Raw genomic sequence first — 72,089 nt, 5'->3', positions numbered from 1 at the left:
CTGCTAGGTCAGAAACTTCCAAAAATCATAACTTCCTCATACGATGTCAGATTGGGGCATTTTTTTTATGTATGCTCGCAGTTTAAAGATATTTACAACTTTCATTTATATGCCTAAGGCTAAAAAGTATTTTATTGAAATTTCTCGTTTTATGCTTAACAGCGCTTTACCGGTAGCGTTATGAATCTTTGATTGGTCATAATTCCTTCGTTATAACTCGAATTTTAGTGTTCTTTATATTTTTGGAAACCTTATCACGATATCTACCAGATAGTGTACCTAAACAGAGCTTTTTGAAAATTTCATTTTCAATGATATTCTTTTTACTTTACAAAGAGGTTACAAGACTCGACTTTTAGCCGTTACATTGACCTGAAATAACGGGTTGTTACACACAAGAAGTTCTTTTCAAATGTTCTTTCTCTGCTTTCAGACCTAGCAACAATCTTCAAGAAGTTTATCTGAATCTCATCGACGACTCTTTGGTAGTTCTAACCAAAGAAAAATTCCTTTCTGCAATCAACTTGAGGGTTCTTACATCGAATATGTTTTATTCTCCAAGCACAACTGGTTTGTTTTCTACACTTTACCAAATGGGTTTCAAGCTAAACTCAAAGGAGTAGGGGAATTTAAGAAAAGCATGTTGCCTGCTGTTTGACAATTTGTTTGTCATTTCTTTATTAGGTGTCTTTAAGGCAGAATAGGAGGGATGGATAACATGGGCAAACAACTTTTGGACATAGTGTGGAGTATCTACACAAGAAATACAGTCAACTTTTGCTAAATCATGTGGGATGATTTTTTTGCAATACGTCTCCAAGGATGCACCAAAAGAAGGCATGACAAAAGTCACATTTGCAAGGTTCTGGTCACTGCGTCTTGTTGATCTACACAAGGATTCTAAACTTAGCATGGGCAATGACAACAACTTATTCTCAGCTCACGATCTAAAGAGGTACAATCCTTCCAAGGATCAGTCAATTTTTGGTCCAATTTGTAGATTGCCAATGTATGTTTTGGAGTCCATTTAACTTACTATCGTAGAGGTGGCTGACCAGATAATGGATACGAGTGATATTGCCCCATATCATGCTTCCCCTTCAAGAGCCAGTCAGCGTACCGTAGCCCAGGACCAGCAACCAACACCTACAAAACCCAGTCAGTCTAGCGCAACCTAGGATCTGCAACCAAAACCCAAAAGAGTTAAATCCCATGCAAAGAGAACATATATGAACGTTGTTAAGATGGGAGTTGTTCCCTTAAAGAAAAGAAAGGCTAAGACTACAGAGTCTAATCCTAAAGCTCAACTTTCCATTTCTAAGGCTCATGATTCCTCTGTTAATGTTATGGATGGCACTCAATATGAGCCTTTGGAATCCACAAACATCTTTAGAAGGAAGAAGTTGAAGCTCACCCCAAGTCATAGCCATATATAAACCACAGACAACGTTAGAGTCTCTCAAAAGACTCGCGCAACCATTCGAGTCACTGCAGAGTCACCCGTAAGAACCCGAACTCACTACTCGGATACAAATAGTGTATCCATTTCATCTCACAATGGAGAAAAACCCCTATCTGTAGCCCAAGTGGATTCATATGTGAATAATTTCCATAAGGTCTCCAGGGCTTCACGATTGCATGTCTTTGAACCTAAGGAGTTGTGATCCATTTTTCTTCAAGTCACACATACACTTGATACACCTGTTGCACAACATGAAACTTCTGTATTAGCCCTTGCCAGAATAGAGTCGAGGCCAAACTTGATTTTAGATCAAGGAGACCAAGAAGCTTTGGAAATCATGTACCCCTCCATTACTTACAAACAGTTTAGGCATGGTGAGCACCAATGTGCAAGGGTCCATGAGCCTGAGGGATACCTCGGTGTGTAAAGGACTTGATGGATATGCATCTGATGACTCTTGGACTCAATACTTTCCAACAATAGAGTCTGGGTTAAGAAAGTTTAAAGCCTTTAAAAGGGTGCTGCAAGCAAGAAAGGCTCAATACATATAGCAGCAACAACAAAAGGAAAAATCTCTCAAACTTGTGGCTAAATACTGGGCTACAATAATCAATAATTCCAAAACAGTACACGACATTTTGGCAATTGAACAATGGATGTCCACAATGGAAAATATTTTTCAACAAGTTAAAGACATGAAGGATGTTGCTGGTCGTTCAAAGCTTCCCTGAAATGATGAAGCCCATGAATCAAGCGATGATGGAACCACAATCAAGATTAGCTCAACACCAATGTTCGGTCTTGATGATGATAATCTAGACGACATTCAATAGCCACCTCCATAAGACAATTTCATTATGGTTATTGATGATGAAGAATCAAGTGGATCTCAGCATTCCACTTCAAAGCCTAAACAAAAGAAGAAGATGCAAATAACCGTTTCAAGGAAAGAATTTCTAAACCTTCTAGCCAAAGTAGATCAAATTTTAGCTGTAGTCTCTTCATCAACCTCACAGAGCACTGAGACTCCAACACCGCAGTCACTCGTTGATCGTGTTGAAATCTTAGAGACTAGAGAAAGAATGAATGCACAAAGGATTCTTCTTCGGATTGAAATGGGTATCATGAATCTTGACCATCGACAAACCGTAGATCACATAGAATTCTTGTCCAAGGTTGAAGACTTCATCAACGAAGTAAAGGAGATGAAGAATAATCTCCAACAAACCCTGCAAACCCAAGCCAACAACTCTAAGAAGCTTGTGGGTGAAACTCATACCACATATGAAATAGGGTTTGCAATACTCCAAGAAACAATAAAGGGATTGAGAAGTTCCCTTCACTGCAAAACAAACTGTTGATGAAATTCTCTGCCTCACAAAGGAGATTCATCCACATCTCTTCAGTCCTGCGCTTTCCAACAACCAAAAAGTGCGTGCTCAAATGAAAACTCACTTTGATGCCACCTTCCAAAACATTGATGAACTGAAACAATGGTTTTAGGAGCAGATGGAGCCTGCTTCCTAAAAAGGGGGAAGTGAACAAGTCAATCAAAATCAATCAGACAATCACTCTATCACTCCTCAGGATCCATCCTCTCCAGTGCACCACAAAGAACAAATGCCTCCTAAAAACCAACCTCCAATTGCAGAGGTCAACAAAAAAGTAAATAAAGAACCAACTCTATGGTGTTCACCTCAATAAGAAGAAATTTCATCTGATCACACTGATGACTCTCCGCCCACAACGCAACAAAAAAAGAGAATGGAGAGCTACCAAATTTGTGGACGAAATCTAGAACGAATAAGGGTTTGACACTACATTTGACGAAACCCAGATCAATTCATGCGTATATCCAACCCGTAGACTTCTTGATGCCAACTACACTCCTTATCTCACATACGCATAACCTCCGTCAGACGACTATTGGGACATTCCGGTTTCTCCCAACTCCAAATTTTTCCTAGTCGTTTAATCGCTTGATCTCAGCCTCCCTGATGATAGAAGACTCCCCATGGAGTTCGTACACTTAAACCTCTTTCATGCCAAACATGGTTCTAAGTTTGAGAATATCGGGTCCAATGATAGACTAGATGGGGTGTAGAACTACAAATTTAGAAAATTCATGAAAATTGAATTTTTCCAGTACACCCTGGCTTGAAGAGGATGTGAATATATCAGAACTGAAGCTGAGTTCATGTGCACGAACCCCAGAGAGATATTTTCGATAGATAGGGTATTTCAGTTCAAGGATGAAAAATATCCCAAGATGAAGGTTTCCTTTGAAAGGGCTTGTGAATTCTTAAAGGCGTTGGTATGCTACGTTGGAAAGATTATTGATAAAATACATCTAGTCCGTTCCAACGAGTTTGATTTTCCTCCTTTCGAACCTACGCCAAACATCACTGAAGGATTTCAACATATGTCCCTTGTAACAACAAGATACTTTGAATTAGGGGTTGTGTACAAGAAAGCTCAATGTAGTCCCAAGTACTTCATTTCGGTGACCTCAATCCATCGACTAAAAATAGGGCAACTGGATATCACTCTGGATTCAGTGCAAAGATCAAAGAACACAACTGATGAAGTGAAGTTCTAGATTTCAAGAAGAATCTTGTGGCTGTTTAAAGTTAGAAAGTTTTGGTGGATTATCATCGAGTTCCTGAAAATGAACACATGAAGGAAATAAGCTATGTGTAGGTGTGGAAGGTAGTATGAGCCCATACTACTGAAAGCACAAGACCTATACGCGTAGCAAGGAAGTCATAACCCCTAGGGTTTAGTTGGGAGTTGGTTCCAAGGTCTTTGTGTGGATTATATGATACTTTGTGTTATGTTTCGGAATGGTGATGACCAGGCGCTTTGTGACTGGATCCGGTTCGGGATCAGGATCAGGAGAAAGAGAGGGCGGACAGGGGGCGCCGACAGTGTCCGAGGCTATCAGCCAGATGAGGCCAGATGAGATGGATGATAGGATCCGAGAGATCCTTCACCATGAGGTTGCTGCTATGTTCCGGGCCGAATTCTCGGAGATGTTCGGGTCTATTAAGACCGCTATGGTGGAGTATTTTGATGATCGCTATGCAGCCCTCTCTGAGGCGGCTGCTGCGACAGCTACGACAGCTGTATCGGCGACAGGGTTGGGAGTGGGTCAGGCTTTTTAGTATCGGGACTTCGACAACATGAAGCCCCCTACTTTTGATGGGACTCAGGACCCTAGAAAAGCCATGAGGTGGTTGTCTGACATGGAGGGATGTTTCTTCAGATGTTTGTGTCCTACTGACCAGAAGGTCAGATGTGCCCTAAACTTGCTGAGGTCTGGGGCAAAGAACTGGTGGAGGTTGATGACTGGGTCATATTCGGACGAGCAGAGAGCTGCTGTTACTTGGGAGCAGTTCAGGGATATGTTCCGCGCTCGCTACATTCCTCGAGTCGAGCAGGAACGGTTAGCTCAGGAGTTTCTGGAGTTGAGACAAGATCGGGAGATGGTGGTAGAGATCACTCGTATGTTCACTGAGAGAGCGATGTTCTGCCTGGAGTTTGCTTCTGAGCAAGCTCAGATGACTCCTTATCTGAGCATGCTCAAGACGGATATCCGTCCGTTTGTGGCGACCTAGCGTTGTGATACGCTTCTGGAGTTACAGGAGGCCACCAGGAGGTGGGAGCTTGAGATTGGGTTACAACTGAGAGAGCAGGGTCGAGCCCCGACACAGTCGCAGCGGGCGCCAAAGCGGTCTAAGACTGCTGATTCCAGGTCAAGGGGACAACAGGGCCGAACTTGTGGCAAGTGTAGAAAGGGGCACTCCGGTGCTTGTAGGTCTGGTAGCTGATGCCGCAAATACGGACAAAAGGGGCATTTTGCGAGGGATTGTCATCAAGCAACCCCAATTCAGGATATGAGGATCTGCTACCAACGTCACTAGGTTGGTCACGTGAAGACCAACTGTCCACAGCTTGCAGCCAGGCCAACACAGGCTCTAGCGCTGACTACATTAAGGATTACTGACGGGAATCAGAGTCGAGCAGTGCTCCCGAAGGCCCAGGGGTGTGCCTTCCAGCTGACAGCGGAGGAGGCCAGAGCAGCACCAAATGTGGTTGCTGGTATGTTTCTATCTTTTATCTCATTTATTATGTCTATTTTATGCTTATCCGTGTACCTGTGATTAGGTATGTTTTTAGTGAACTCTTTGCCAGCTTTGGTTTTATTTGACTCGGGAGCGAGTCGGTCATTCGTATCTCTGACCTTTAGTATGGAGTTTGGTGTGCCGATGGACGAGTTTGAGTGTTCGTTGCGAGTCTCTATCGCCAACGAACACAAAGTTTCTGCTTCTTCGGTTTATCGAGGGTGCGAGTTGGATATCTTCGGAGTGTCTTTTCCGATAGACTTGATACCGATTCCCATGGGGGAGGTGTGCATAATCGTAGGGATGGATTGGCTTAGTCGGTTTGATGCCATGATAGATTGAGAGGGTCAGAGAGTTGTAGTTCGAACCCCAAGTGGGGGAGAACTGATCGTTTATGGCGAGGGCACTAGGTTGGGATCATGGTTTTGTTTAGCTGCGAAGGCTCGATAGTACATTCAGCATGGGTGTGCGGGTTACCTAGCATATGTGGTAGATACGTGGGCCAGGAAACAGGCTTCAGTTTCAGAGGTTCCGGTAGTCAGAGAGTTTGTTGATGTGTTTCCGGAGGAATTACCCGGAGTGCCTCCAGAGAGACAGGTCGATTTCAGGATCGACCTAGTGCCAAGTGTGACCCCTATCACCAAGGCGCTGTACCGGTTGGCACCACCAGAGATGCAGGAGTTGTCATCACAACTTCAGGAGCTGCTGGGAAAGCAGTTCATTTGACCTAGCAGTTCTCCATGGGGAGCACCGATTCTCTTCGTCAGAAAGAAGAACAACTCGCACCTGATGTGCATTGATTATAGGGAGCTGAACAAGTTGACGGTGAAGAAACATTATCCTCTCCCGAGGATAGATGATCTCTTTGATCAGTTGCAGGGGACATCTTGGTTCTCCAAGATAGATTTGAGGTCGGGATATCATCAGGTCCGAGTCAGAGAGGAGGACGTGGAGAAGACTGCGTATCAGACTCGTTATGGTCATTATGAGTTAATGGTAATGACGTTTGGGCTCACCAACACGCCGATAGTATTTATGGACCTGATGAACCGGGTCTGCAGACCAATGCTGGATCGCTCGGTCATCGTGTTTATAGATGATATCTTGGTGTATTCCAAGACTCGAGAGCAGCACGAGGAGCATCTCAGGGAGTTGTTGGGAGTTTTGAGACAAGAGCGGCTATATGCCAAGTTCTCGAAGTGGGAGTTTTGGTTAAGAGAGGTCCAGTTTCTCGGGCACCTCGTTAACCAGGATGGGATTTTGGTCGACCTGGCCAAAATCGAGGCAATCATGGAGTGTGAGGTTCCGAAATCTCCCTCAAATATCATGAGTTTTCTAGGATTGGCAGGGTACTAGTATAGATTCATACATGATTTCTCCAAGATTGCAGTACCCCTCACTCGTCTGATGAGGAAAGGGGTGGATTTCCGGTGGGGCCCTGAGCAGCAGAGGGCGTTTGACACCCTCCGTAACCGGTTATGTGAGGCTTCAGTTTTGACACTCCCGGAGGGAGTTGACGATTTTGTGGTGTTCTGTGAGGCATCCATCATAGGTTTAGGAGCAGTCCTAATGCTGAGCGAACGGGTGATAGCTTATGCATCGTGGCAGTTGAAGCCGCATGAGACGAGATACCCTACGCATGATTTAGATCTGGGGGCGGTGGTTTTCGCTCTCAAGATATGGAGACATTACCTTTATGGGGTCCGTTGTCCTACTTACATGGATAACAAGTGCTTGAGGCATATCATGGATCAACGCGAACCTGAACATGAGGTAGCGCAGGTGGCTGGATGTAGTCAAGGACTACGACTGCGAGATCCTTTACCACCCCGGTAAAGCGAATGTGGTGGCGGACGCTCTGAGCCGCAAGTCAGCTGAGACTTCCACCCCAGCAATATGTATGAGGATAACAGTGGATTCCCCGCTTGTGAGTTTGATCAGAGATGCTCAGGTCGATGGCATGCGGCCAGAGAATTGGAAGTTGGAAAGGATCAGGGGTGAGAACACCCGGTTTATGTAGGATAGTCGGGGATTATTAACCCGATGCAGTTGGGTGTGGGTTCCGATGTCTGGTGGGGTTAGACAGATATTCATGGAGGAGGCTCATAAGTCTCACTTCTTTATTCACCCGGGGGCCACCAAGATGTATCGGGATTTGAGTTTGAGCTACTGGTGGTCATGCATGAAGCAAGAAATCGCTTGGTACGTCGAGAGGTGCTTGACCTGTAGGATGGTCAAGGCCAAGCATCAGAGGCCGTACGACAAGCTGCAACCCCTGGAGATTCCCATGTGGAAATGGGAACATATCACATTGGATTTTATTACCAAGTTGACGAGAATGGCAAAGGGGTTTGATGCCATCTGGGTCATCGTGGATCGATTGACCAACAGTGCCCATTTTTTGGCCATACGGGAGAGTTCATCGGCCGAGAAGTTGGCCGATGTGTACGTCCGTGAGATCATGGCTCACCAAGGGGTTCCGGTCTCCATTGTCTCTGATCGGGATGTTAGGTTTACCTCCCGTTTCTGGCAGAAGTCGCACGAGGAGCTGGGCATGCGGTTGCACTTTAGCATAGTGTTCCATCCGCAGACAGACAGTCAGAGCGATTGTACCATTCAGACCCGAGAGGATATGCCGAGGGCGTGTGTCATTGACTTCGATGGGAGTTCGGATTCCCACCAACCGCTTGTAGAGTTCGCCTACAACAACAACTATCATTCCAGCATTGGCACCCCGCCTTTTGAGCTGTTGTATGGACGGAGATGTCGCACCCCAGTTTGTTGGGTGAGGTCAGACACAAGGTGATGCGACGGACAGAAGTAGTCTTGGAGACTACCAAAAAGATTCAGCAGATTAGGCAGTGTCTGCAGACCGCCCAGAGTCGACAAAAGAGTTACACTGACAGACACCGATGTGAATTGGAGTTTTAGGTGGGCGATAGGTTACTCCTGAAAGTCTTACCGTGGAAGGGTGTGATCCACTTTAGGAAGAGGAGGAATTCGGTCCCCGTTACATCGGGCCGTTTAGGATCATTGCCAGAGTCGGCAAGGTGGCTTACAGGCTAGAGCTACCAGAGGAGCTTAGTCGGATCCACAACACTTTCCATGTTTCGCAGTTGCAAAAATACATTATGGATCAGGAGGCGGTAGTATCGTTGGATGATATTCAGGTTGATGAGCACCTGAATTATGTGGAGAGGCCCGTGGCCATTCTGGAGAGGAAGAGGAAGGTTCTATGGAACAAGGAGGTACCTTTGGTAAAGGTAAAGTGGGAGCATCGGATAGGATCCGAGTGGACTTGGGAGCCAGAGGCAGAGATGCGGGAGCACTATCTGGAGCTCTTCGCCGCAGCAGACTTCGAGGACGAATTCTAGTTCAAGTGGGGGAGAATTGTAACGCCTCGATTCTCAGGTATTGAATTAATATAAAAATTTTCTTATTTTGAAGGCCTAATCGACGAATTGGTTGCCCTACTCGTCGAGTAGCAGCGGGTTGGTCCATGTGTTTTAGTGACCTACTCGCTGAGTCCAATGAAGGACTCGACGAGTAGGAACTGGCAGATGAAACCCTAAATTCTGTGGATTTGCACCCTATTTGAGGACCACTTATTCTCCCTAGCCTCTCTTATTGCATCCCTCGAATTCAAAACCCCTAATTTGTGCTTTCCCTCTAATTTTGTGTGCTTCTTATCTTGAAATAAGATTCTTGGACTAAAGGGCTTGGAGTTCAAGAGGTGTGAAGCAAGGGGCTGTTGTAGATTCGGAATCTTCTCGGTCTTGGCATCGTTTTGAAGGTAACAAGTTGTTACCTTCACTCCCCTTTGGTTAGATCTCTTCATTTATGGGTTTAGATCCCTTTTTGGGGTTTTGGAGTGGATATCCGATTTAGGTCAAGATCTGAGGTTGCAATCCCAAATTTGGACTCCTTTAGCCTCTCTTTGTCATAAAGTCCTAGTCTTTGTTGATCTATGGCCTTTCCCTTACCTTAAGCCACTCCTTTAGCTTGTTTTGGGCCATTATCATATTGCATGCACGTAAAGTTTGCAACTTTACGTGATAAACATGCCCTAGGAGCTCAGATTTGCAGTATGGATTCTTTGCATGGCCTGAAAAGCATTTATATGGATGAAGGATTGAAGGGACTCAGCAAGTCGCAAGGTTGACTCGGCGAGTCAAATGAATATGGCCATCAACTCGAGGAGTTGATGAACAACTCGGCGAGTCCGATGGAGATTGCCTTGGGCTTGGCGAGTTGGTCACGGAGCTTTGCAATTCTATCATGCAATTCCTGAAGATCCCTAGCCTAGTTGGTCCGATGGAGATTGTCTTGGGCTTGGCGAGTTGGTCACGGAGCTTTGCAATTCTATCATGCAATTCCTGAAGATCGGTTAGATCTGTATGACTATCTTGGTCCGATGGAGATTTCCTTGGGCTTGGCGAGTTGGTCACGGAGCTTTGCAATTCTATCATGCAATTCCTGAAGATCGGTTAGATCTGTATGGCTATCTGTTATTGCATTCTAGCGTATGATATTTATGTGCACATGTTTATTGGTTTAGGGAAAAGGGTTGAGGCAGGTGCTGATGTGTGCTGTAAGCCAAGACACCCTGGGCGGACTGGGTAGATTGCAGGCCCGAATTAGGCAAATCTAGTCAGTCCGAAAGCCCAGCGAGCGATCCGGATAGGCTGAAGGCCCCGAGGAGGGCGGTGCAGACGTGTTGAGGGCTCGGAGAGCGGTCCAGATAGACTGAGGACCGGGAGTCGGTCCAGTCAGACTGATGACTCATTATGCATGCTATATTGTTGCTTATATGTTTGAATGACATGGTTATATCTGTATGGCGTTGGTATTTTGGGTGTAACTCACTAAGCCTTTGAGCTTACATTTATCGATTATTGTTTCAGGTACTTCTGATGATCGCGGGAAGGCGAAGGTGTGATAGTACCGCTCCTCACATTTTATGATTTTATGTTTTGATTTTGGGATACTCTGACAATATACTATTTTGAAAACAAGTTTTGTAATAATCATGTGCCTTGAAATGTTTTAAAAAAAAGTTTAAATTTGGCATGATTTTTTTTGGGTGTTACAAGTTGGTATTAGAGCCTTGGTTTGAGTGAATTGGAGGAAACACTCCTGTGTCTCCAGTGTCAAACTGAGGACAAGGTTATAAAACGATTTTCTTAAAATGTTTTTTCAAAATAAAATAAGGAGGACGCAGGCGTACGATCAACCGGAGCTCGTAGATAGACCCCAAAATACCTTACAGATTATTTGATTTTGTGATGTGTTAGAACAACATGCTAGTACTAGGCTAGGGATCTTCAGGAATTGCATGATAAAATTGCCTGATTGTGTGATGCCTGACAGCCTAGGGTTCTCCCTTAAAAAACATGACATCCTTTCAACTCCTGGATCTCATGGGATTTGATATTAGTTTCTCACGGAGCTTTGCTGATTTGCTAAACATGATACCTTCTGTCCCAGAGCTCCATTTGACAGATTGTGGGCTTCATAATGCGCATCTATCTTCCGCTCATCTTAATTATAGTACACTTTCTAACATCCAACACCTGGATCTTAGTAGCAATTCAATTGAGGGCATATTCCCGTCTGTTTTAACGAACATGAGTTCCCTAAGAGTCCTTGACCTTTGGGGAAACATGTTGAATTCATCAGTACCTATTATGCCTAAGCTCATAGAGCTTGATCTTTCTGAGAACATGTTAAAGCAGATTGAACATGTTGGAATCTGGAGACCATGTCAACCGAAAAAATTGAGTGTTTCATTCAATCATTTTAGAGTAGAAATGATTCACTCGCTAAAAAATGCATCAGAATGCACCAGATATTCTTTGGAGAGGTTGAGTTTAGATTATAGTTTGTATGGTAGAATTCCAGAATCACTTGGTAGATTGGACAACTTAAGAGAATTAGATCTATCGAGTTGTGGATTGATAGGCCCAATCCCCAAATCTATAACAAGGCTAATATTTTTAGAAGTATTAGATCTTTCCCATAACAAGTTAACCGGTCCAATTCCAGAATCTCTCCGAAGACTTGTTTCATTACAAGCCATTTTGTTGACTTCAAATAGATTAAACGGGACTATTCCAGTGTCAATTTCACAACTTCCAAAACTCCATTCTCTAGATGTCTCTAACAATTTTCTAGATGGATTAGTTTCTGAAGCTCATTTTGCTAACCTTTCAATGTTGAAGCACTTGGATACTTCTTCTAACACTGGGTTAACTTTCAACGTTTCACATGGGTGGATATATTCAGTATTGGCAATATAGGAAGCAAATTCCCATAGTGGCTTCGGAATCAAAGGACACTTATTAAGTTGGTGTTGTCCAATCCTACAATTTCGGGACCCCTGCCCTCATGGCTGCACAAGATGCACATCAAGTTCCTAGATCTCTCTCAGAACAAACTCGTCGGTCCTTTGACAAACCTTCCTAATGGTGGGAAACTTCATGTGTCTGGATATGCATTTTACCCGAGATTATTTTGCAAGATAACTTTTTCAATGGGTCGATTCCAAGGCCATTGTGCAGATGGATAGATTTGGTCATTCTTGATCTTTCCAAAAATAGGTTAACTGGAAAAATTCCCAAGTGTTTTGTGAATCTGCAAAAGTTGGAGGGCATGAGATTTAGTTCAAATAAGTTGTCTGGTGTCATCCCCAAATCTATAGCTCTTTTTTCTTCATCATTGCTTAGGTTAAAATTGAATGACAATAAGTTTAGTGGTAAACTTCCACGAGAATTGGGGGATTTACCAGGTTTAACTATCTTAGATTTGGGTGATAATGAATTCTTTGGGCATATACCGGAATGGATTGGAAAAAAACTTCAAGATTTGATGATTTTAAGGTTGCGTGGGAATAACTTCATGGGTAGAATTCCTCGATCTGTGTGTGATATTTTAGAACTTCATGTTTTGGATGTTGCATACAACAACTTAACCGGAACCATCCCCCGGTGTCTAGGAAGGTTGCATGCCATGGTATCAGATACCGGTGGCAAGGGTGGTGTCAGTGATGATCTTGAAGAGGAATATGTGAATCAAGTCATGAAAGGTGTTAATCGTGTCTACACAACAAGTTGGCAAATAGTTTTTAATATGGATTTTTCAAGCAATCAACTTGTCGGAGGGATACCAATCGATCTAACTGCTCTCTCTATGTTGATGGGTCTCAATTTGTCTAATAATCACCTTAGTGGGCGTATTCCAGAAAGCATTGAAAACATGACGAAATTAGAATCTTTGGACTTCTCAAAAAATGATTTGACCGGGATAATCCCTCCAAGCATGGCAACTTTAAGCTTTTTGAGCCACTTGAATTTGTCACACAACTTTTTTGGACAAATTCCAAAAGGAAATCAATTGCATACCCTTGATGATCCATCAATATATGTTTGGAACAAAGATCTATGTGGAGCTCCATTGCCAAGGAACTGCTCCAGCCATGAATATCCAACAACGGATGAGAAGAAAGATGAAACACTTAGGCCGATGAAGGTATGGTTTTACCTAGACATAATATCTGGTTTTGCAACAGGGTTTTGGGGTGTTATTGGAGTTTTGTTGTTCAAGAAGCAGTGGAGAAAGAAGCTTTTCATGTTTGCTGAGGAAACCATGGATAAGATATACGTTGCAGTTGTGGTAAGAGTTGCCAAGATGAAGAGAGGAAGAGAAGCATTATAGATAATCTAAAATCCAGATAATTATGAATATATGTTATAAGTGTTTTCCTGTTTAATAATACTACCGTGCTTATTTATACTACTATTTGGATTCTATATCTGTATTAAGGGTCGTATAAAAATATTTACTTTGAAATATTTGTTTAATTTGATATTTATATAAAGATCAAGTTCCCATATTAGATTAATATGGAATTTAATTCCGTTGTAATTCACAAAACCAAGAGTGGTATATTTCAACTTGAAACACCCTCCTCTCTACATTCGATTTGATATTTATACAAGATCAAGTTAGATTTGCTTAGGTTAGTGTGAATCTATAATGGTATTGGTCTCGGTGTTGTCGTTTTGGTTCTGCTTTGAACACTTGGGACACTTGAAATTTAATCATGAGTTCACTTTGTTTATTTGTATGAAAAAACTCATCTTTTGGTTCTTCTTCTTTTTATGCTCTATTTTCTTGTTTCTTTTCCATTTTTATCATTGTATTCTTTCTTCTTTGTTACTTGCTATTTGTATGCATTTAGAAATTTGTATCCAGCTATATATGGTCTTTTTGAAGATAATCGGGTACGATTGGTCATTGGTAGCAATTAATAGGTCTTGTTACAAAATGCATAAACAGCCAAATGTCAAGACTGCCTTTAGTTGCTCTACTTCATCTCCATCATTTTTGTTGCCATATGGCATAATCTAGAAACATAAACATCAGGAGTTGTTCTCCTAATCTGCTTCCTTCCTAATGTAAAATAAAGAGTGATTTGATTGATCTTGTAGATAATTCAAATTTTGTACTAGAAAAAATATGGGGTTGCAACATATTGAATTCATCATAAGCCAAAAAAAACGCTCCTTATGTTGTTATGTTCTCGGTACAATCTATTTCATTGGCTGGATATGATGAAATCAGGCGCTCAAACCCTTTTTGTTTGAACCGGAATTATATTCCAACAAAATTTTGGTGGGCCATATTCTGTGCAACTTTGAAGTTGATTCGATTCTAAGATTGGTTGATTTCACCTTTCATAATCATAATCAAAGTATAAGCATTTATAGGAATTAATTTACTTATGTTAAACGTAGATCAGATCGCAAATTCGCAATATAACAATAAATTTTCTTGAAATTGATTAATTTAGGGTTGCCGGAATAACTCTTCTGGAGCATATTCTTCATATACTTTTGTCAAACAAATGATCAATCAATGATACAATCCCATCGGGTGGAAGATTTGTCACGGCATCCTATCAAATTGCCTATCAGTTGGTGGGACCCTAGGAGAAAAATTAAGAGTACGTCCATACAAAATTGTCTATTTATTTCAATTTTGGAAGTCTTCCACGACTTGTGAGTTGACTACCAAGTCTTCCATGATAATAGCTTTTTCTCATTTCTGGCTTTATAAAATCAATTACTTTCTTACTCATCAGAATGCATTAGTTCATCATAACAATCCATCTTTTCACTTCCTTTTTTTTTTCAAAACTAAAAAAAATCCGGGTTTATAATGGGGAATGAACGGGGTTTGGGTCTCCATATTATTTTCCTAAGTATTTTCTTGAGTGCAACCACGTACACTTGTTTGGGTGTTAGAAATACGAGTGTAGTTTGCTCTGAGCGAGAGCGACTTGCTCTTCTTAAGTTCAAAGAGAGTGTCCAAGATGACTTTGGAATGTTGTCATCATGGGTTGGCAATGATTGTTGCAGGTGGGGAAGAATCAAGTGTGACAGTGTCACAGGAAATGTGGAGAGCCTTCATCTCAGAGGAGACTCGGAAGCTGAATTTCTTCTTAAAAACTTCTACTTAATTGGTAATGAGGTGAGCTCTTCTTTGGCAGAATTGAGGCATCTCAAATACTTGGATATGAGTTGGAACATTTTTCAAGGAAATATCCCTATGTTCATTGGATCACTGAAACAGCTGACTTATCTCAATCTTTCTAATGGTAATTTCCAAGGTATGATTCCTCATCATATTGGAAATCTTTCTAATTTAGAAGTTCTTGATCTGAGTTCAAACCGAGAGCTGATGGTAGATGATATGGCATGGACTTTTGGCATGTCGTCACTCAAGCATCTCGACTTGAGTTTCTTGAATCTTATTGAAGCAAAGCATGCGGATATGGTGCTTTACATGATTCCTTCCTTAAAAGTGTTAAGTTTGCAGGCATGTCAACTTTACTTTTCTGATCTTGGTCAATCTCTTAATTCGAGTAGAATACTTCCCAACATCGAACACCTGGATCTTTCCAACAATTATATCAAAGGTCCACTCCCTGGCATTTTTCAAAACATGACATCCCTAGCATTCCTAGATCTTTCAGGATTTGATTTTAGTTTGGCATGGAGCTTTGCAGACTTGCTAAACATGATGCCATCTTTATCAGAGCTGCATTTGAGAAATTGTGGGCTTCATAACACCCATCTATCTTCCCATCATCTCAATTTCAGTACACTTTGTAACATCCAGTACCTGGATCTTAGTGGTAATCGAATTGAAGGCATATTTCCATCTGCTTTAACAAACATCAGTTCCCTAAGAGTCCTTGACATTTGGGGAAACAAGTTGAATTCATCAGTACCCATTATGCCTAACCTCCTAGAGCTTGATCTTTCTGATAACAAGTTTAAGCAGATTGAGCATGTTGGAATTTGGGGACAGTGTTACTTGAAAGAATTGAGTATCGCAGTCAATCCTTTTGATGCACAAGTGATCGAGTCACAGAAAAACATATCAGAATGCCCTGATTATGCTTTGGAGATGTTAAATTTAATTGGTAGTTTGCATGGTACAATTCCGGAATCACTTGGTAGATTGGCCAATTTAAGAGAATTAGATCTATCGAGTTGCAGATTGACAGGCCCAATCCCCGAATCTGTAACAAGGCTAAGATTTTTAGAAGTGTTATATTTATCTCATAACCAATTAATAGGACCTATTCCAACATTCCTTGGGAGACTTTCCAATCTTGATCTTTCTTTTAATCTATTGAATGGTCCAATTCCAGAATCTCTAGGAAGACATTTTTCATTACAAGCCATTTCATTGTCTTCAAATAGGTTAAATGGGACTATTCCGGTGTCAGTTACACAACTTCCAAAACTCCATTCTCTCGATATCTCTAACAATTTTCTGGAAGGAGTAGTTTCTGAAATCCATTTTGCTAATATTTCGATGTTGAAGCACTTGGATACTTCTTCTAACACCAGGTTAACTTTCAAGGTTTCACACGGGTGGATACCTCCATTCCAATTGGTTAGTTTCAGTTCTTGCAAGATTGGAGGTGAATTCCCGCAGTGGCTTCGGAATCAAAGGACGCTTGTGGAGTTGACATTGTCAAATGCTTCAATTTCGGGACCTCTGCCCACATGGCTGCGCAAGATGCCCTTCAAGTTCTTAGATCTCTCTCAAAACAAACTCATCGGTCCTTTGACAAACCTTCCTAATATGGGGAAATTTGTGGTGTCTGGATATGGATTTTACCCGAGATTATTTCTACAAGATAACCTTTTCAATGGGTCAATTCCAAGGTCATTGTGCAAAAGGACAGATTTGTTCCTTCTTGATCTTTCAAGAAATAGGTTAACTGGAAAAATTCCCAAATGTCTTACGAATCTGCAAAAGTTGGAGGGCATGAGATTTAGCTCAAATAAGTTGTCTGGAGTCATTCCTAGATTTATAAGTCTTTTTTCTTCATCATTGGAAGGGTTAAAATTGAATGACAATAAGTTTAGTGGTGAACTTCCTAAAGAATTGGGTGATTTAGAAGGTTTAAGTATCTTAGATTTGAGTGATAATGAATTCTTTGGAAATATACCAGAATGGATTGGACAAAAAGTTCAACAATTGATGTTTTTAAGGTTGCGTGGGAATAACTTCACGGGTAGAATTCCTCGATCTCTGTGTAATCTTTCAGAACTTCAAATGTTGGATATCGCACACAACAAGTTAACCGGATCCATCCCTCGGTGTGTAGGAAGGTTGCAATCCATGGTATACCATAATCTAGATGGGTTTTTTGTCGGTGAGGAATTAGAAGAGGAATATGTGAATCAAGTTGTGAAAGGTGTTGATCGTGAATATACAACAACTTGGCAAATGATTTTCAACATGGATCTTTCAAGCAATCAACTTGTCGGAGGAATACCAGTTGAGTTAACTGCTCTTTCTATGTTGATGGGTCTCAATTTGTCTAATAATCATCTAACTGGGTGCATCCCGGACAGCATTGGAAACATGAAATCATTGGAATCTCTCGACTTTTCAAAAAATGAGTTGACTGGGATAATCCCTCCAAGCATGGCAAATTTAAACTTTTTGAGCCACTTGAATCTGTCACACAACTACTTGTTTGGACAAATTCCAAAAGGAAATCAATTGCAGACCTTTGATGATCCATCAATATATGTTGGGAACAAAGATCTATGTGGAGCTCCATTGCCAAAGAATTGCTCAAGCCATGAAGATCCAACAACGCATGAGAAGAAAGATGAAACGCCTGATGGGCCGATGAAGGTATGGTTTTACACGGATATAATGTGTGGTTTTGCAACAGGGTTTTGGGGTGTTATTGGAGTTTTGTTTTTCAAGAAGCAGTGGAGACACAAGCTTTTTATGTTTGCTGAGGAAATCATGGACAGGATATATGTTGCAGTTGTGGTAAGAGTTGCCAAGATTAAGAGAGGAAGAGAAGCCTTATAGATAATCTAAAATGCAAATAATTCATGATTGTATATTATAAGTGTTTTACTGTTTAATACTACTATTGTGCTTATTTATACTACTATTTGGATTCTGTATTTGTATAAAGGGTTGTTTAAAAGTATCTATTTTGAAATTTTTGTTTGATTTGATAATTATATAAGATCAAGTTCCTATATTAGTGTAATATGGAATTTATTTCCGTTGTATTCATCTCGGTTGCCGTTTTGGTTCTGCTTTGAACACTTGGGACACCTGAAATTTAATCATGAGTTCACTTTGTTTATTTGTATGAAAAAACTCATCTTTTGGTTCTTCTTTTTATGATCAGTTTTCTTGTTTCTTTTCCATTTTTATCACTATTTTCTTTCTTCTTTGTTACTTGCTATTTGTATGCATTTGGAAATTTGTATCCAGCTATATTGTTGGTAATCAGCCTTCTTTTATCCCTGCTGCAAACGACCCCAGAACATACATGCTGACTCTCATATATTGCTCTAAGTAATTGTTCTCACTGCTATATTACTTTAACAAAAGAAACTGATTACATTATAAAACAAATGACAACCTAATCTATTTATAAACTATTGTACCTACAAAATAGGCACACATTCTACCAGAAACGTGGGTATACAAATGACTGAATAATCTCCATAATACCCGGTCCATTCCCATGCATATCAGTCAAAGTTATGACCCATTCTTTTTTTTTTATTCAACTCAATTTTCCACATCAAGATTATATCCAACATATATATGGTCTTTTTGGAAATAATCGCATATGTTGGAAGCAATTAATAGGTCTTGTTACAACCTGCATAAACAACCAAATATCGAGAATGTGTTTAGTTGCTCTACTCCATCTCCATCATTTTTTTTGCCATATGGCATAATATATAAATATAAACGTTAGGAGTTGTTCTCCTAATCTGCTTCCTTCCTAATGTAAAATAAAGAGTGATTTGATTGATCTTGTAGATAATCAAATTTTGTACAAGAAAATATATGGGGTTGCAACATATTGAATTCATCATATGCCAAAAAAAGGCTCCTGATGTTGTTATGTTTTTGGTACACTCTATTTCAATGGTTGGAAAAATTCCCAAGTGTCTTGCAAATCTGCAAAAGTTGGAGGGCATGAAATTTAGCTCAAATAAGTTGTCCGGTGTCATTGCAAAATCCATAGTTCTTTTTTCTTCATCGTTGCTTGGGTTAAAACTGAATGACAATATGTTTAGTGGTGAACTTCCTCAAGAATGGGGGAATTTAAAAGATCTAATGGTCTTAGATTTCGGTGATAATAATTTTTTTGGGAATATACCCAAACAAATTGGAGAAAAACTTCCACGATTGATGGGTTTAAGGTTGCATGGAGATAACTTCATCGGTGGAATTCCACCATCTGTGTGCAATATTTTAGCACTTCAAATTTTGGATGTTCCATTCAACAACTTAACAGGAACAATCCCTAGGAGGGTTTAGTGCCATGGTATATCGCAGCCTAGAAGGGAGTCTTGGCTCTCTGGATGCCGGGTACGAGAATGTGAATCAAATCCTAAAAGGTGTTGATCGTGAATATACAACAAGTTGGCAAATAATGTTCAACATGGATCTTTCAGGCAATACACTTGTCGGTGGTATACCTGTTGAGCTAACTGCTCTTTCTATGTTGATGGGTCTCAATTTGTCTAATAATCATCTAAGTGGGCGTATTCCGTACAACATTGGAAACATGATGAAATTAGAATCTCTGGACTTCTCAAAAAATGAGTTGACTGGGGTAATCCCTCTATGCATGGTAGCTTTAAACTTTTTGAGCCGCTTGAATTTATCACACAACAACTTGTTCGGACAAATTCCAATAGGAAATCAATTGCAGACCCTTGATGATCCATCAATATATGTTGGGAACAAAGATCTATGTGGAGCTCCGTTGCCGAAGAATTGCTCTGGTCATGAAGATCCAACAATGGACAAGATGAAAAATGAAGCAGCTGATGGACCTATGAAGGTATGGTTTTACATGGTCATAATGTGTGGTTTTGCAACAGGGTTTTGGGGTGTTATTGGAGTTTTGTTGTTCAAGAAGCAGTGGAGACAGAAGCTTTTCATGATTGCAGAGGAAACCATTGACAAGATGTATGTTGCAGTTGTTGTAAGAGTTGCCAAGATGAAGAGAGGAAGAGAAGCCTTATAGATAATCTGCAATGCAAGTAATTCTTGAGTATATATTATAAGTGAGGATTTTATTTTATGTTTCTAGTATTGTGCTTATTTAGACTACTATTTGGATTTTATATTTGTTAGCTATTTGTATCATGGGTTGTTTAAAGTGTCTAATTTGAAATTTTTGTTGGATTTGATATTAATATAAGATCAAGTGCCTCCATTAAATCATTATGGAATTTAATTTTGTTGTAATTCACAAAACCAATGAGTGGTAGGATTTCAACTTGAAATACCTTCCTCTCTCACCCTTAACCTTTTTTCGATATGGTATTTAACTATCAATATATACAAGATCAAGTTGTTAGATTAGATTAGGCTATGGTTTTGTCTTGATTGATGTTTTGTTGTTTTGTTTCTATTCGTGAGAATTTGGTTGCTTTTTCGAACACCTAAAATCTCTTCTTTTAATCTTTTATTTTTCTTGTTTTTTTCCATTATTTTTATCGTTAAATCTTTTTTCTTTGTAATCAACCTTCGGTACTTGTTATTTGTATAAATTTGGATGTAACTTGTATCAAGCTCTATGTGGTCATTTTGTAGATATTGGCTGATAAGTTTCACTTCCTGAGGTAAAAAATGAAACAGGAGAATGCTTTCCACACAATAACTGACAAAGGAAATGGACTCAAATTGTTGTTTGATAATCAAAAGGATAGCCCCATTCGAGTGGAAGCAAACTCTCCAGTTATAGAAGAGCCTTTCAAAATAATGCATGCCTTATTTTATCACCAGGTGAGGCTTATATACCCTCAAAACTAGGGACAAACACACTGACCCCCTAGCTATGTACAGAATATGCTATACCCACGACTGAACTAGTGCATAGGTTACTCTACTAAAGAGGACAAAAGGCCCGAAAGCTAAAAACTAGGAAAGACTCTTTATTCCGGCAGCCCATTTAACTATTGGGCCCTCTTTCCTTCTTGCTACAGACCATGAGGTTTGGGGACCTATCAACACAGGTGAACCAAACTTTCACCTGTGAAGCCAATATGTTAATTGGGGTTCTTTTTTCCAAGTCTGTTTTTACCTTGTTGATGAAAGAATCTCAGGTTAAATTTTCCTTAAGTTTGTCCCAGAAGCTCTAGGACCCCATTTCAATGTTGTTAAGGTCGAAATTTTTTTCATTTCTTGATAGGGCGTCAGCCACCTTGTTTCTAGCCCCTGTTCTGTATTGGATTTCAAATCTAAACCCATTCTACATCACGTAATATTTTTTTTTCTGTTGTGTGAGTGGTTTTGTTTATATCGTCTATGTTTGTTGTTTGGTTTCAAGATTCATTCTTCTCATACAACTGAGTATTCATTCTTCCTTTACATTTTTTTGCATTCCAATCTATTCTTCCCTGATTCCATCATACAAACACTGTATCTTATGGGATACTCTATTTTCGTCCATATATTCCCTCCTTAAATATTGGTCAATCAATTATCTTCTTTCCTTTTTTTGTGATTGTTTAGCTTTTCTATTTTGTCTCTCTGGTTGTAATCGATATATGAAAAATCAATCAAAAGAAAAGCTTTATCCTCCTGTTCTGTGTCACCATTGATTTTTAGATGGTATCAGAGCAGTTTTAGAATCAATCGATCCGAGCATCATGACCGGAAACGAAGGTGACAAAGGTGGATCTAGCACCATCGATTTCTCATCGCCATACTACCTACATCCTTCGGATTCTCCTAAGCAACCTTCTGTAAATGAGGTTCTTACAGATGGAAACTACAACGATTGGGTACGAGAGATGATCAACTTTCTCTTTGCCAAAAACAAAACAGATTTCATTGATGGAACCTTGAAGAAACCGGAGATTTTGTCTCCATAGGTGCGATGCAATGATAAAGGGGTGGCTTACCACAGCCATGGAGAAAGGTATACGTGACAGCATGAAATACGCCAACACATCATTAGATATTTGGTCAGACCTGAAAGAAAGATTTGGGAAAGAAAGTGCACCGAGGGCTTACGAGCTAAAGCAGAAGATCGCCTCTACACGTTAAGAGGGCAGCAGCGTTTCGACCTACTACACCCATCTCAGGTCATTATGGGATGAGTCTCATTCAATTTTTGCTTTTCCATGTTGTTCATGTAACAAATGTACGTGTGAACTAGGAAAGAAAATCACCGCTCATCTTGAGAAACAACAACTTTATGAGTTTCTTATGGGCCTAGACAGCGATTTCAATGTTATCAGGACCCAAATCTTAGCAACAAAACCTGTTCCTACTCTAGGGACGGCTTATCACATGGTGGCAGAAGATGAAAGACAAAGGGCCATATCGCTTGAGAACCAAGCCACTCCAGAACCAGCTGCATTCAAAGCCTTTCAGAAACATGATTTCAGACCAGCGAAAGGGAAGCACACGGCCAAACAAGAAAAAGAAAACAAGCAAGACGATGAATGCACTTTTTGTGGAAGGAACGGGCACAAACGAGAAGGGTGTTTCAAACTAGTTGGTTATCCCGATTGGTGGCCCGGGAAGAGAGACGACAAGAGAAAACCAAAAGCTGCATGTGTTAACACCCAAGCAAGCTCCATACCCGGATTAAATGAAGAACAATACCAAGAGTTTATGAAGTTCTTTTCGAGTTTGAGCAACAATGGTGAGACAAAACCTGAGGCCAACATGACAGGTAATAGGGATGATGTATGGGTTGTTGACACAGGTTGCACCGAAAACATAATTTACAAATCCAACCTTCTTAAAAATAAGAAGGGAATCTCAAATGAAGCTCCTATCACCATACCAAATGGCGATACCATTCCTATTGAGGGAAAGGGAGATTTTTTGTTGCTAGGGGGAGAAAAATTAAAAGGGGTTCTTTATATCCCTAATTTTAAACATAACCTCCTTTCTGTTAGCAAAATTTGCAAAGATCTCAAGTGTGTTGTAACCTTTTTCCCTACATTTTTTGTCATGCAGGGGCTTCGAACGAGGAGCTTGATTGGATCGGGTAGGTGCCAAGGGGGGTTGTATCTCATGGACATGTTCAAGAAAGGAAGAAAAGCGATGATCGTCACCACGGACACATGGCATAAAAGATTAGGGCATGCTACAAGGGATAAACTCTCCAATGTCAATCTGTCACACCCCCGAACCAGACGGCGGAAACGTCCGGGGGCTGTCGTGACTCAATTGAATACCATAACATTGAATATATATGAAACATAACAACATTCGTCACCATGCATTAGTATTGTACAACCAGTAGAGTTTACATGAAATACATTGTTTAAACATTACATTCCACAATAAATTGTTCGATTCGTACATAAATAAACTGCAAGCCATCACTGAAATACGATTTCCTTTGATTCACTGGTTCCCTGAGAATACAAGTATTTTGAAAAACGTCAACATATGAAATGTTGGTGAGTTCATAAGTTGTATTTAAAAAAAAGAACGTTTCGTGTCTTTTGAAAACCGCCAGAAAATCCGATATTTTCTGAAAATAGTATAGTCAAAAAGGTGTGAAGATCCATAAGTATGCTTGTTTGTTTTCTATACTTGTAAAATATTGTTTGTTGAAATCGTATGTATTCTGAAATTGTATGTATTGAAAACCCTAGGAAAACCCGATGTTTTCCTAATTCTTTGAATTCCATGAAATTACTTGAAACCATTGCAACGCATGAAGTTATCATTCCAGACGACATTGGATTATTTTTGAGCATGATTATCCGCTACAAATACGCGTTACACAAACGACTAGTCTATAGCAATACTAACGATCCCAAAGGCGTCGTCCGTACTAATAACGTTATCCAACCGTCCTGTAGTCCCACATCCGAAGAGAAGGAGGACACGAAGTGTCGCACCCCAAAACCAAGAACGGCGGAAACGTTCCGGGGCGGAGGACGTCATGTACAGTATCACAACACAGTAAATGTAAATAAGCAAACAACATCATCCATTGCATTAAATATATAATTTTAATACAAGTGTGTTCTGTACAGTTATAGACACCAAAATAATGAAACACAAAATAATATGAGGTGAGTCTTGAATGCACACCATCTTCTCAAAAGCTGGCCTCGGTACCTGTCTACTGATGACCTGAGAATACAAGTTATTTTGAAAGAGTTTATCAGCATTAAGCTGGTGAGTTCATAAGTATTTTAGTGTCAATGTTTCTTGTAAAAACGTTTGAACCTGTCTCAATGTATAAGTTGTAAAAATGTAGGTAAATGTTTGAAAGTGTTTGTAAAAGTTTGAATCCCTCAGAAAATCCTATATTTTCTATAAAAGTAACCTTCTACCAAGGCTAGGCTGTTTCGTAAACCTTTCTGTTGTAAAAGTGTGTGATTACCCAAATATAACTATCATTTGTTAAAATATAGTTTGTACATTAATGCTTAAGTGAGGTTATCACTAAAATATGTAATGGGTAAATCATTGTAGTACTGTAGCTTTGTATATTAAGACTACTGCTGTACTAAATACTACTACCTTAAACCGGATTTATATTAAGGTATATTGTGATTAATTGCACCATGCTATCGACTGAAAATCAACGACATAATGAACGGTCATAATAAGAAATGACGTTTGGCACCCGCAGACCTGCAGGTCCGGCTGTAGCTAGCAGCAAGGTGTAGGATAGTCAATCCAGTATAGATCTATACGCAAACTCATGCTCTCCCTCCAAGAGAATTCTGGCTACAACTCGGGCCATGACATTTAAGGCATGCCCGATACAGTGGATCACAATTGTTAAGTATTCATGTATATGTATTGTTTCTCGTATATCTGTATATGTATTGTTTCTCGTATATCTGTATATGTATTGTTTCTCGTATATCTGTATATGTATTGTTTCTCGTATATCTGTATATGTATTGTTTCTAGTATATCTGTATAAGTATTGTTTCTATTATATCTGTATATGTATTGTTTCTAGTATATCTGTATATGTATTGTCCTGCGTTACCCCGATGGTAACCAGCTAATGATGTACTGATGAGTATGAATATGGAAGTACCTTTATGTCTATACATGTATATATGATATATAAGTAATATGGAAACGACATTCGGATGGTCACCCGAAATCCCACCAGACCACATCCAAATCGAGGAAAAGGAAATAGGGCGGATGGCCTTCCTAAGCCCTTTAAACATTATTTATATATCTATACATATATGGGCATGCAATTGGATATATAAAAGCATAAATAAGTTTTCATAAAACATTTGGAGCATAAATATAATTTCAAGAGAAGATCGACTTGATGTCGATCTATAAAACATTTTGAAGGCATAAGTTGATAAAATAGTTTAAGTATAAGAAGCATTTGTTGAATCACAGTCTATAAATAAGTTTGGATAGTAAAACAGTTTGTAAAACATTTCAATAGTAAAGCAGTTTGAAAAACAGTTTGAACAGTGGTAAAAATCGTTGTTCTCCTAGTTATTAATCACATGTGATTAAATGCAATCACATGTGATTGAAGCAGTAACTATAAGTATTTGACTTGTATTCCCCCCCCATAAAGTATTTAAAACGCTTAAAATCATTTCAAAGGTGGATTCAAGGGGTATGAACTCACTTGTGGTGAGTCGTTTGAATTGCGGTGTCGGCTACCGTGCTAGGTGACAAACGGAGACTGGTTTACACGCACGAGCCTAGTTATCATATAATAAACATATATATAACTAATTAGACATATAATAACTTAATTAAATAAGTTAAGACACTTAGAAAACATTTAAACACTTTTATGAGTGTTTAGGGTCCAAATGGTTGCATCTAAGTTGCTACGGGACAAGGCAAAAGGGTTTAAAACATCAAATAGCCTTGTATAGGAGTTCACCACCCAACAACCCCACACCTTGGAGTTTACGGCCGTAAACTCATAGGTTTATGGCCGTGAACTCCTCAAATGGTGTTTTTGGGTGTCTTGTGGTGTTATTTTGCATCTAGAACACTCCTAGCTTTGTTGGAATAACACATGAAGTAGTTTTAAGGCTTTAGAACACTCCATAAGGGAGTTTACGGCCTAAGGTCCTTCACCTTAGAGTTTACGGCCGTAAACTCTAGGAATTTAATTGATTTGAGGCACTTAAACATCAAGAATGGCATCCATGAATTTATCTAAGGCTAATGGGGACAAGAGGCACACTTTGGTGCCTTCACTTGGAGTTTACGGCCCAAGTCATGTTCCTTGGCCGTAAACTCCTTTCAAGGAGTGATTTCTATGTGTTCTACTCTCCATTCTAGTCCCAAAGGTGCAAGGTAATTTGTCTAAAGGCTTAAGGGTAGCTTGGAATGATTTTTGTCCCACAAAAAGGGGTTTACGGCCCAAGGGAGTTCCTTGGCCGTAAACTCCTAGGAATTTATGGTTTTTGTGGCCTTTTGATGTTCTAAACAAGCACAAGCATTAGTGGTTAGAGTCCTTAAGCATTTGGGGAAAGTTTTAGGGCATTTAAGCCCTTGAAAAGGGGTTTACGGCCCAAGGGAGTTCCTTGGCCGTAAACTCCTAGAACTTACGTTTCTTGGATGATTTCTAGGCTATAAAGATCATACACAATGTCCTTGATAAGTCCTCTAACATGTGGATGGGTCTAGAAAGCATTAAAGTTCCATTTTGGAGTTTACTCCCCAAGAACGTTCTTGGGCGGTAAACTCCCGGATCTTGATATATAGACATGTAATTTGTGTTAATGAGCATCTAACAAGTATTGAAACATACTTAGAAAAGTAAACTCACAATATGGGATGAAAACCCGAAGATCCGTCAGAGAGAATATGGCTTTTCTCTATTTGGAATTGTGAATAATGAATTAATTTAATTCAGAAAACTATTTATAGTCCTGGAATATTTTGACAGAAAATGTTTTTATTCCTGATGTTGGACTGTAATAGTATGAAACTTGAAATGCCCAAGTTTCACAAAACCCAGGAGTATCCACTCTCCTGATATCATCTAAAACATAAACCCTAATGTACACAAACTTGTTCGGAAAAGCTTGAAAATCACAGAAACTGAACTAGCTTCTATTGAATAGATGAGGTTTATACAATTGGAAATTTCAGGTTGTCACACGAAGGCCTCGACGACTCCATTAGCCGGTTGGGGATAAAAAGGTACGAGGGGTCCCAGACCCGCCTCGCAAAAAGGCAGACTCTACTAGCGACACTAAAGGACCCTTAGGGACCAGTAGTCTACAGCCATTGAAAGTCCGGTTACGTCGTGTCGGATTGGTAAAACCCAACACTTCGTAAGATGAAGTCTTTGGGCCTTAAGATCAGGTCGTCGGGCTAGCTAGGCTCAACGAACAAGATTTTACACTTGTGGGGCCCAAAGATAGTGCGTAGACGTCTGTGCACATGTATAATGAATTCCGAATCGTTATTTGTATGAATCATAGTATTGTAGTATCATAGTATCGTTGTGTTAGTGGTTTCGGATTTTTATTGGTTCGAGACCGAACCAATTCGTTTAACAACGACTTTTGGTGTTGTAGTGTATTGTATTTTGTCGATAGTTGTAGTACCATTACTTGGTCAAATTGTATGTATTGAATTAGTCATGAAAATTTTCTGTTTTCAGCCCCTCCTTGTTTGTAAAATTTACTTTTTCAACCCTTTATTTAAAATATTTTCCGGTTTGGTCCTTAAATCAATTTTCTTGACATTTTAACACCAAAAATTATTGAAATAAACATTTTCCAGCATATTTTTCATAGAAAACAGCTTAAGTCCCTGAAATTTCAGTTTTCTCGGTTAATACCCTTCTTTTCGCAATTTTGACAATTTTGGCCCAAATTGTAAAATTTTTTGCAATTTTGGTCCTTTTTAAATTTAAAAATCATTTTAAACCTTTGAAAAGGACTTGGATCACTTATGGTCCACTGTTTTACAGAAAATCACAGTTTTGGCCCTCCAAAACAGAAAAATTCGCATAATGGGCCTCATTGGGCCGAAGTTTTCATTTTTAGCCCATTAAGCTTGAAATTTATGTTTTTAATCCTCTAATTGAGTATAATTCCAGAAATAGTTTTATGGAAACGGTTTTGGCACACTTCATCCATCAGAATCTGTGAAATGTCAATTTGGGCCCTTAATTTTGTATTTTTCACATTTTTGGCCCAAAATTTGTGTTTTTAGCTTAAAGAAAATTGTTACTAAACCATTTAGCTATCTTTCTTGAAACACTTTGTATGTAGAAATACATTTCATGCTAAAATCATATAACATAAGTTATATCTCGGTTTTGAGGAGTTTTATGGCTAGATCCAACATTAAAACACATAAAAGCATACATATAAGCATGGAAATCATACAAGGCATATAAACACATATAGATCTACACTTTCACTTGTATTCCCCCCCCCCCCCCCCCACAAAACTCATAAAAACAGAAAATAGGGGGTATGAAGCTCACCTTGGGTGTTGATTCGGTTTTTGAAGAAAAATTGGAAGAAATGAAGTGATTTTTGGCCTTTGCACTCCTTGATGAAATTTTCGAGTTTATGGGGTTTCTAGAGTGCAAGATCATGATTTTTGCATGGATTAGGAAGAGATTTTTGATAAATAAGGAATACAAGTCATAGATCCAAGCAAAACCTTACCTTAGATGATGATTTTGTGGAAGAACTTCCTTGAATGCTTCCTAATTTTCGAGATTTTGGATGGAGAAGAGGAAGAAGTCTTGAGTGAATTTTAGGGAGAGTTTGTGAGTGTTTTGTGTGTGTGTGGTGTTGCTCTCGGCCGAGTTCAAGAAGAGAGAGGGAGATGTAGACATGAAGTGATGTGCATGGATACATGGAATGGATTTGCATGGAGATCCACAAGACAATAAGGAGGTGGCACACTAAGGTCAACCCTCTTCTTGGGCTTGAGCTTTTGGGCCGAGAATAATGGAGGAAATGAGGGTGTTTGGGCCTTAAATACTTAAGCCCAATTCTCATGGTTAAGTTGAGTGATTTTTGGTCCAATTAAATTTAAATGTGATTTTTATGACTTGTTAGGGTCAAATTAGGTTAATTATGGTTCATAGTCATTAATTTATTTCATTCTAGGTCCAACATGGCTCACAATATTGAAATAAATAGATGTGAGTCCAATTAGAGCCCAATTAGGGTTCTAAGCCCATGATAGTCCAATTGGAAGCTTATTGGTCCACTTGGATCCAATAAGTAAGTTCTAGTCCAAAATAGACTTAACAAGAACTTCTAGGGTTTTCCAATTGTTTGATGACTACTTGTAGTACTTGTATAATGTATTTGATTGAAGTTTTTGATTCACATTAACTTGAATGTTTAGATTACATGACACAAAATTTCCAGTTGTGACATCATCCCCCCGTTAGAGGGAATTTCGTCCCGAAATTCTGTTTGAAAGCTAGATTTGAGAATGCTAGAATAGGTGAGGGTACTTCTGCTTCATTTGATCTTCGCGTTCCCACGTGAATTCTGGCCCACGCTTTGCGTCCCACCGTACCTTCACGATCGGGATGCGGCTCTGCTTAGTACGCTTCACCTCCCTGTCCATGATTTCAATTGGTTCTTCGACGAACAGGAGATTCTCATTGATTTCGATTTCGTCAAGAGGAATGACAAGGGTTTCATCTGATAGGCACTTTTTCAGATTAGAGACATGAAACACGGGGTGTACACCGTTTAGCTCCGCGGGTAGTTGTAGTCTGTAGGCTACCGGGCCTATTCGTGCGACGATTTCGAAAGGTCCAATGTATCGCGGGTTTAGCTTTCCCCGTTTTCCGAAACGTATAACCCCTTTCCAGGGTGAGACCTTCAACAATACTCGATCACCGACCTGGAATTCTAAGGGCTTTCGCCGTTTATCAGCGTAGCTCTTTTGTCGGTCACGCGATGCTTGTAATCGAGCTTTGATCTGGACAATCTTTTCTGTGGTCTCGCGAATGATTTCCGGTCCCGTTAATGCCCTGTTTGACGTATGCGTTTTTGCTAGCTGGGTGTCACCTACTTCCGCCCAACACAACGGTGATCTACACTTACGCCCGTACAGTGCTTCGAAAGGAGCCACCTTGATGCTCGAATGATAACTATTGTTATATGAAAACTCGATCAACGGTAGGTGGGTATCCCAAGACTTTCCAAAGTCTATCACACATGCACGAAGCATGTCCTCGAGCGTCTGGATGGTTCGTTCGCTCTGACCGTCCGTTTGTGGGTGATACGCAGTGCTCATATCAAGATGAGTTCCCATTGCCTTGTGGAGTTATTGCCAAAACCGCGGCGTGAACCTACTGTCCCTATCCGAGATGATAGATTTTGGCACTCCATGAAGTCTTACAATCTCTCGTAGGTACAAACGCGTCAGTCTCTCCATCTTGTAGGACTCTTTGATTGGTAGGAAATGGGCAGATTTCGTCAGTCGGTCGATTATTACCCATATGGTGTCCAGTCCGTCCGACGTCTTAGGCAGCTTGGTCACGAAGTCCATAGATATCCCCTCCCATTTCCACTCAGGGATTGCCGGTTGTTGTAACAATCCTGAAGGTTTCTGGTATTCCACCTTTACCCTGGCGCACGTAAGGCACTTACTAACATAATTTGCGATTTCCGCCTTCATGTTAGGCCACCAATAGTGCTGCTTAATGTCCAAATACATCTTGTCCGAACCAGGGTGAATGGAGTATCGTGTCTTGTGGGCTTCCTTCATAACGGTCTCTCTAAATCCTCCGATTTTTGGGACCCAAATGCGGTTCATGAAGTAGTATACCCCATTCTCCTTGACTTCTAGATTCTTCTCCATCCCGCGCAATGCCTCACTATTCCTATTTTCCGCTTCCATAGCCTCTGCCTGGACTGATGCAATTTGAGTGGCCAGATGAGACTGAATGGTTATCGAGTGCGTTTTCGTACGGCGATTTGTGTACTCCTTCCGACTTAATGCGTTAGCTACCATGTTGGCCTTGCCTGGATGGTACTTGATCTCGCATTCATAGTCATTTAGTAATTCCACCCATCGTCGCTGTCTCATGTTCAGCTCCTTTTGATTCAAGATGTGCTGGAGGCTCTTGTGGTCTGTGAAGATGGTGCACTTTGTACCGTACAAGTAGTGCCTCCAAATTTTTAGAGCAAAAACCACAGCTCCCAGTTCTAGGTCATGGGTCGTATAATTTACCTCATGCATCTTTAGTTGGCGGGACGCATATGCTATCACTCTTCCACGTTGCATGAGAACACAGCCTAGGCCCTGATTCGACGCGTCACAGTAGACTACAAAATCTTCTGTTCCTTCAGGTAGTGATAGTACAGGAGCGCTACAGAGAGCTTGCTTCAAGGTTTGAAACGCAATCTCTTGCCGGTCTGTCCATTTGAATGGCACGCTCTTTTGCGTAAGCAAGGTAAGTGGCTTGGCGATTTTAGAGAAGTTTTGGATGAATCTCCTATAGTAGCCTGCTAGGCCTAAAAACTGACGAATCTCTGTGGGTGTAGTCGGAGTTGCCCATCCTTCCACAGCTTTGACCTTAGAGGGGTCCACATGAATTCCGTCTTGGCTAACCACGTGGCCTAGGAAATTTACACTCCGAAGCCAGAACTCACACTTGGAGAGTTTGGCGTAAAGCTTTTCCGATCGCAGAGTGTCTAGAATTTGTCGTAGATGCTGGCCGTGCTCCTCCTTGCTTCGTGAATAGACGAGAATGTCATCGATAAACACAATGACGAAGTTGTCAAGGAACGGTCGACAGATTCGATTCATTAGGTCCATAAATGCGGCAGGTGCATTTGTTAGACCGAAGGGCATTACGACGAATTCATAATGTCCATAGCGAGTTCGGAAAGCGGTTTTGGGAATATCCTCTTCTCGGACCTTGAGCTGGTGGTATCCGGACCGTAGATCTATTTTGGAGAAATAACTAGCTCCTTGGAGCTGGTCGAATAGATCATCGATTCGGGGGAGTGGGTAGCGGTTTTTAACAGTGAGTTTATTCAACTCTCTGTAATCGATGCACATTCTGAAAGATCCGTCCTTCTTTTTGACAAAGAGCACTGGGGCTCCCCACGGCGAGTAGCTAGGTCGGATAAATCCCTTGTCCAGAAGCTCACTGAGTTGGCTAGACAGTTCCTGCATTTCGGCAGGAGCCAACCGATATGGTGATTTAGCGAGGGGAGTCGCTCCTGGAACGAGGTCGATTCGGAACTCAACCTGTCTCTCTGGGGGTACTCCCGGAAGATCTTCAGGAAACACATCCGGGAATTCACACGCTACCGGAATGTCTTGGATGTTAGTTTCTTCTTTGGTCCTGTCCACTATGTGAGCCAGGAACGCCAAATTGTTCTTTCGCAGGTGTTTTTGTGCTTTGATGCACGAGATGAGGCGGAGATTCGTACTGGGTTTGTCTCCGTAGATCACTAGGGTTTCGTGATTCGGAAGATGAAGGCGAACGGCCTTCTCGCGGCACAAAATCTCAGCATGGTGGGGGCTTAACCAATCCATGCCGATAATTACATCGAAACTCCTAACTGATACTGGCATTAGGTCTATTCGAAAGACGTGCTGGTTAAGGGTTAGGGTACATCCAGTGTAAATCTCCTCAGTGGATTCGGTTTTCCCATTGGCCATTTCTACCGTATATGTTTCATCTAGCCTCTGGGGTTGTTGTTTTAATAAATGTTTAAACTTCTCGCTTACGAAACTTCATTCCGCTCCGGTATCAAATAAGATGCATGCATAGGTGTGGTTTAGGAGGAACGTACCGTTCACAACTGCGGGATCCTGGACTGCATCACTCTGACCCATAGTCAGCATTCTTCCTGCTCCTCTGTTTCCTGAGTTATTGTTAGGGCAATCTCGGCGAAAATGTCTCGTCCTTCCACACCCGTAGCAGGTGTGGCTAGGCCCTGCATTATTGCCGCCGGCATTGGTGTTGTTGTTATTGCGGTAGTTGTTGTTGTTGTTGTTGTTCTGGTTGTTCCCCTGACTCTGGTTCCTAGGAGGGTACGTTCTGCAGAACCTTGCAGTGTGTCCCCTTCGGTTGCAACTGGTGCAATGGAGTTCCCTGCATTCGCCGTGATGGTGGAGGCCGCACTTATTGCAACTAGGAAGATTAGCGGAGTAGGGTCTTGAAGCATTTGAAGCAGCTGAGGCTGGAGCATGTGGGGTGACTGGAACCGGTGTGGTGACAGCGTTAACTGCCACTGTTTGCTGCCTTTTAGAGGTCTCGGGGCCCTGACGCCCCTTCCTCTTGGGGTTCTTCCCTCTCCTGCCATCACCCTCCTTTTTCTTCTCAGTCTCTAATGGTTTCTCGCCTCTTTTGTTGTTATGATCGTACAGCCTCTTTGCCAATCTCTTCGCACTGTCAAACGTTTCAGGGTTCCCCGCTATCACATTTCCTTGAATGGGGGATGTCAGTCCCCAAATGAATCGTTCAACCTTCTTCCCTTCTGACGTGATCATACCCGGGCACAATAGGGATAATTCGCTGAATCTCGAGATGTAGGCGTCGATGTTAGCATTCTGCACCGTGAGGTTCCATAGTTCCTGCTCCATCCTTTGAATTTCGCCTCGGGGGCAGTACTCAGCCATTAACATTTCTTTCATTTCTGCCCATGGGATAGAGTTGGCGACAGGAAGTGTCATAGCTTCCACATGTCCATTCCACCAAGTGAGGGCTTGGTCCACGAAAGTGCAGGCCGCGAACTTCACCTTCATCTGCTCGGGGCATTCGCATATCTCAAACACCGACTCTACCTTCTCGATCCATCTCTTCAAGGAAATCACCCCTCCCGTGCCGTTGAAAGTTCGGGGTTTAGCGTTCGCAAAGTCCTTGTAGGTGCACGTTTTAGTGAGTCCTTGGTTCGTCCCGTTGTTCGAACTTCCGGAGCCTTGACCATTGCCTCCTCCGTTGTTCCCTCGGTGAAGTTGTGCCATAGCTGCGGTGACTGCAGCGGACACGGCTGCCTGGAAAGCAGTGGAGTCAACTTCGGGCGGGGTTGGTTCGGGATTTCCGCGAGTAGCTGGGCGAGGCATCTTTCTGTCATGAAACGGAAAGATGTTGAGTGTATGTGGTCTCTGTGAGGTCGTGATCCTACTAACTAGATGTATGGTACGAACCTAAACATTACTATCGTCAAGCATACAATCAATACTTCTCAACGCATAACATCTTGTAATATCATAGCAAAACACATAAAAGTTTATTCAATATTATCCGAGTTTAGTACAAGAAAATTTGCTCGTAAGAGCATACGTAAGTAACACTAATCTGACAGCATAACGGCTCCACGAGTAGTGTAGTCACTTAAACATAGAGCCGAAGTACATAATATAGTTCCTAATGACCTACTATGATAAGTCTGTCCCTAATTGCGATGAGCTGCGTCAGGAGGTGGTGCCGAAGATGTGGATGCTCCTTGAAGACGAGCCACTAGGCGTTCTGCGTCCTGAAGTCGAGACTCCCACCTTACCTGCCTCATGTGAAACTCCCGAAGGACGTCACGCGTCTCCTGCTCCGCACGCTCGACCCTAGTCCACAACTGGTGCACTTGATCAGCAGTGCCCTGAGCAAGGTCGCCGGTGTCCCGTAACCGTCTCACCATGACCGGTAGGGCTCGGTCGGCCGGTCCTCCGTCCCTCAGATCAAAGAACTCCCGCGACCTGCCAAACGGGGGTCGCTGTCCCTGATGTCTGCTCCATCTCCAAAGATCGATACCCCAAGGAGGGGTAGGTCCAGTGGGACCCACACGATAAGCAGGCACCCTGATCGGGTAAGGGGGGTCAATGACCTCGGACTCCGCGTCCGAATCACCCCCTTCGCTGCCCTCGAGCTCCTCTTCAAATTGCTCTTCGTCTTCTTCGGGTTCGACAGGCTCGTCCTCGGCTTCTGCCTCCGGTTCTCCGTCAGATTCTTCCTCGGGGTCCTCCTCAGGTTCCTCTTCAGGCTCTTCCTCAGGCTCCTCCTCCTCTAGCCACCCGTTGTTTCCCTGATTAGGGAAGTAGGGGTCTCCAGGGTGATGAAAACCAGCCATGCTGTCTGCGCGAGTACGTGAATATGCTAACATTATTCCTAGGTTCTATGACTATTGTACAGACCAAGCAAACGTTCTCTTGTCGATGATAAAGGGTATAGTTTTAGGTTACCTAGCTATCCCGATCTCATCAAGACGTGTGTTAGTTTTACTTTGGAGAGAATGTAGTTGATCAGGCTACATTCACTCCTTGGTATCACTAAGAACAGTCTCGAATGAACCGAGATACCAGCATTATTGTGTTTGATTCGGCGTTAGGTTCTTATCCCTAATGCAAGCAAGTGTGTTTTATTTACTTGTTTTGTTCAGAGTTATGTTAGTCCCCCTTTTTGGTTTATAGTTGCATATCAATGTATGGCTCGACATGCTAGTTCACTATAAACAAAGCTCTGATACCAACCTGTCACACCCCCGAACCAGACGGCGGAAACGTCCGGGGGCTGTCGTGACTCAATTGAATACCATAACATTGAATATATATGAAACATAACAACATTCGTCACCATGCATTAGTATTGTACAACCAGTAGAGTTTACATGAAATACATTGTTTAAACATTACATTCCACAATAAATTGTTCGATTCGTACATAAATAAACTGCAAGCCATCACTGAAATACGATTTCCTTTGATTCACTGGTTCCCTGAGAATACAAGTATTTTGAAAAACGTCAACATATGAAATGTTGGTGAGTTCATAAGTTGTATTTAAAAAAAAGAACGTTTCGTGTCTTTTGAAAACCGCCAGAAAATCCGATATTTTCTGAAAATAGTATAGTCAAAAAGGTGTGAAGATCCATAAGTATGCTTGTTTGTTTTCTATACTTGTAAAATATTGTTTGTTGAAATCGTATGTATTCTGAAATTGTATGTATTGAAAACCCTAGGAAAACCCGATGTTTTCCTAATTCTTTGAATTCCATGAAATTACTTGAAACCATTGCAACGCATGAAGTTATCATTCCAGACGACATTGGATTATTTTTGAGCATGATTATCCGCTACAAACACGCGTTACACAAACGACTAGTCTATAGCAATACTAACGATCCCGAAGGCGTCGTCCGTACTAATCACGTTATCCAACCGTCCTGTAGTCCCACATCCGAAGAGAAGGAGGACACGAAGGCCTCGACGACTCCATTAGCCGGTTGGGGATAAAAAGGTACGAGGGGTCCCAGACCCGCCTCGCAAAAAGGCAGACTCTACTAGCGACACTAAAGGACCCTTGGGGACCAGTAGTCTACAGCCATTGAAAGTCCGGTTACGTCGTGTCGGATTGGTAAAACCCAACACTTCGTAAGATGAAGTCTTTAGGCCTTAAGATCAGGTCGTCGGGCTAGCTAGGCTCAACGAACAAGATTTTACACTTGTGGGGCCCAAAGATAGTGCGTAGACGTCTGTGCACATGTATAATGAATTCCGAATCGTTATTTGTATGAATCATAGTATTGTAGTATCATAGTATCGTTGTGTTAGTGGTTTCGGATTTTTATTGGTTCGAGACCGAACCAATTCGTTTAACAACGACTTTTGGTGTTGTAGTGTATTGTATTTTGTCGATAGTTGTAGTACCATTACTTGGTCAAATTGTATGTATTGAATTAGTCATGAAAATTTTCTGTTTTCAGCCCCTCCTTGTTTGTAAAATTTACTTTTTCAACCCTTTATTTAAAATATTTTCCGGTTTGGTCCTTAAATCAATTTTCTTGACATTTTAACACCAAAAATTATTGAAATAAACATTTTCCAGCATATTTTTCATAGAAAACAGCTTAAGTCCCTGAAATTTCAGTTTTCTCGGTTAATACCCTTCTTTTCGCAATTTTGACAATTTTGGCCCAAATTGTAAAATTTTTTGCAATTTTGGTCCTTTTTAAATTTAAAAATCATTTTAAACCTTTGAAAAGGACTTGGATCACTTATGGTCCACTGTTTTACAGAAAATCACAGTTTTGGCCCTCCAAAACAGAAATATTCGCATAATGGGCCTCATTGGGCCGAAATTTTCATTTTTAGCCCATTAAGCTTGAAATTTATGTTTTTAATCCTCTAATTAAGTATAATTCCAGAAATAGTTTTATGGAAACTGTTTTGGCACACTTCATCCATCAGAATCTGTGAAATGTCAATTTGGGCCCTTAATTTTGTATTTTTCACATTTTTGGCCCAAAATTTGTGTTTTTAGCTTAAAGAAAATTGTTACTAAACCATTTAGCTATCTTTCTTGAAACACTTTGTATGTAGAAATACATTTCATGCTAAAATCATATAACATAAGTTATATCTCGGTTTTGAGGAGTTTTATGGCTAGATCCAACATTAAAACACATAAAAGCATACATATAAGCATGAAAATCATACAAGGCATATAAACACATATAGATCTACACTTTCACTTGTATTCCCCCCCCCCCCCCCCCCACAAAACTCATAAAAACAGAAAATAGGGGGTATGAAGCTCACCTTGGGTGTTGATTCGGTTTTTGAAGAAAGATTGGAAGAAATGAAGTGATTTTTGGCCTTTGCACTCCTTGATGAAATTTTCGAGTTTATGGGGTTTCTAGAGTGCAAGATCATGATTTTTGCATGGATTAGGAAGAGATTTTTGATAAATAAGGAATACAAGTCATAGATCCAAGCAAAACCTTACCTTAGATGATGATTTTGTGGAAGAACTTCCTTGAATGCTTCCTAATTTTCAAGATTTTGGATGGAGAAGAGGAAGAAGTCTTGAGTGAATTTTAGAGAGAGTTTGTGAGTGTTTTGTGTGTGTGTGGTGTTGCTCTCGGCCGAGTTCAAGAAGAGAGAGGGAGATGTAGACATGAAGTGATGTGCATGGATTCATGGAATGGATTTGCATGGAGATCCACAAGACAATAAGGAGGTGGCACACTAAGGTCAACCCTCTTCTTGGGCTTGAGCTTTTGGGCCGAGAATAATGGAGGAAATGAGGGTGTTTGGGCCTTAAATACTTAAGCCCAATTCTCATGGTTAAGTTGAGTGATTTTTGGTCCAATTAAATTTAAATGTGATTTTTATGACTTGTTAGGGTCAAATTAGGTTAATTATGGTTCATAGTCATTAATTTATTTCATTCTAGGTCCAACATGGCTCACAATATTGAAATAAATAGATGTGAGTCCAATTAGAGCCCAATTAGGGTTCTAAGCCCATGATAGTCCAATTGGAAGCTTATTGGTCCACTTGGATCCAATAAGGAAGTTCTAGTCCAAAATAGACTTAACAAGAACTTCTAGGGTTTTCCAATTGTTTGATGACTACTTGTAGTACTTGTATAATGTATTTGATTGAAGTTTTTGATTCACATTAACTTGAATGTTTAGATTACATGACACAAAATTTCCAGTTGTGACACAATCTCTTTAAAAATAATTCTAGTAAACTTAGCAATGTCTTTTGTGATTCGTGTGCTAAGGCCAAACATGTTCGTAACCCTTTTCCAAAGAGTTTTATTAAAACCAATGGCTGTTTTGAACTTATCCATTGTGATATTTGAGGAGGCTATCGGGTTCCTTCATACACACGTGCAAATTTTTTTCTCACCATCGTTGACGATTATAGTAGATCGGTATGGGTTTTCTTAATAAAACACAACAGCGATGCTAGTCAATGCCTAATGAATTTTCATAAGCTGGTTGAGGTTCAATTTGAAAAACTAATAAAAAGGGTTAGGTGTGATAACGGTGGGGAATTCACATCTAACACCATGATCGCTTTTTATGAGAAAAACGGAATTTTGTTAGAAACTACTTGTCCCCACACCCCTCAACAAAACGGGGTTGTGGAAAGGAAACGAGACAGCACGTGCCTTACGCTTCGAGGCAAATATTCCAAAAAGATTTTGGGGAGAATGTACTTTAACCGTTGCATACATAATAAATCGTCTCCAGTCAAAGGTAATTGAAAACAAGACCCCTTACGAACTTGTTTGGAATGAAGAACCTAATTATGAGCATTTGAGAGTCTTCGGATGCTTAGCTTATTTTAAAAACACCAACACCGGAGGAGACAAATTCGAAAAAAAAGGGAAACCCAGAGTTTTTTTAGGTTACCCGCAAGGAACAAAGGGATACAAAATTTATGACATTGAAAGTAAAAAAATCATTGTAAGTCGTGACGTATTATTTCTTGAAGACAATTTTCCCTTCAAGCACATTCCCGGAAGTTTTGATTGCAACAAAGATGAACCAACCAAAGTTCATTTTGAGTCCACTAACTCCAACTTGGACGATGGTGGGCAAAACACTTGTTTTGATGATCCATCACAAGATTGTCCTAGCACAACATCTGATGATACAAGAACTGAAGAAGAAAAGAATGCTCAACATGAGGATGATTCCTTTGAAAATGGCAACCCCATATTGGATCAAGAAATCCAAGAAGATCATACCATTCCTCACGAAGAACCGGAACCAAGTAGCAAAAGGATACAAATACAACCGGCTCGTCTCAATGAATACATCGTGAACCTTCCCCCTTCGGTCACCAACTCACAACCCGACTCCAGTTAAGCAAACTCAACGGTACACCTCATTTCTCATTTCGTTTCTTATGATAAATTTTCTCATTCTCACAAAGCTTTTTTAACGGCAATAAGTTCTAATCAAGAACCAAGTTGTTTTGAACAAGCTGCACAGGATGAGAAATGGCGGAATGCCATGCATCAAGAAATAAAGGCTCTTGAAAAGAATGGGACGTGGACTTTAGAAGAATTGCCGAAAGGAAAGTGACCTATAGACTCAAATTGGGTTTACAAGACAAAGTTCAAATCCAATGGAGAGGTTGAAAGATACAAAGCCAGACTCGTTGCAAAGGGTTTCACATAAATGGAAGGAGTAGACTATCATGAAACTTTTGCTCCGGTTGCCAAGCTTGTCACTGTTCGAACTCTATTAGCCGTTGCAACTAAGAAAAACTGGATCATCCATCAACTGGACGTCAACAATGCGTTCTTACATGGAGACTTAGATGAAGAAGTCTACATGAAGATTCCAGAAGGGTTTGCAAAGGAAGGAGAAACTAGAGTCTGTCGTCTTCGAAAATCTCTTTACGGGCTCAAGCAAGCGTCAAGAAACTGGTACAGAAAGTTAACAAGTTTCCTCATCTCCTTGAGCTTCGAACAATCAAAAGCAGATCACTCCTTATTCACTTATCAAAGGGGAGGGGTCTATGTTGCTATCCTTGTGTATGTAGATGACGTCATCATCGTTGGAAATAATTCTGACAAGATTCAACGGACAAAACAACAACTTGACAATGAACTCAGTATCAAGAACCTTGGACCCCTGAAATATTTTCTTGGGATTGAGGTTGCAAAAACGAGTGATGGCTTAGTTTTGAGTCAACGAAAATACATCTTGGACATCTTAAAGGATACCGGAATGTTGGGTTGTCGGCCAAGTGCTTTCCCTTTCGAGCAAGGAACCAAACTAGACAAAGGAGAAGAACGAGCTCGAGTGGATGCTACCCAATATCGAAGACTTGTGGGAAGATTGTTGTACCTACAAGCTACCCGACCTGATGTCACATATGTCATGAATGTTCTCAGTCAATTTGTCTCGGACCCTCGTCAAAACCATTTGGAAGCTGCAAATAGGGTCCTAAGATACTTAAAAGGAACACCGGGTCAAGGGATTCTTCTTCCCTGCGAAGGGCCTTTAAATTTGACTGCTTACTGTGACTCAGACTGGCTTGGGTGTCCTTTCACAAGACGGTCCAGAACAGGGTACCTTCTTCTATTCGGTGGCGGCCCCATCTCTTGGAAAACAAAAAAACAGTCGCGTCTTCGGCAGAGGCAGAATATAGAGCGATGGCTTCCACTGTTAGTGAAGTCTTGTGGGTGAGATGGTTACTCAAAGATATGCAAGTTCAACTCACAACACCAACATCCTTGTTTTGTGACAATCAAGCAGCCCGTCACATAGCTAACAATCCCGTTTATCATGAACGAACAAAACATGTCGAAATGGACTGTTTCTTTGTTCGTGAACGTGTAGAGACTAGAGACATCGAACCACAACCAATTGAAAGCAAACTTCAACTGGCAGACCTTCTGACTAAGGTTCTCAGCACGCAACAACTTCGTTCTCTTCTAAACAAGATGGGCATTCGCGATCTCCATGCTCCATCTTGAGGGGGAGTATGGGATACTCTATTTTCGTCCATATATTCCCTCCTTAAATATTGGTCAATCAATTATCTTCTTTCCTTTTTTTGTGATTGTTTAGCTTTTTTATTTTGTCTCTCTAGTTGTAATCGATATATGAAAAATCAATCAAAAGAAAAGCTTTATCCTCCTGTTCTGTGTCACCATTGATTTTTTGATATCTTACTCCTCATTTTTATTCTTCTGGAAAAACCATCATGACGGTTAACAAATGCCAAAATTTTTGAAGTGTTACAATCTATGCAGTAGTGCAGGGTTTTATTGTCTTTTTTTTTAAAAGAAATCTTTTTTTTTACCAATTTTAGCTATGTAGTTTTAAATCACATTGATATAAATTGTAGCACTTTATTAAAAAAACAACATAATGGTTTCCCATTTATGCAGAATTTTTAAAGTGTTTCAATGTATGCAGTATTACAGGTTCTGTTGTATTTTTTTGAAAAAAAATCAATTTTCACCAGTTATAGCAATGTAGTTTCATAGCAAATTGATATAAATTTTAGCACATTATAAAAAAACAATATTATGGTTTCCAATATATGCAGTAGTACAGGTTCTTTTTTCTGAAAAAAAAAAGTCAATTTTTACCAATTATAGCAATGTATATTGAAAGCACTTTGCTATAAAATATAACATTTTATAATAAAAAAAAAAAAAAAAAAAAGTGATGTACGTTCTGTTTGGATGAAAAAAATAATATTTTTTGAATTATACTTTGTTCATTCCTTTGCTAAATGTATAATTTATGTAAATTTATTTACACATTACTATAATTTGCAGCTATTGTAAATTAGCTCTTACCTGTTATGCATACAAATGAATTTTACCTCATGTCGATACAAATCTCATAGGCCTGATTTGCAAAGCAAAGAAACCAAGAAAATCAATCACACTCACATACACACTATTCTATGTGTTGACCTGCATGTGTGTTATTCGGGAAAAAAAATTTAAAATCAAGTATTAAATCTATCTCATAACCAGTTAAACGGTCCAATTCCAGAATCTCTAGGAAGACTTGTTTCATTACAATCCATTTCGCTGACTTCAAATAGATTAAATGGAACTATTCCGGTGTCAATTTCACAACTTCCAAAACTCCAATGTCTTGATATCTCTAACAATTTTCTAGAATGAGTAATTTCTAAAGCCCATTTTTCTAACACCAGGTTTACTTTCAAAGTTTCACACGGGTGGATACCTCCATTCCAATTGGTTAGTTTTAGTTCTTGCAATATAGGAAGTGAATCCCCGTAGTGGCTTCCGAATCAAAGGACGCTTGTGGAGTTGACCTTGTCAAATGCTTCGATTTCAGGACCTCTGCCCACATGGCTGCGCAAGATGCCCTTCAAGTTCTTAGATCTCTCTCAAAACAAACTCATCGGTCCTTTGACAAACCTTCCTAATATTGGGAAATTTGATGTGTTTGGATATGGATTTTACCCAGGATTATTTCTGCAAGATAACCTTTTTAATGGGTCGATTCCAAGGTCACTGTGCCGAAGGACAGATTTATTCCTTCTGGATCTTTCCAAAAATAGGTTAACTGAAAAAAAAATTCCCAAGTGTCTTGCGAATCTGCAAATGTTGCAGGGCATGAAATTTAGCTCAAATAAGAAGTCTGGTGTCATTCCAAAATCCATAGTTCTTTTTTCTTCATCGTTGCTTGGGTTAAAACTGAATGACAATATGTTTAGAGGTGAACTTCCTGGAGAATGGGGGAATTTAAAAGGCCTAATGGTCTTAGATTTTGGTGATGATAAATTTTTTGGGAATATACCAGAAAGGATCGGAGAAAAACTTCCATATTTGATGGTTTTAAGGTTACGCGGAAATAACTTCACCGGTGGAATTCCTCGATCTGTGTGCAATGTTTCAGAACTTCAAATTTTGGATGTTGCATTCAAAAACTTAACAGGAATCATCCCTTATTGTCTAGGACGGTTGAGTGCCATGGTATACCGTAGCTTAGATGGGAGTCTTACCTTTGTGGATGCTGAGTATGAGAATGTGAATCAAGTCGTGAAAGGTGTTGATCGCGAATATACAACAGCATGGCAAATAATGTTCAACATGGATCATTCAAGCAATAATCTTGTCGGAGGGATACCGGTCGAGCTAACTGCGCTTTCTATGTTGATGGGTCTCAAATTGTCTAATAATCATCTAAGTGGGCTCATTCCCGAAAGCATTGGAAACATGACGAAGTTAGAATCTTTGGACTTCTCAAAAAATGAGTTGACTGGGATAATCCCTCCAAGCATGGCCTCTTTAAACTTTTTGAGCCGCTTGAATTTGTCACACAACAACTTGTTTGGAGAAATTCCAACAGGAAATCAATTGCAGACCCTTGATGATCTGTCAATATATATTGGCAACAAAGATCTATGTGGAGCTCCATTGCCAAAGAATTACTCAAGCCATGAAGACCCAACAACGCATGAGAAGAAAGATGAAACGCCTGATGGGCCGACGAAGGTATGTTTGTACCTAGATATAATATTTGGTTTTGCAATAGGGTTTTCGGGTGTTATTGGCGTTTTGTTGTTCAAGAAGCAGTGGAGACAGAAGCTTTTCATGTTTTCTGAGGAAACCATGAACAAGATATATGTTGATGTTGTGGTAAGAGTTGCCAAGATTAAGAGAGGAAGAGAAGCCTTATAGATAATGTAAAATGCAAGTAATTATGAATATATGTTATAAGTATTACTGTTTGGATTCTATATTTGTATAAAGGGTTGTTTAAAAGTATGTATTTTGAAATTTTTATTTGATTTGATATTTATATAAGATCAAGTTCCTATATCAGATTAATATGGAATTTAATTCCCTTGTAATTCACAAAATCAATTTAACTTGAAATACCCTCCTCTCCGACATTCAATTTGATATTTATACAAGAACAAGTTGTTTGATTAGATTAGGTTAGTTTGAATCTGTAATGGTATTGGTCTCTGTTGCCATTTTGCTTCTACTTTGAACACTTGGGACACCTGAAATTTAATCATGAGGTCACTTTGTTTATTTGTATGAAAAAACTCATATTTTGGTTCTTCTTCTTTTTATGCTCTGGTTTTTTTGTTTCTTTCCATTTTTATCATTGTATTCTTTCTTCTTTGTTACTTTCTATTTGTATGCATTTGGAAATTTGTATCAAGCTATATATGGTCTTTTCGAAAATAATCACATATTTTGGAAGCAATTAATAGGTCTTGTTACAATTTGCATAAACAGCCAAATATCAAGAATGACTATAGTTGCTCTACTTCATCTCCATCATTTTTGTTGTTATATGGCATCTACTCTAATTAATGAAGGCTTTTTTGCCACATGTCATACTATCATTTAATTTGTCAAATGTCATTTTATGGTTATTTTGAATTAATTTTTTCCACGTGTCATTTTATGAGATTTTCTAATTTATTAAATTCCAAATAATATTTTAATGTAATAATTACAACAAATGTAGTAACAAATTGATATCAATTTCATTAATGAACTTACCTTTTAATTTTAAAATTCCCAAATTAAAGCTTATTAGTTTCTTTTGTTTATTTATTTAAATTTGTTTAAATTTAAAAGATAAAAAAACATTTCAATTATATTAATTCATTATTTTTTTCTTATTTTCTTATAAATTCAAAGTTCTCAAATATTTTGACTTTTATATTTAATTTTTTTTAATTTAACCCATGTAAATACATGGATCTCACAACTAGTAATATATAAATATAAACATTAAGAGTTTGTTCTCCTAATCTGCTTCCTTCCACTACTATAAAAAAGGGCATTACCGATGGCAAAAATTGTCCGTAATCCGTCACTAATGGGCTTTACCGACGGAATTGTAACAGACGAAAATACATTGGTATATTCTTGTTGCTAATTTTTTGTAACGGCTTTCCGACGGATACGACAAATTTTAGCAACAGACATTTCTGTTGGTAAATAGTAACAGATTACCGACAGAACGGGGTTTCAACAGGTTACCGACGGAATATACGACTATTTTGTGACGGATTTCCGCCGCTAAGCCGTTGATAAATATAAATTTATTTCTTATAAGATAATTACATAAAAATCCACATTCTTCTATATTAAATGCACATAAATATAATACAAACTCACAAAGCTCCGAAAAATCTAATAGAAACATTTTTAAACATATATAAATAATAGGTAATTCTAAACAACTTCTATGCGAAAAAATGTAATAAGAAACACTAAACTCAGAAAAATCTAATAGAAACTTTTTTAAACTTAAATAATAAGTAATTATAAATCACTCCTAGATAAGCTTCCGTTCCTGCCTTGTCGGAAAATGGATGCCCAAAGTCCCTAGTTGAGTCAAATTCTCCATGTTCTCCATTTCTTCCGATTTTGCTTCAAGTTCATTGTTCATCTCCTTGATTTTCTCGTGAACAACATCATCTTCATCCCCCAAATGCTTCATAACCTATAACTTCCCGTTCAACTCTTCAATTTCCCTTTCTAACTCAAGTTGTTTCTTCAAAACCTCCTCTATCTCTCTCTACAATTTGCAATTCAATTCAATATCCACCTGCCAAAACTTGCTATAAAAATATACACTACGTATAAGAATTTCTTACCCATTTACCTTTTTCTCTACAATCAATAAAAGCCATTTGCAGAGAGTTGCTTTGCACGTCGTTTTGTGCATACAAAAAGGATATCAATTACAAAATATGATTTTAATGTAAAAGTTTCTAAGTATTAATAATTTAATATAATACTAAACATTTAAGAATTGATGATTTTACCAAATAAACAACAACATAAAAGTAATTTTTTCACCTTGAACCACGTTTTGACCTACAAAAATCAAAATAAATAAAGCCATTTTAAGCACATTTGATTTTTAATGAAGTAAATATTATATACATTATTACATTAGAGAACCTAGTGAATATATAAATATACCTTCAAACGCAATTCATGTTTTACTGCTTGGCATTGTTCCTCTTCAGGCTCTTTACAAGATGTGTCTAAGCATATAACAAGGTATAAAATTACAAATAGTCAACTAACGCCATATGTAACATTCTGTTTGAAGTAAAAAAAAAAAAAATACAAATAAATAAATAAAATAGGTCCCCGATATGTAAATTATATTTTATCGAAGCCCTAAATCCATAAAAATTTAGCAAAAATTGGTTTTGGGAGTTAAATGTCATAACTTTTGAATATTGGGGGTTAAGTGTAATTTATGGATTGGTTTGTAAAGATTTTTAGAAGTCAGGGTGTTTGGTAAATATTGGACTTAAGTTGAAAAGATTTTATGGAGAGCGACCGAAATTGGAAAAAAGGGAATTAAGTTTGAATGAGAACACACGAATTAATGAGAACCGCTGCCCTCCTCCTTTGTTTTCTTTGATACCAAACCCTAACCCAAAGCCATATGTAACATTCTGTTTGAAGTAAAAAAAAAAAATAATAAATAAATAAAATATTTAAGTAAATAATTAACCCTAAACCCCGATATGTAAATTATATTTTATCGAAGCCCTAAACCCATAATAATTCAGCAAAGAAATTGGTTTTGAGAGTTAAATGTCATAACTTTTGAATATTGGGGGTTAAGTATAATTTTCGGATTGGTTTGTAAAGATTTTTAGAAGTCAGGGGGTGTTTGGTAAATATTGGACTTAAGTTGAAAAAGAACTTGTGGAGAGCGATCGAAATTGGAAAAAAGGGAATTAAGTTTGAATGAGAACACGGGAATGAGACCCTATGCCATCCTCCTTTGTTTTCTAAATCAATTTTAGACAGATAGGTATTACAAGGCTCTTGATGATTTAAAAGGAAAATAAACGAAGATAGTTAAACTAAAAAAACTAAACTTTATTATTATAACATTGTACTTTAAATAATTAAGTTATTAGATTACAACTTAGTAGATTTACCTTCATATGTTTTTTGTTTTTGTTTTGTATTAACATTTTACTTTAAACAATTATAGTATATATATATATATATATATATATATATATATATATATATATATATATATATATATATATATATATATATATATATTATCATCTTTTTTTCCTATTCCAAATCAATATTCAAAACAACAAAAAATTGACAACAAATGGATTAGTTGTGGATTATTGCTATAAATTATGTAAGTATTATCGTTGAACTTCAAACAATGGTTTATATATTTCATTTTTTATCATTGATTTTTTTAACATATAAAAAAGAAGTTGTTTGATGTGTTTTCTGTTTAATTATAATCTGGATATTGTATTTGTATTTTTTTGTTTTGTTTTTGTTTTTCTTTTTTTGTATATATATATATATATATATATATATATATATATATATATATATATATATATATATATATATATATATATATATATATATATTGAAGTGATAAAGTTAATAGATATGATGGATTAAGTAACGGCTTGGATTGTTATATGTTGTAATGTTGACTATTTTTTTTAGTTAACTAATTGTCGGATTATAATAATCATAAAATTTGTAATGGTAAAATAATAATATATTTGATTAGATTGCAAGGTCTCAAACTCTGTCAATCCACTTAAAGTGATTTTCGATGCGTTAAAGTCTTTTAATCAAATTTTTTAATTAAGTTTTTTTTTTCATAATCATATTGTTTATTTGTCTTTACTTTTTTGAGTTAAAATTTTCATATATAATAGGTAGATTAGTGATTTTATATAAGGGGATTCATGAAACTATATGTAAATACATACGCTTAATATATTTGGGTATGTAATATCATTATCATTATAAATTAATATTTCAATAACTAATCTATAAATAATATAATTAGTTTATTATGGTTGTATTATTGAATGATAACTATCATATTCTTGGAAATATTTGATAATATTCATTTTGTTATGTCATTTTTAGAAAAACACTTAAAGTGATTTTCGATGCATTCAACTCATTTAATCTAAATTTTTTTATTTAAGTATTTTTGTTTTTAAAATAAGATTGTTTATTTGTTTTTACTTTTTTGAGTTCAAATTTCATATATAATTGATAGATTAGTGATTTTATATTAAGATGGTTCATGAAACTATATGTAATTACGTACGCTTAATGTATTTTGGGTAACTAATATCATTATAAATTAATATTTCAATAACTAATTTATTAATAATAAAATTATTTTATTATGGTTGTATTATTGAATAATAACTATAATATTTTTAGAAATATTTGACGATATTCATTTTATTATGCCATTTTTAGAAGGAAAAGAAAAAGTATAACCAATTTTGTTTTCTTTTAAATACAACTTTACCATTAATTATTGATTTTATTTTATTTGTTTAGGCATACTAAACCTGGTAAACATATCAAAAATGTTTAACCAACATAAGGCACATCATAGATTCATAGTGGACTTTTATGGGATCAACAACGGGTTGTTTAGGATAAATTTTACATATACATTAAACAATACACATATTTTTACATATACATTCAACAGTTTCTCATAAGCAACATCATTGTTAAGGTTTTTAATTTATTCCTTATTGTTGCTTTATTGAAGGTTTCATACAATTTCATACCTTAAACAAATATCGTGGCTAGAAGTAGAAGGAGATATTGATTTTGATTTCTACCAGGGAACTACAGAGTTTATGTTTTCGTCTACATTCAATAGTTTCACATATATACATCAATTTTACATATAGATTCAACAATACATACAATGATTAACATATCAACATACATACAACACACATTCAGAAGTGAAAAAGAAAACTAACATGTGCTCGCCGGAAAAACATAGTTGCAATCGGTAGTGATGAGGTGTCCTTCCCGGAACCTTAAAAACAGAAAAAAAAAATTAAAAAAACAATTATGATTGTGCCCGTAACCGATGGTCAGAAAAGAAGAGAAAGAGAAATGGGCAGAGAAAATGAATGCGGCTGGTGGTAGCAGGTCATAACCGAAGGTGACGGTCGGCAAGCGGAGGTGGCAGTCGGCAACGGCGGTGGCAGTCGGCGAGGGAGGTTAATCGGTGGTGGCAGTCGACGATCTGAGTAGGGTGGAGAGCAGTGGCGTCATTGGAAGTTACAGTGATGTCGCAAATCGTCGCCGGAGAGAACCATCGTCTGGTACGAGGAAGTTGAACAAAAGGGGTAACCCTTTAGCGGCACCCTAGAGCGTATTAGCGGCGACAAAATGCACCTTTTCTGGAGATTAGTGACCGTTGGATCGTGTAAGAATCGTATGACCAAGATTTCGTTCAATGTGGGTCACACGGATGGACACCAATAGCGACGACATTTCACCGCTAAAATTGTCGTCGCTATTGCCTTCCACAGGAACGAACCCTATCTGTTGGATCATGTTTCAAACCAATGGCTAAGATTGAAATTGGCGCGTCTCCGACGGATCTCCGGCCATACCTTTAGCAACGACATTGTCTTTTAGCGGCAACACCAAGCGTGGCTTGTTTGGTGTCGTTGCTAACGCCTAGTTCCTGAGTTGAAACAGAGAAAAATAAAAGAAGAGAAAAGAAAGTAAAGAGAGAAAAGAAGAGAAATGAAATGAACATAAATTTCTCTTTTGTGTTCCCGAGTTGGAGAAAAGTAGAAGCAAAATTTAAGATTTAGTTCTTTCTCTCCAAATCATTCCAAATCGGAAGGAAAGTTAGGAGGGAAAATGATTCTTCCGATTCCTTTCATTTCCCTCGCTTAATGAAACTCGGGAACACCAAATCTTTTAATTTCTTCTCACTTTCACCATCTTTTTTCTCATTAAGTTGAACTCAGGAACGGGGTGTAAATGTCTAGTCGTCGCTAAAAGCGGCGTCCATAATACTCTGTTTTCTTGTGGTGATTAGAATATTTAATGGATACGAGAAGAACCTCACTCTAATACCATTACAAACACACAGAAAATTGACAACATCAACAATTTTTTTTATTCTAAGAATCAGTTGGTTTGAATGATACTTACAACACAAAAGTCACAACAGCTCTCAACCACTCAAGATTACAACAAATCCTAACTACAACACTCAAACTATCCTACTCTCATTCTAAACTAAGAACACAAGATATTCAGACTCAAGATAAAACTATGATATTCTTTAGAGAATGGAGACATGAATATGTGCGAGTAAAATGCGTGTTATGGGCTGACTTTGTACTGTACCTTGCCTGCAATTTATATTTTATGGCCCATCTGATGCCCTGATTCAGATGCAGTTACTAATATCAATTGCTGGTGTAGTTTGGGTGAGATTTATTTTCATGAGTGTGTGAACTTATAGCTGTTTGTGTTGTTGTGTAGGATTCCTCTTCGTGGGTTTTCATGATGTGAGTTTTGGTGATATTTCTTCTCGTGCGTGTGAGTTTGGTGTAGTGTGAAATGGTGGAAAGTGTCACATTTTAATAAAATTAATAACATTTTAAGACACTTTTTATTATTTTACATGATTTAGAAAGATAAGTAGGAATAAATGTAGGAGGTTATTTAATTTCTCATCGGCAAATGCATATAGTTAAGGGTTGGATTGCAGCGGTTAAAGTGGATGGTTACAGCTATAACAATCTACTTTTAATTGATAGCTTTTCTCAATTTCATAGGCCAAATTAAAAGAAGCTCAATTGAGGTGTTGCTACTCTAATCAATTGTAACATTGTATATTTTTCAGCTTCCTGCTTCACTTGTTTTGTATTTTAACAAATGTTGTAGCTTTTAAAAAGATTTAATATTAATCATAATCATTAAAATTTATTATAAAACATATTTTTCAGAATGATTATTTAACATTGTATATTTTTCCCCTTCACTCCTTGGAAAATTCGTTGATGGATGTGGCTACTACTCGAGGTCATTTTTGGTAGGCCTTGTCTGGTCCTACTAAAATTAATCGTTCCACATTAATTCAATTATGTTGAATAAATAAAACCTGGACCAGGTCGCACAATAACAATAAATTTCTTTGAAATCGATTAAATTAGGGTTTTTTGTAATAACTCTTCATATACTTTTGTCAACCAAATGATCAATCAGTGAGACAATATCATGCAGCATCCCACCCTAAGAGAAAAATAATATGTCGATACAAAATTGTGCATTTATTTCAATTTCCAAAGTCTTCCACGACCTTTGAGTTTACTTCAAAGTCTTCCATGATACTAATAGCTTATCTTCATTTCTGATTTTATAAAATCAACTGCTTTCTTTCCCATCAGAACCCATCACTTCATCATAACAACCCATCTTTTCACATCCTTCTTTTTTTCTAAACTAAACTGAATTCCGGTTGATAATGGGGAATCAATGGGGTTTCAGGCTCCATCTCATTTTCATAAGTATTTTTTTGTGTGCAACCACTTATACATGTTTGGGTTTTAATAATACGAGTGTAATTTGCCCTGAGCAAGAGCGATTTGCTCTTCTGAAGTTCAAAGAGAGCGTCCAAGATGACTTTGGAATGTTGTCATCATGGGTTGGCAATGACTGTTGCAGGTGGGGAAGAATCCAGTGTGACCCTGTCACTGGACACGTGGAAAGACTTCATCTCAGAGGAGATTGGGATGATGAATTTCTTCCTCAAACGCTATACTTAGTTGGAAATGAGGTGAGTTCTTCTTTGGCAAGTTTGAGTCATTTAAAGTACTTGGATATGAGCTGGAATGATTTTCAAGGAAGTAAGATCCCTGAGTTCATTGGATCCTTGAAACAACTTACCTATCTCAATCTCTCTAATGCTGGTTTACAAGGTATTATTCCTCATGATTTTGGAAATCTTTCCAATTTAGAAGTTCTTGATCTCAGTTCGAACTGAGAGCTGATGGTAGATGATATGGCATGGACTTTTGGCCTTTCATCTCTCAAGCATCTCGACTTGAGTTTCGTGGGTCTTTATAGAGCAAAGAACGTGAATATGGTATTTTACATGATTCCTTCCCTAGAAGAGTTAAATTTGCATGAATGTGAGCTTTACTTTTCTGATCTTGGTCATTCTCATAATTCGAGTAAAATACCTCCCAAAATCAAACACTTGGATCTTGGGTGGTCCAATTTCAATGGACCACTCCCTCGCCTTTTGCAAAACATGACATCCCTTGAATTCCTGGATTTTTCATACTTTGATCTTAGTTTGTCATGGAGCTTTGCAGACTTGCTAAACATGATCCCTTCTCTCTCAGAGTTGCATTTGACAAATTGTGGGCTTCAGAATACACATCTATCTTCCCCTCGTCTCAATTACACTACACTTTCTAACATCCAGCATCTGGATCTTACAAATAATCTGATTGAAGGCAAATTTCCATCTATTTTAACAAACATGAGTTCCCTAAGTGTACTTGACCTTTGGGGAAACATGTTGAATTCATCGGTACCTATTATGCCTAACCTCATAGAGCTTGATCTTTCTCAGAACATGTTCAAGCAGATTGAACATGTTGGAATCTGGAGACAATGTCAACTAAAAAAATTGAGTGTGTCATTGAATCCTTTTGGATTAGAAACGATTGAATCGCTAAAAAATGCATCAGAATGCTCCAGATATTCTTTGGAGAGGCTGAAGTTAGGTTCTAGTTTGTATGACATAATTCTTGAATCACTTGGTAGATTGGCCAATTTAAGAGAATTAGATCTATCTTTCTGTGGATTGACAGGTCCAATCACCGAATCTATAACAGGGTTAAGATTTTTAGAAGTATTAGATCTATCTTATAACCAGTTAACGGGTACAATTCCAGAATCACTTGGTGGATTGGCCAATTTAAGAGAATTACATCTACACAACTGCAGATTGATAGGTCCAATCCCTGAATCTGTAACAAGGCTAAGATTTTTACAAGTGTTAGATCTATCTCATAACCAGTTAACCGGTCCAATTCCAGAATCTCTAGGAAGACTTGTTTCATTACAATCCATTTCGCTGACTTCAAATAGATTAAATGGGACAATTCCGGTGTCAATTTCACAACTTCCAAAACTCCATTCTGTAGATATCTCTAACAATTTTTTAGAGGGAGTAGTTTCTGAAGCCCATTTTGCTAACCTTTCGATGTTGAAGCACTTGGATACATCTTCTAACACTGGATTAACTTTCAACGTTTCACATGGGTGGATACCTCCATTCCAGTTGGTTAGTTTCAGTTATTGCAAGATAGGAAGTGAATTCCCACAGTGGCTTCAGAGTCAAAAGACGCTTATTAAGTTGACGTTGTCCAATGCTACAATTTCTGGATCTCTGCCCACATGGTTGGGCAAGATGCACATCAAGTTCTTAGATCTCTCTCAGAACAAACTCATTGGTCCATTGACAAACCTTCCTAATGGGGGGAAAATTCATGTGTCTAGATATCCATTTTACGCGGGATTATTTCTGCAAGATAACCTTTTCAATGGGTCGATTCCAAGGTCATTGTGCAGAAGGATAGATTTGATCATTCTTGATCTTTCTAAAAATAGGTTAACTGGAAAAATTCCCAAGTGTCTGAAGAATCTGCAAAACTTGGAGGGCATTAGATTAAGCTCAAACAAGCTGTATGGGGACATTCCTAGATCTATAACTCTTTTTTCTTCATCATTGCTAGGGTTAAAATTGAATGACAATAAGTTTAGTGGTAAACTTCCACGAGAATTAGGGGATTTACAAGGTTTAACTATCTTAGATTTGGGTGATAACGAATTCTTTGGAAATATACCGGAATGGATAGGAGATAAACTTCAAGATTTGATGGTTTTAAGGTTGCGTGGGAATAACTTCATGGGTAGAATTCCTCGATCTATGTGTAATATTTCAGAACTTCAAATTTTGGATGTTGCATATAACAACTTAACCGGAACCATCCCCCGGTGTCTAGGAAGGTTGCATGCCATGGTATCAGATACTGGTGGCAAGAGTGGTGGTAGTGACGATCTTGAAGAGGAATATGTGAATCAAGTCTTGAAAGGTGTTGATCGTGTATACACAACAAGTTGGAAAATAGTTTTCAATATGGATCTTTCAAGCAATCAACTTGTTGGAGGTATACCAGTCGAGCTAACTGCTCTTTCTATGTTGATGGGTCTCAATTTGTCTAATAACCATCTAACTGGGTTTATCCCAGACAGCATTGGAAACATGACATCATTGGAATCTCTCGACTTCTCAAAAAATGAGTTGACTGGGATATGTTGGAGAAATCACAATTAAATAAACATGTAATTTGCAGAAATATGATTCTGCGATCACAAGAAGAAGAAGGAGAGAGAAGATGATTCTTGAACTCTAAAATTAAAGGCTTTTTATTAACATTCAAGAACAGCTTTACAGAACATTACATACGACAATATATAGGCCTTCAACCATCTTGACTTTTGACCCAACCATCGTACCCTTTCATATATAACTATCTAATAACTAACCTGTTGAATTACCAGACTACCCCGAAATCTAGATTACATTTTAACATTCCCCCCTAATCTAGACTTCTTCTCTTACCCATTTAGTCAAATAAAATCACCACCTTTTCATTCCAGCAAATAAGTAAACAGTAACAGGCATGTCCCTTCTTGTCTTGTACTTGTACTTTCCGAAAGTGAATTGTCAAAATCACCTTTGGAAAGTCTTCTCTCTTTACCCCTGTCAAGAACCACAACCACAGGCATGTTGACTAATGCTTATTTGCAGCCTTTTATGTTCCTACAAAAAAAACAAACTTCTTTTGTGCACTCCTCCACTTTCCATCGAGAATACATACAAGGGCTTTTTTCAGAAGCATTTCTGGATCAGATTCCTTTAAACAATCTTCAAGCACATCCTCATAATCCAGACTTGTATAACTCAAAAGGAGACTTCAATCACTACTAGAAACATGGGTTTTTGCGACGGATGAATCCGTCGCTGTTCCGTCACTTAAGGTCTTTTGAGACGGATCTGTGACAGAGTTACTCCATAGCCAAATAGAATGTGGCTAATGACTTAGCTAGAGATTTAGCGACGGACAAGTTTTTCCTTGCGACGACTTTAGCAATGGAATATCCATCACAAATTGGTCCCATAATACCGTTATTTAGGACATCAACAACAAAAATATTCTGTCGCTAATCCCTTGCAAACCTTTATATATTTCTTTTTATATTCCGTCGCTGATCACTAGCAAATTTTAGATGTGATTTTTTTTGTTTCCGTTGCTGATCCCTCGCAAATGTATAATATTAATTTTTTTATTACAAAAATACTAAAAACATCAAATAATTATACAATCCCAAACTAGACAATAACAAATTAATACCAAAGGATCAAATAATTATACAATCCAAAACCAAACACTAATATTAAAATGCCAATATCAAATATCAAAGTTTAACAAAACATCCAAAAACATCAAATATCAATGTTTACCATGATCTCAATTTTGTCTAGTATTTTGCATTTCCACATACATATTCTTCATTGCTTCATATCTTGCATTGCATCCGAAAGAAGGAACATAATTGAATTGGATTCCGATACCCATGGAATTAGCCAAACTAAATACAGGACAAGAATGGAATTAAATTCCGATTCCGACCAAAAAATATATAAAAAAAACAAGGTATATCTGAGCAACAAGTGCTTCAGCCTCAAGAGTAGGCTCCCATAGGAGAGTAATTTCTGCAAGTAATCCAATCACTGTGTTTGGATCCATGTTTGATGTTGGACGCCTGTCTTCCAAATAACCTACACACAACAAACCATGAAAAAACATTTTTTTTTATGGTTTTAGATATATTTTGAATTTGGTATAAATTTTTTTTATGGTTTTAGATACCCATGAAAATGTGTTGATGCTGGCAGTTTCGTGTTTTCCTATCAATCTTCTTTCATTTCCTTCACCATAAGCACTGATGTGGTCTGAGTGGCGAAGGGAAAGGTTGAGAATCGCCTTTTTGTTTAATGTGCTGTAAAAATTGAAAGGAAAATGGAAGTGAATTTTAATGTAAGAAAAATGGTAGTGTTTGGTATATGATGGAATCAGGGAAGGAATGGAAAGGTCCATTCCATTCCATCCAACCAAAAATAAAATAAAAAAACAAGTACCTGTAGTTAGTGTGGCATCGTGCTCCATTCCAGTCTCCCTGTCAACATAAAAAAAATTAAAAATGTAAATTACAATATCTGATAAAAAAATTCAATACACAAAAACTTGATTACTGATTACCTCAATTGGCTTAGGTTCAAGTGTCAAAACAACACCAGCTTGTTCAATAATTCTCTGTTTAAAAAAAAAAAGAATATTCAAAAAACTACTCTCCTATGAAAGAAGCCCAAAACTTATACTATATTAACATGGAAACATCAAAAATTTCTGCAAAGGGCATCCCATTATTTTAATTATCATTTTTAAAGACAATAATCATTACAGTTAAGCCTATAATTTAACTACTTTATTGTGTCTTTTTTATTTATATTCTGCCTCCTTACTTTTTGTATGTATTGAACAGATAGTTGATATGGAATGCTAACAAATTACTCCCTTTGAGAGTGAGATTTGTATGCATACATGGAACTTTTAGATAGCAGGAGGACTGAAAATGTATGCATACAAATGAAGAACTTCAATTTGCATTAAATGATTTTAAAATGTGCCATAGAACCGATAAGGTTAATAAAAGGTACTCCCAAATATACAAGATTATGCACGTGAACTATATATTTGGAATTAAAAGATGAAAGAAAGCTATGCTAATATAGATCATAACAAAAGTCCAACAATCCCAAAATTAAAAGCAGATAACTTTATGAAACTAAAAAATTCAGTAATTATTGAAAGAAAACAACCACTCAACATATTAAGCACATTGGAAACCATAATAATCATAAAAATATTTGTATAAATAATTGCATGAAGTTACTAATGATCCTAAGAATACTAAATAGCATTTAGCTTACCTTTCTGAATATAATTCCAAGAAAATGGAAAAACTGAAGATGTTCATGTATCATTCCTTATCCATGATTAGGATAGAGTAGGTGGTCAATCCTCTCCTAGTTATATCAAAAACAAAAAACATCAGACTATTAGTACTAAAGCATAAAGAATCCCGAAAAGGGTAAACTAGGAAAAACTAAAAGTTAACGAATACAAATTTTACAATCTTTAATGGAATTACCAGCAATTGCAAAAGTATTAAAACCAATTCCACAATGCCCTTTGGTACTTGGATCCTAAAGAAATAAAATATTAAGTTCCTATAAAACAAATTAACAGAAGAAAATATAAAAATTTATGTACCTTGGGCATGTACAAATTCGTAATTTCACCAAATTTATCAAAATGGCTGGAAAAAAACAAACATTTTGTAAGCAAAAGAAAACTATAGAGTGTATAAAATGATTAAATCTACCTCCTAAATTCATCTTCTGTAATTGAGGGAGGAATTCTAGCAACAAATATCCTGGTGACTTTTTTTTTGAAGGTGCTCTCATTTCCTCCAAAAGAAGAAAAAAACAGCAAATTTGATTAAAATTATGAAAATTTCAGAAGTAATATATGATAAAGTGTTGGAAAAAAACCTTCTGTGTGGCTATTTTTACTTCAAGTGCTCTATTTCTTGGGAAGTGTTCACTCGCAAGTGCAAGATATAAAAATTATCATCATAAAATGATTTAAATTAACAAGTATGAAGATCTATCAATCTTGTATATAATAAGAAATTTTAAATAAAGTAATAAACAATAACTTGCCTTGGCATCTTCAACTGATGCAAAGGTTACATATCCGAAACCAGGAGATCGACCACTTGAGCGCTCCTGGAATTATAAAATCCAGTTTAAACGTCAAAATTGAATTTGTCCACAGAAATTCAGGATGTTAACTCTTGAGATATCACAGAACATGAACAAATCTCTAAGTCAAGAGCAATATCCTTGACCGAAAAGTCAAACATGGACCTACAAAGAAGATAAGCATAGAGAAAAGAAGAGTACTGGAACAAAAATACTTACCGACAATAGGTATAGAAATTGGAACTTATGATTGTTGCCGTTTTGATTTTGAGCCCCTTGTCAAATACCTACACACGGTACCAAATTCATATCGGTTCAAATCTAGAAAAGAATCCATATGCTAATTTATACTCAAATCCAGAATATTTCGATTATCAGAAAGTTGATGAAGACCACTTCATATTAATTTTCTCGAGTTTATGATAGAGGTGGAGATTGCTGATCAGTTATACTAGGAGATCTGAAGAGACAATAAAGGATTGAACGGAGTTGGGAAACGATGAGTCAATGAGGAATGGAGACGAATCGGAAGCCAAAGAGGATGTGAGAGGGATTTGAGGCGAGAAATCGATAGGTAAATTAGGGCTTTGGAAAGAAATCGGTGGGAATGAAAATAAAACAAGGCGAGAAAAGAAGAAATGTGGGGAATGAAAAATTGAGGCGTCAATTTTCTGCGAGCGATTTGCGAGGGCAAGGCCTGTGATTTTTAGCAATCCATCGTTATTCCCTCGGTAAGAGGTTTTAATTTGAGATGGATTAACGATGAAATGTTTTTGTCGAGAAATTCTTAGAAATCAGTCGATGATCCCTCGTTGATACCTCTCTAAAATTATATAAGTATTTTGGTCAAAATATTAGTGCATTCCATCGTTGATCCCTTGGTAAGTCGTCGTTGATTAGCTACGGATAGAATCCGTAGCTGATTCCGTCGCTAAAGATCAAGTTTCTAGTAGTGAATATTCTTCAAAATTTTAATCTTCAATCTTCAATCATCAATCTTCGTCCTGAATCTTTTCATCAGGATCAAAAAACACGCAAACACCAAACATTACAAAACAACTTGTAGGGGTTTAGACTTCATCTTCTTGAAGTCCCCATTCTTCCACACACGTACATTCATACCAAGATCTTTTCACTTGGCATTCATCATACACCACACATGAACAAACATCCTTTCATCAATCATTTGTTCCTTTACAGAACCATGCATCCATCATCATCATCATCATCATCATCATCATCAACCCTAGAATCTTTTCATCTGGATCGGAAATACATCGACTTCAAAAACGCACATGTGATGAATCCGGACAGGGAGCGAAGATGGTGCCATCGGTCCCATCACCAGGGGCAGAAACAACAAGCATCCAATCACCAGTCCTATACCACAACCATATTCCATCTCCTTCGCATCTTCTTCACCATCCTCTTCTTCTTCAGTGCCTTCACTATTTTCTTCATCTTTCATTCTTGAACCAAAGGCTCTGATACCACTATGTTGGAGAAATCACAATTAAATAAACATGTAATTTGCAGAAATATGATTCTGCGATCACAAGAAGAAGAAGGAGAGAGAAGATGATTCTTGAACTCTAAAATTAAAGGCTTTTTATTAACATTCAAGAACAGCTTTACAGAACATTACATACGACAATATATAGGCCTTCAACCATCTTGACTTTTGACCCAACCATCGTACCCTTTCATATATAACTATCTAATAACTAACCTGTTGAATTACCAGACTACCCCGAAATCTAGATTACATTTTAACAGGATAATCCCTCCAAGCATGGCAGCTTTAAACTTTTTGAGCCTCTTGAATTTGTCACAAAACAACTTGTTTGGACAAATTCCAAAAGGAAATCAATTGTAGACCCTTGATGATCCATCAATATATCTTGGGAACAAAGATCTATGTGGAGCACCATTGCCACAGAACTGCTCAGGTCATGAAGATCCAACAACTAACAAGAATAAATATGAAGCACCTGATGAACCTACAAAGTTATGGTTTTACATGGACATAATTTGTGGTTTTGCAACAGGGTTTTGGGGTGTTATTGGAGTTTTGTTGTTCAAGAAGCAGTGGAGACAAAAGCTTTTCATGTTTGCTGAGGAAACCATAAACAATATATACATTGCAGTGGTGGTAAGAGTTGTCAAGATGAAGAGACGAGGAGAAGCCTTATAGATAATCTGCAATAAAAGTAATTATTGAGTATATACTATAAGTAATGATTTAATTACTTTATGTTTCTACTACTGTGCTTATTTATACTACTATTTGTATTTTATATCTGTATGATATTTGTATCATGGGTTGTTTAAAGTATATAATTTGAAATTTTTGTTGGATTTGATATTAATACAATGTCAAGTTTCTCTATTAAATTATTAAGGAATTTAATTCTGATGTAATTCACAAATCAATGAGTGGTAGGATTTCAACTTGAAATACCCTTCTCTCTCACTTATCTCAATGTCTGTTTTACTACTATTAGTTTTAAATTTGTAAAATGTACTTAATCACTACTAGACAATGCAACACAGCTAGACAAGTGTACTTATTCATTTGACAGTATAGGGATCGTAAGAACGGGTTGTCGAACACAAGGGGAATGGGTATGCTTCTATATTAAAATATCTGATACTAATTAAACTAAACAATAATATTACGGGGGGATAATGTCATAAAAAACCTTAAATTTGGCAGAAAATGTCGGTTTTACCCTTCGGCAGATTTTTGGTTCGTTTATACCGCAAACTTGTCATTTTTTTGTCGGTTTTGCCCTTGTTACCTGCAATAGCAGGTTTCCAGGTTACTATGAATTTTTTTTTGCGAAAAAACCCTTAAGTTTACAAATATTTTACAAAAAAACCCTTAAGATTATAAACATATAAAATATAAATATATATTCAAAATTTTATAAAACTAAATAGTTTTCTACTGAAACATATTTTTAGCTTTATGTACGGTAAATTTTATATTTGTTCGATATAAAGTTTTTATATTTAAATTTTAAAAAAGTTACCTAGTTTTATCAAAATTTAAATATTTATTAATTAATACTTAAACTTTTCAAAGCAACATTAAAAAACGTCTGTTAGCTAATAATAATATGACATTAGTTACATTCAATTAATTTGTTTTTAAAAGAAAAATAAAAATATTTTATATGTTTAAAAGGTTTGTATTTCAGAAATAATAAACTATCATATTTTTTATAAAAGTAAATATATTTATATAATAAATTAGACAAATATATTTATATTTTATATGTTTAAAATGTTTATATTTATTTTTGATGTTTAAAATGTTTATGTTATTTTTATAAAAAAAAAAATATGATAATATTATTATGTATTTAAACATATAAAAAATATGATATGTTAGTATTTCTGAAATACAAACATTTTAAACATATAAAATATTTTTATTTACCTTTTAAAAAAAATTAATTGAATGTACTTGATACCATATTATTCATATTAACTATTTTAGCATAATTAATTATTAACTAACAAATGTTTTTTAATTTTGTTTTGACAAGTTGAAGTATTAATTAAGAAATATTCAAATTTTGTTAAAACTAGGTAACTTTTTTAAAATTTAAATATAAAAAGTTTATAGCAAACAGATATAAAAGTTACCGTATGTAAAGCTAAAAATATGTTTCAGTAGAAAACTATTTAGTTTTATCAAATTTTGAATATATATTTATATTTTATATGTTTATAATCTTAAGGGTTTTTTTGCAAAATATTAATAAACTTAAGGGTTTTTTCGCAAAAAAATAATTCATAATAACCTGGAAACCTACTATTGCAGGTAACAAGGGCAAAACCAACAAAAAAATGACAAATTTGCGGTATAAACGAACCAAAAATCTGCCGAAAGGTAAAACCGACATTTTCTGTCAAACTTAAGGCTTTTTATGACATTGTCCCTATTACGGGGGATTCAAATTTTAAAGTTCAAAAACTTCTAACATCAACTTTGAAATAACTAAATAGCAAATGATCACTTCAACTAAGAAAATTGAACAGATAAACGATTTCAAACATGATTTAAAGAGTACTTATGTTTAGATTCTACCCACCTCTCTCCTATAGTTTATTTCGTTAACAGCGCAATGGAATTATTAATTGGTTACATAAGTGTATATTGACTACTTATCTTTATAACGCCCCAAAAATACATAGTAAAATTTTCATTTTAAAAACATTAAACCATACAAACGAGTTGTTCCAAAACCAATCAAAAAGAAAATATCAATTAAACATCAGAGTAAAAATCACAAATAGTCAATGCAGAAAACTTTGGGGGATACTATGCAGTCATGTCGAGCCTTTCTCTTTAGAACTGGAAGTACCTTAAACCATAAACATAAAACCTTAAGCACAAAGTTTAGTCAGTTCCCCAAAATATCATATATCATATATAGAATAGACAATGTTATGTGTCAACCATAGTCTTACAATTATTGTGCAAAATAGGACCCGATTTTTGGGAAAACCGGGACATATCATAGAAAAACCGGTACTTAAAAGGGGATACGCTATATGACCCGGTTCAGTTTTAAAAACCGGGATATATATTATACTTAAGTAACCCGGTTCCAAGCACGTCAACCGGGACTTTTAGTTGTATGGGTATATGACCCAGTTTCAAGAAACCAACCGAGTTCTATTAGTGTTACTAGGAGAAAAAAAAAATTATATGCCAGCCAATTTTTTAACAACCGAGTGTTTTTGACTTTTTTTGAGCAAATATGTTATGTGGCTTAATGAATGAGTTCTAATATAAGAATTTCATACCCTTAATGTAAACAGTATATAAACCACTATCTAAATTAATAGCTATAGTTTTGAGTGTACCCAAGTTGTGTCTTAAAGAAGTATACTGTTCATATAACTGAGTCAAGGAATCCTACCCAATTCTCTCTACTATGCCCTCATTTTTTACCTAGAATCCAACATGTCTTTGAATGTGATGTAAGCAAACATGCAGGCACGACCGAACAAATTATTTCCTTTATTTGTAAGTTGTAACCAAAACTCCTTTTCTGTTTTCTCCCATTTTCAGCTTTCAACAAATGCACTTCCAATCCCTTTTCTTAAAGTACAACAACAATCACTATTCAAGTTTAGCCTAATACTACCACACGTTTTATTAAATAAATAAATTATAGTAAAATAACATCTAAGTGGATAAATAATATATTTTTACAATTAGGGGTTCTTAGAATATTTCGATTCTTATAATTTAATTAGATTAGGATCCCAAATGTCTCAACTTTTATATTCATAATAAAACTTTCACTGACATTTTATTTTCGCCATAATTTCAAATACTCAAAAACAATTAATAATTTTAAATGCAACATTCTGCAGCTCAAATGGTTGAATCAATTAGCTAGTGTTCGAGTCGATGGCACTGTGCAAAACCCGATATCAAAACCTGTTCTGGCCCGATTCTTAGATGCAGTTGACCTGGACCAAAGGGAGCCAAACCTTGATTACCCAAAATCCGGATGAACTAATCTTTAAACCAATTCAATCTCATCATCCATAGGCACATGTAACAGCAAATATAGATCTAGTATGCAATTACATATTTACATCACACTTTGAAATTAACCATTGACTTCTAAGTTTTCTTTTTTAAAGGCTGGACACTTTATTACATGAAAATGGCAGTAAGTAGAACTACAAAACAAGAGACACATGTCATCCAGATACATATAACTACAAGCAAAAGACCATTGTACATATAATTAAAAAATATTCATCATTTTTACTTGAAAAATCAGCCTTTAAAAACTTTAAGCAGCTACAGCATAGCTAATGATTAATCCATATTTTCCGTAAATGAAAGCAGCTCCATTTCAGTAAAAAGATGAGTTGTTTGAAACAACAAATGATAGTATTGCATTTTAAAAGACTCTACACTTAATCGGCTTAGGCAACTGCACTTGAATTTTGAAATCAAGACAAAAGCAATACCAATACAGTTAATTTAGCTTACAACAGCAACATCCAACCAGAAACCGACTTTAGGGGCATGGATAGATGGAGGACTCAAAATATGGAACTATTGGTGCACTCAGCCATTAACACCGGAAATCACATCAGACCCATGTTGGGTAGAACAAATTGACAAAGTAAGATTGCTTTGGTATAAAGAAAACAAAGGAATTAAGTAGTTACTTTTTTACTTGTGGGTGTTACATTCAACAGATGAGGCCTACATTTTCTCTCTAGCTATTTTGTCATATCCTTATCACTTTTGAAATTCATGCACTCTGCAAAAAATAGATCAGATACACTCAAAAGATTACACGGTCATAAATAAACTTTAAATTTTAAAGTTCAATAGATTTTGATTAAAAAAAAAAAAAAAAAAAAAAAAAAAAAAAAAAAAAAAAACAAATTTGAAAGATAACTACTACTGATTCCTATGATTATCTACTTATTTGCTATTTATTCTTCCATGTTACGCACAAAGAAAAGGCAGAGACAACACATGAACACATATGTATATTCTTTATCAAAATATTCTTATTTATCGGTTGTTATGTTATCCCACTGTTTGTTTTTATCTCTTTATTTTCATTTTATATGAGGTTAAATTTTTCCATGTCTATTAATTTTAGTTTTTACATATATGAATAAATAGCTTATTTCATTATAAAAATCAAGACTTAACTGGAAAATTGGTCTTGTGGTTATCAAAAAAAAGTGTAGATAAGGTCTAAAATATTTTCAACTTACATGGTTGGTCCAAAACGTGAAACTTTTTTTGTTTTTGGTCCCTAAATTTAATTATTGTCTATTTCTTTCCATTTAGTATAGCACGTGCCCTCTATATGAGGGTAATTTTGTCTTTTCACCTATTGGTCCCTATCGTTTGAAAACTCCTTTAAGACCCAACCCACAACATCTCTCTTCTCATTCATTTTCATTCAGACAACGCCTCTTTCTCTCTTACTCTTTCTCGTTCGATCGATTTTTTGTTCACTCATAATGGTGCAAAAACTGTGTTTTTATGGAAGAGATGTTGCTGAGCGAACCTCCTGGACAAATTTAAACCCTAATCGTCATTTCATCGCATGCCCTAAACAGGTAACAAGGTTCAAATTAGGTCAATGATTATTATTTAATAATCCATCTACTTTTATGTGTAAATGTAGGATTCAAAATGTGGATTTATTGGTTGGGTTGAAGATGTATTTGGTTATAAGTTGGGTTTGTTCCTTTTGTTTATCTTCTTTAGGAACTATGGATTACATGTTAAGGTGTAGTTTTTGGAAGAATGTTGTAATGTTGTGTTTTGGTGTTGGTTTTTATAAGCTGATCTAGAAGGATTAATCTAAGAATGTAGTGATGTTGTGGTTTAAGTTTATGTTGTTGTTAATGGTGACTTGTCTTATTGAAAGTGTTACTTTTTGTTATAAATTATCTCAGTTGAAATGGTTATGTTAATGGTGCATGGTGTAATGGTAAAAAATTTAATTTTTAACATTTGGTGTACTTGAAAACTATGATGCTAAACATACCACAATACTAGAAAGTACATTACCAAAAGCTGCTTTAACAAAAAGAAAAAAACCCAACAGTACCTTTAAACATTTCCAGAAGTACATGGTTATTGCATAACCAAGTTCAAAAGTGCATGACTATTACATAACCAAGTTCAAAATGGGCATAAATATTACATAATAACTATAGTTTTAAAACATCGCCAACTATTATAACCACAAATAAAACACAAAACTCAGTAGCCTACCCTTGCAACACTTCAACACTTCGAGCTTCATCTGCTTGATTAGTACCTTCATTTCCCCCTGTCCCTTGCATGTCCTGGCATTATGGCCCTTGTTCTGACACTTACTACATGTCACACTCACAAAGTCCCTAGTTAGCTTCTCACTTTCACATTGAACTTGTTGTAGATTCCCATTCTGACTCTCGCTAACACTATTCTCATCAACATTTTGCCTCATTTTTATTTTTGGTCTTCCTGGCTGCTTGTGGTGTGATGGAATGGTAAGGGTTGTTGTACAATCACTCTCAAGCCACATGCTCCTTCATTTGCTAGGCTCCATTATGAAAGAGTACATGGTTTTCCATGTTTATAGCCAATACACCTCATGCACATAGGTGTACGGTTCTCCTACTCTCTCACCATTGTCTCGTATTTCATTAATTGTTGCAATTGCATGCTTACAGGGCATGCATGTCAACTCCCATTTCCTGCAGTTGCAAGTCATCTTCCCCATGTCCACAACATATTGGTTATGTCATGGCCCTTTGACGTAACACTTGCTTAATCCATTCCATCTTGCGATGTACTGTGAAGCACTTGATATTTTATCTGTAATAGCCTTTCACCAATAGGTGTGAGTGGACCTGTGAACTTGTTTACCACCTTCTTCACATTATAGACTCTTTTCGTAATAAAAGAAAACAGTATTCCAAGACATCATAATAAATCCCAAGTGGAACAAATGTATCAACACATCATATAATATTAGAGTCAACATGAAAATGTGGAACAATATCGTGTGTGCACTACAATCACCCTTAGCTCTTCCCCTTTGCACCAGAAGTACATGGAACATAGACTGAAAAACGTAAGCAGGGAGCTTAGTGATTTTCCCTCAAATACCACATACCATACATATTAAACATATATTGGGCCTCGCCCGATGAGTGTAACAGGCCCCACATTAACTCGCATAACGGGCCCTGTCCACTGAGTATAACGGGCCTCGCCCTGACTCGCATAACGGGCTCCGCCCACTGAGTGTAAGGGCCTCGCCCTAACTCGCATAACGGGCCCCAACCAACATACAAACATACAAGTATAACAAAGGTACTAGCATACAAAATAACTATCAGGACCCACCTAGTAAGCTGTTGGATAAGGTGTCTAAGTCCATAACTATTTCTAGTATGTACTTGACCCGGTTTGGCATGGTCCATTTGGGTTGCATAGTATCATGCATTTGGATAGAATAAAATGAGAGAAATAACACTTATGGTTTATTAATATATTATAAGTTCTAATATATTAATAATATTATTTAATTAATATTGATCAAGAATTAATATAGAACATCTTCTACCAACTCGGTGAGTCCAAGCATACCTTCAACCAACTCGGTGAGTCAGTTCTTGCACTCGACGAGTTGGCCATACAAAGTGCAGATTTTCGATTTTTGTTGCTGGAAATGGACTAGAAACATTACCCTAAACTGTTTTGGTGTTTTAAAACTTGTTTTAGATGGTGTAATGGTTGTTCTAATCCATTTACAATGGTTAATATCAAAATTTCATGTTTATATGTGTTCATATGTTCTTGAAATTTTGATATGAATATTCATGTTCTTATGAGTTCTTGCAAGATCATAGGAATTATGTGCTATTGATTGGTAGTTAATTCATGATCATGACGTGTTTTAATGGAGTCCATAACTTGTCCTCAAGCTATGGATTACCAAAAGTCACTTTTTAATAAATCCATTAAAAGATGCACAGGGCGAGGCAGAGTTTGCAGCAGGGATGTATGGGGTTTCTGGCATATGTGATAGATGCACAGGCTTGTGCAGAGATATCGAGTTCTTTCTCCGAGGTTCAGATAGTGTGCGATTTTCTAGATGTTTTTCCTGAGGAGTTGTCGAGTGTGCCTCCCGAGTGGCAGGTAGAGTTTCGAATTGACTTGATGTAAGGTGCAACTCCTATTGCCAAGGCACCCTATCGCCTTGCGCTGCCAGAGATATAAGAGTTATCCTCTTAGTTCCAGGAGCTGTTGGGGAAAGGGTTTATCAGGCTGAGTAGTTCGCCGTGGGGAGCTCGATCCTTTTTGTCAAGAAAAAGGATGGTTCACACTGGATGTGCATCGATTACCGAGAATTGAACAAGCTGACGGTCAAGAACTGTTACCCATTTTCGAGGATCAACGATTTGTTCGATCAGTTGTAGGGGCGTCTTGATTTTCCAAGATCGATATGAGGTTTGGGTATCATCAGATGAGAGTCCGCGAGGAGGATGTCCAGAAGACGGCCTTTAGGACACGTTATAGGCACTATGAGTTCGTGGTGATGCCTTTTGGGCTCACCAACGCACCGGCGACATTCATGGACTTCATGAACTCGGTGTGTAGGCCCATGTTGGATTGTTCGGTGATTGTGTTCATCGATGATATTTTGGTGTATTCGAGGTCCAGAGAGAAACACGAGGAGCACCTGAGAGAGATTCTGGGGGTATTGAGATCGGAGAGGCTCTATGCCAAGTTCTCCAAGTGTGATTTCTGGTTAGGAAAGGTCCTGGGACACCTCGTTATTGAGATCGGAGAGAGATCCTGGGACACCTCGTTAATCAGAATGGTATTTGGGTCGATCCGGCCAAGATTGAGGTAGTTATAAGATAGGAGGTGCCGAGATCCCCCTTTGATATCAGGAGTTTTCTAGGGCTAGTCGAGTACTATTGGATATTTATCAGAGATTTCTCCAAGATTGTCGTCCCACTCACCAGTTTGACCCAGAAGGGCATCGCGTTTATTTGAGGTCCCGAGCAGCAGACCTCATTTAATATGCTTCGCTTGAGATTGTGTGAGGCTCCCATATTAGCCTCCAAAGGGAATGGAGGATTTTGTAGTTTATTGCGATGCATCTATTTCTGGCATGGGTGGATGTGATCCTGAATTACATCGAGAGGCCGATCACGATTTTGGATCAGAAAATTAAGGTTCTGAGGAACAAGGAAGTGCCTCTGGTTCAGGTCCAGTGGCAACATCGGAGAGGGTCCGAACTAACTTGGGACCCAAAGTCGGATATGCGAGAGTAACTTCTAGAGTTATTTGTGTGGCATGACTTCGAGGGCGAAGTCTGATTCTAGTGGGGGAGATTTGTAACATCCTAAGTCCAGGTATATTCAATAAAACCATGACCTTGAGCTTTTGTTCATTTTTGACCCTTAATTGAGAAAAAGGTGATTAGCGAGTACGTGTGGCGTACTTGAGAGTACGCTTAGCATACTCGTTTGTGTGTTAGTAACGCGGATGACCACCTAGTACGCTGGGCGTACTAGGCACATAATGAAACCCTAATTATGAGCAAGCTCCCTATTTAAAGGACATGATGCCCTCATTCCCAAACACCAAAACCTCTAAACCCTAATTCTTCGTCCTTGTAGCTGGAAAGTGCATTTAGGAGCTTGTGAGTGCATCTTTTTGATCTTGAGGTAGAGAAGGAGCTTGGAAGAAAAGGAGTGAAAGCCCAGGAGTTTGGATATGAGCTTAGCTACGTGAAAGACTTCCTAAAAATGTATAAAGCTTCAAGCTTTTTTATCCTTTGCTTTGGTTCATTCATTTGGTGCATTTAGGGTTTTAGTCCAAAAAGATAAAGACTTTATGAGTAAATGAGCTCCAAAGTCCTTCATCTACCCCTTTTCAGTGTATATTGTGATTTAGAGTCATAAAAAATCCCATCTTGGACGTTAAGAGTGAGCCATGCATGAGATGTGAGCTTCTTAAGGAAAGGGGTTGTGTGTTTTGAGTGTTGGTGACCTTTTTAGCCATGCAAAGGCTTAAAGTCACTGACTTTATGGATTAAGGGACAGTAGAGTGACCAGATCTAAAACATGAGTCCATGTCTTAACGGATTAAGACCAAAATCATGAGGAGTGTTAAACTGGGGCGTACGTTGGGCGTAACCCCAGGTACGCGCAGCGTATGGGTCGAGCACCCCGATTTTGTATAGCAGTCGAGTATGCCCAGTGTAGGGAAGTGGAACGCGCAACATACTCCTTGTTGTTGACTTTTGTTGACTTTTAGGGTTTGGTGAAGTTGTGAACTATTGAGCCTATGGAGGGGTAAAATGGTCTTTTACCCTTCATTGAGTGTGGAAGGGTGAGTCTAGCTTCTTGAGGACCAATATTAATTAGGGATAATTATTATGTGATAGGCGGAGGCTAGACCGGTAGGTAGAGTTCGAGATTTCCGAGTGCGAGGTTTTCACTTGCTAGCTTACGAGGTGAGTATTCTCACTATACTTACCTTGTGTGGTAACTTTATGTGTAACCAGAGGGTCTTATGTGAATGAGCTGTGTTTTGAGATATCCTGCTATTTGTTTTGTAATATGCTTACTGTGTATTATATTGAGTTGCTGAGTTGAGGGACCAGAGGGTCCATCTGAGTTGTGGGACCGAAGGGTCCCACTGAGACACATTAACCGGACGGTCTGATTGAGTTATAGCCTCAAGTGGCTAATGTGTCGTGTGTGGTATTTTGGGGAACTCACTAAGTTTTATGCTTACCGTGTTATATGTTATGTGTTTCAGGTAGTTCTGAGGATCGCGGCAAGGCACCAGCATGATTGTACACACTGGCGAGAGATTGTTTTTATGATTCTAGGATTGTGTTTTATTTGTTGACATTTGAGACATATGTGATTTCGAGAATTATGAAACGAGTTTTATTGTGTTTGAAAATGAAAATTTGGTTTGACAATTTACATCGTTACACCCACCATACTCCATTAAGTGTCGCGATCCCTTCTACCTAGTACGCCCATCTACTTCCTTGTATGCCCTTCGTATAAGGCTTAGCCTTTTAACCACCAACTTCCGAAAGCCATAACTTCTCCACTATAAGTCCGGTTTTGACGATACTTATATCCACGGACAGGTAACAATAAGCTCTACACTTCTACCAACTCATCATTGCCTTAAAACTCCCCAAAATAAAATCCAATATTCAAAAGGCAGGGTTAGTGTTTGAGAAGAAATGGTTGAAATGGGAATTTGACTCAAACTTTCTCCTATTAAGAATCCTATAAAGCATACATATCTACCGGTAGCTTGTTATACCATTTCAAAGGATGAGAAAACAGACTTTTTTGTAAATGAATGCATTGTGTGAAAGTTCCATTAAGCTATTCTACAAACATTAAGAAGTTAGTGTCAATTAAATAAGTAATACTATCTGGTATGAAGTCCCATGATTGTCATATTTTAATGGCACATTTGATTCCCATTGCAATTCATGGAATACTACCAGACTGCATTCGACACACAGTCACAAAGCTATGCTTGTTTTTCAACACGTTCCATTCTAAAGTTATTGATCCCAATGTGTTAGATTCATAGGAAAGTGATATTATCTTAACGTTATTTTAATTCGACATGTATTTCCCACCTTTATTTTTTTATTTCATGGTTCATCTAACATCACATATTGTTAGAGAGATAAAGTATTGCGATCAGGTATTCTAAAGGGTATGTAAGGAACAAACATCGACCAAAAGGAAGTATTGTTGAAGGATACACAACATATGAGGTAATTAAATATTATACTGACTTGCGAGCAGGTATTCTTGAGATACATGTATCAATTTGAGAGATATATGGGCGTCTAAAGGGTATGTAAGGAACAAACATCGACCAAAAGGAAGTATTGTTGAAGGATACACACCATATGAGGTAATTAAATATTGTACTGACTATCTACAAATATTGTACAGACTATCTACAAGGTGTCAAGAGTATTGGCATTCCGAAATCTCGACATGAGAGTAGACTTGTATGGAATGGGATAAACAATCTACCCGTGTATTTTATGTTGAAGACCCAAAGGAGTTGGGAAAACACATCGTCATGCATAGAAACGACATATATTTGATGTTGATGATGTTGTGGACGAGGAAGAGTACAATTAGTTTGACGAGCTACCCCCATTTTCAATCGACATTCACTCTTTAAATGATGATGTTGATGACACCACTTACTTACAGTCAGGTCACAACGAAGGACTATGGATATCCTAACCCATTGATAAGCCTTGACGGTTTGGCTAGGTTTATGAAAGGCGGAAGTAGGGTAATTTCAAGGCTAAATGATAAAATAGGAAAGTTATTTTGAGTCTTTTATATGAATAATGATTATCATCCAGTTGTTTA

At 37.7% G+C, this 72,089-nt stretch overlaps 7 protein-coding genes across 8 annotated transcripts; 6 read left to right on the top strand and 1 right to left on the bottom strand.

Moving 5' to 3' along the window:
• The first annotated feature begins 10,979 nt into the window (after nucleotides 1-10,979).
• On the top strand, nucleotides 10,980-11,885 carry LOC111877841 (probably inactive leucine-rich repeat receptor-like protein kinase IMK2). Its single transcript, XM_023874343.1, has one exon. The coding sequence runs from the start codon at nucleotides 10,980-10,982 to the stop codon at nucleotides 11,883-11,885; it is 906 nt and encodes a 301-aa protein (XP_023730111.1).
• A 352-nt stretch (nucleotides 11,886-12,237) lies between these two features.
• Nucleotides 12,238-13,299, top strand: LOC111877842 (receptor-like protein EIX2). Its single transcript, XM_023874344.1, has one exon. It carries the CDS (start codon nucleotides 12,238-12,240, stop codon nucleotides 13,297-13,299), a length of 1,062 nt encoding a protein of 353 aa, XP_023730112.1.
• Nucleotides 13,300-14,805: 1,506 nt separating this feature from the next.
• LOC111877848 (receptor-like protein 46) lies at nucleotides 14,806-18,000 on the top strand. The gene has a single exon (XM_023874350.2). The coding sequence runs from the start codon at nucleotides 14,806-14,808 to the stop codon at nucleotides 17,998-18,000; it is 3,195 nt and encodes a 1,064-aa protein (XP_023730118.1).
• Nucleotides 18,001-19,486: 1,486 nt separating this feature from the next.
• On the top strand, nucleotides 19,487-20,197 carry LOC122197172 (putative receptor like protein 25). Its single transcript, XM_042900694.1, has one exon. It carries the CDS (start codon nucleotides 19,487-19,489, stop codon nucleotides 20,195-20,197), a length of 711 nt encoding a protein of 236 aa, XP_042756628.1.
• Nucleotides 20,198-42,721: 22,524 nt separating this feature from the next.
• On the top strand, nucleotides 42,722-44,044 carry LOC111877843 (receptor-like protein EIX2). The gene has a single exon (XM_023874346.1). It carries the CDS (start codon nucleotides 42,722-42,724, stop codon nucleotides 44,042-44,044), a length of 1,323 nt encoding a protein of 440 aa, XP_023730114.1.
• Nucleotides 44,045-51,450: 7,406 nt separating this feature from the next.
• On the top strand, nucleotides 51,451-60,489 carry LOC111877854 (receptor-like protein EIX2). Its single transcript, XM_023874359.3, has 2 exons — nucleotides 51,451-51,992; nucleotides 60,173-60,489. The coding sequence occupies exons 1-2, from the start codon at nucleotides 51,681-51,683 to the stop codon at nucleotides 60,251-60,253; spliced, it is 393 nt and encodes a 130-aa protein (XP_023730127.1). The 5' UTR covers nucleotides 51,451-51,680; the 3' UTR covers nucleotides 60,254-60,489.
• On the bottom strand, nucleotides 55,663-58,937 carry LOC111877855 (glutamine synthetase leaf isozyme, chloroplastic). Of its 2 annotated transcripts, XM_052769412.1 has the most exons (11): nucleotides 58,518-58,937; nucleotides 58,344-58,411; nucleotides 57,912-58,148; nucleotides 57,743-57,827; nucleotides 57,631-57,676; nucleotides 57,509-57,563; nucleotides 57,288-57,383; nucleotides 56,557-56,610; nucleotides 56,436-56,473; nucleotides 56,167-56,296; nucleotides 55,663-56,075 (listed from the first exon to the last, which is right to left on the bottom strand). In XM_052769412.1, the coding sequence occupies exons 7-11, from the start codon at nucleotides 57,339-57,341 to the stop codon at nucleotides 56,025-56,027; spliced, it is 327 nt and encodes a 108-aa protein (XP_052625372.1). In that variant the 5' UTR covers nucleotides 57,342-57,383; nucleotides 57,509-57,563; nucleotides 57,631-57,676; nucleotides 57,743-57,827; nucleotides 57,912-58,148; nucleotides 58,344-58,411; nucleotides 58,518-58,937; the 3' UTR covers nucleotides 55,663-56,024. The 2 variants fall into 2 exon arrangements, with proteins under 2 accessions (XP_052625372.1, XP_023730129.1); XM_023874361.3 differs by having other exon boundaries at nucleotides 58,344-58,937.
• Nucleotides 60,490-72,089: the final 11,600 nt, after the last annotated feature.

The sequence above is a fragment of the Lactuca sativa genome, chromosome 3 (assembly GCF_002870075.4).
Source record: "Lactuca sativa cultivar Salinas chromosome 3, Lsat_Salinas_v11, whole genome shotgun sequence".
Lineage (NCBI taxonomy): Eukaryota > Viridiplantae > Streptophyta > Magnoliopsida > Asterales > Asteraceae > Lactuca > Lactuca sativa.
This window is presented reverse-complemented; position numbering and strand designations above follow the sequence as displayed.

Excerpts from the sequence above, each read along its gene's own strand:
- LOC111877841 (XM_023874343.1), top strand. The coding sequence starts at position 10,980 with ATGACATCCTTTCAACTCCTGGATCTCATGGGATTTGATATTAGTTTC.
- LOC111877842 (XM_023874344.1), top strand. The coding sequence starts at position 12,238 with ATGAGATTTAGTTCAAATAAGTTGTCTGGTGTCATCCCCAAATCTATA.
- LOC111877848 (XM_023874350.2), top strand. The coding sequence starts at position 14,806 with ATGGGGAATGAACGGGGTTTGGGTCTCCATATTATTTTCCTAAGTATT.
- LOC122197172 (XM_042900694.1), top strand. The coding sequence starts at position 19,487 with ATGGTATATCGCAGCCTAGAAGGGAGTCTTGGCTCTCTGGATGCCGGG.
- LOC111877843 (XM_023874346.1), top strand. The coding sequence starts at position 42,722 with ATGCCCTTCAAGTTCTTAGATCTCTCTCAAAACAAACTCATCGGTCCT.
- LOC111877854 (XM_023874359.3), top strand. The coding sequence starts at position 51,681 with ATGGGGAATCAATGGGGTTTCAGGCTCCATCTCATTTTCATAAGTATT. Across the intron at positions 51,993-60,172 it reads TATACTTAGTTGGAAATGAG|GGTTTTGGGGTGTTATTGGA; the intron begins GTGAGTTCTTCT and ends GTTTTGCAACAG.
- LOC111877855 (XM_023874361.3), bottom strand. The coding sequence starts at position 57,341 with ATGATACATGAACATCTTCAGTTTTTCCATTTTCTTGGAATTATATTC. Across the intron at positions 56,297-56,435 it reads CGATGCCACACTAACTACAG|CACATTAAACAAAAAGGCGA; the intron begins GTACTTGTTTTT and ends CAATTTTTACAG. Across the intron at positions 56,076-56,166 it reads GCATCAACACATTTTCATGG|GTTATTTGGAAGACAGGCGT; the intron begins GTATCTAAAACC and ends TGTTGTGTGTAG.